General features: G+C 36.9%; 1 pseudogene; it reads right to left on the bottom strand.

The window, feature by feature from the left end:
* Positions 1–27,419: 27,419 nt before the first annotated feature.
* LOC132500617 (ATP synthase F(0) complex subunit B1, mitochondrial-like) lies at positions 27,420–48,408 on the bottom strand (annotated as a pseudogene).
* Positions 48,409–72,089: the final 23,681 nt, after the last annotated feature.

Genomic DNA, 72,089 nt, shown 5'->3' with positions numbered 1-72,089 from the left:
ATCAGCTTCTGTAATAAGGAGGATTTCATTTAACACTAATATAAACTTTTGCAATGAGTTAAATACTATGGGAAAGTGAGGAGTAAGAAAGGGAGCTAAACAGGGAATTCTTTTGAAATGTGATTAAAATGTAAGTAAATTAAGATTTCTGAAGGCAGAGGTGTCTCCTTCAGGATAATGCAGGTCAGGGTTTCCTTTCCTCTGAGTGTTATACTATCATTTCATATCCAATTCATTCAGAAATCAATCACTAGAGTGATCAATCAATCATTGTCAGCACCACTAACTTGGTACTTAATATATACTGTCTAATGTGTTTCCTTGTTTGTAGTGTCCAAGTTTGCTAAAAATAAACATATATTTTATTGTTCAGAAAAAATTTTGAAAATAAAACAGGTTACTCTGAGCCTTTACAATGGTTCTCTGTCAAAGTACTACAATTAACACAAGTGTTTTGAACAGTTTATGTTTGAATAAGATCCATTTTTTTATCCGGGAAAGGTGTCAAAGGCTCAGACGGGTGGCGTAGAACACAAGGACTGAGAAGAGGGAGAAACAGAAAATGAAAACACAGGCTAATAGAGTCAGCAACGTCTTCCTGCAGCCTTCATTAACACAGCAAATGAGAAACAGTGGGTTTACCTACTTTGAGTTTTAATCTACATTCTTTAATTTACTTTCATCTAAGTGCAGAAGAAAATGAGTTTTTGGTACGTTGTTCTAATGGACTAATACTAAGGTTTCTTTTTAATGTCAAAGCTATAAATATTTAAAAGACACAGAGTTCTATTTTAGCAATGATATTGAGAAGATATCAATAGAAAGAATTCATGGTCAAGCCAAATTATAATTTTTAGTTATATGAAGAACTATTTGTGCAAGAGTTCCAAGAACTCTTAGAAGTAATGATTGGTAAGATGATAGAGACACTAAACTGTGAGAATCCAGAGCTGGACAAAAGACAAACACAGATAAAATTGTGTAGGAATTTAGGCAGTTGTGTCTGAGGGGTTGGGAAGAACGTGGCAAATCATTTATTCTTTCACTCATTCATTCATTCATTCATTCACCACATACTTAATGAATGTTTACTATGTGTCAAGTTTTTGCTCATGTAGCTAATAGTCAGGGTAGGTCAGAAGGAGAGGGGGGAATAGGAGGCACATAACCATGTAAGAAAATACATGAGTGAGTTAATTTCTGAAAGTAATAACTCATAGAAAACAGAACACAGTGATATGATAGGGTCTTGAAGAATAAATAAAATGTAGACATTTGTAGTTGAAAAAAGTTAAGAATTGAGAATATATATAGTAGAAGCAAAAGCAGAGAGCCTAGAAGCGGGGTCAGGAAGGAAGTAGTAAGGTTTGAGTTAATGTGGGCCTTGGAAGGAATGGGGGGAAATTAAACAGGGAAATGTCAACAGGATTGACTGAGGACTAGATATAAGACCTGAATGACAGGAAAGACCCAATGATGGCAGGACTAAGCATCAAGGAAAAGTTAAGGCTGGAGACCTGGATGTGGGTGGAACCCAAAAGCAAGTGATAATTCAATAAAGCTCAATATTAATAATTCCTCATATATATGCAATTATATTTTTAATTTATATGTTTATTTCCCTCACTAGACTTTGAGTCTTTCATGAAAATAGTATTTATCTATCTCTATATTCCCAGTACCAATAGAGCATCTGGAGCCTAGTACATGTATAATAAATATGTAATAAATAGATGAGTAAATGAGCAAACAAAATTATATGTCTCCCCAGAACTTTGTAAACAAGGCAGGACTGATAGTCAGTGACTGGTCTGGTCATATTTGTTGTTTATAGCTAGTGTCCATTCTGATTGGTCAGTGCACCCATTTTGTTTGATCAGGATCCATACTATACTAATTGTGAAATATTTTTAATACCACTCTGGGAAATAGTTGTTGTTATTCCTAGTTTACCAAATAGGAAACTGCTGTTTGAAAAGTTTGGGAATGTTTGCACTACATAAGCCAGTAAGAGCTAGGGATGGGCTTCACAGCCTTTTCTCAGGTTGTTTGATCCTAAACTGCCTGTCTTTAATCAGTCTTCTCTCATAGTTTCAACAAGATGGCTAAAAGGCAAGGAAGTTTGGCTGAGACTGTTCTGATATTGTGATCTATAATAAGAAATATATATTTGGTCTTTGTCCCCATTTCTGGCACAGAGCTCCTAAAACTCTTGGAATTTCCTAAGTGATAAGAGCAATAAAGTGTCTTTTGTCGTGATAATGGTGACTTTTGGAAAGCACTATAGGATGGGAGCTGGTTGCCAGGACAGCCAACCCTGTGACCTCTGACTTCTGGGGAGGGGAGAAGACCTGGAGATTAAGTTCAATCACTGTTGGCCAATGGTTTAGTCAATTATGCCTATGTAAGAAGCTTCCATTAAAAACCCCCAAAAGAAGGAGGCTCAGAGAGTTTGTTGGTTGGTGAACACCTAGAGATGCTGAGAGACTGGCACCTAAAGAGGGCACAGAAACTCCACACACTTTCGCCACACCTGTCTCTGTGCCTCTTTTTCATCTAGCTGTTCCTGAGTTATATCCGATTATAATAAACTGGTGATTTAGTAAGTAAGATATTTCTTTCAGTTCTGTGAGTCACTCTAGGAAACTAATAAAACCTAAGGAAGAGGTCATGGGAACCTCCAGCTTGTAGCCAGTCTTTCAGAAGCACAGGTAACAACTTGGACTTCTGACTGGCATTTGAAATGGGCTTGGTGGGGATGAAGGGGGGAGGGGAGTCTTGTAGGACTGAGCCCTTAACCTAGGAATCTTATGCTCTCGGGTAGATAGTGTCAGAATTGAGTTGAACTCTCAGACACCCTGCTGCTGTCTGAGAATTGCTTGTTGGTATGGGGAAGCCCCGCTCCTCCCCACACAAAACACACACACACATAAGTGCGCTTTGGAATTAGTTCCAGGAGCCCCAAAGAGCTATACATTGTTGAGAATCTTAATTTTCAACAGACTGGATCTGTCATGTTTCACACACACACACACACACACACACACACACACACACACACCAACCCACCATGATTTTATTGAATCTTGTTAATTTTAAATTCCTAGTAGGGTGGGAAATTCCAGGTCTACCTTAAATTTCACAAAGCATTAGAATATTCTCTAACATATTCTAAAATGAAGTATTTTTTAAATTTTTTTAAATGACTGAACAAGGTAAAATATACTCCTCTAACCAAATTGATTACAGTACACATTATATGAAGATTTCAGAACAAGGAAGATGAACTCCCACAGCAAGAAGGCTCTGTGCTGAGTTTAAACTCCTATTTGGTTAGTGTTCCACCCTTACCTTTATTGGTAGACCAGTTAGCTGCTCTCTTTCTTTCTTTTTATCTCCCAAGCATTGGGCACTTGAAACACTGATGCTGTATCTTGCATTAAAGAGTATTTCCTAGTCCCTTTCTTCTTCTTTTATGTACTTCTCAGATTGGTCCATCTAATAGTACTTCCTGATACTGGACTTCTCCAGGACTTTGTCAAGTGTCTCCATTCTTGTGACAGTCAGTATAATTTTCTGGATGTCCAGTCATTCACATCATCTTTGGTCTTTATTTCTGAACAAATTTTAGAATTTTTTTCATCTGCTTTCTGTTCTAGGACCTTCACTGATCTTTAATCTAAACATTTCCTTTTTACTCCTTTATTTTTTCCTCCCAGGATTTATTTTCTCTTCAGGTCTATTTTGCCTTATATTCTGGCTCTGTTTGTTTGTTTTCTGATTTTCTCCTACTTTTATTTCCATTGTTTTACAGTCTTTATCACAGTTTCCAATCAAACTGAAAACCCATCTGTAAAGAATTTTATTTCAAAAGTTGTTTACCTCTATTTCATTTCTTTTTAAACTCATTTATAAACCAGGATTTCTCAACAGTCACACTCTTATATTTTGAACCAAATAATACTGAGCTGTGGAGACTGTCCTGTGCATTGTAGGATGTTGCTAAATGCCAAATGCACCCTCCAACAAACACACAGAAATTGTGACAACCAAAAATGACTTCAGATATTGTGGAATATTCTCTGGAGGTCAATATTGTTCCCAGTTGACAACCACTGCTGTAGAGGCTGATAAGGCTAGCTTATTTGAGTTAATTTGGCAGGAACTTAGGAAGGGCCACAGAATCTTGGGTTGAGCCCTGGTTCCTTAATTTATTAGCCCAAAATCTTGAACACATGATTTCATTTGGGCTTTCAGTTTCTTTATCTGTAAAACAAGGTGTGAAAAATTATCCTAACTGGCTCAAAGAATAATCTTGAGGGTCCAGTGAAATAATATGTGTAAAAGCTCACTGCACACTCTGCAGCATCAAAATAACAGTTATTCACCTAACTTTCTTTTTCCTTTTTGGACTGTGAACGAGAACAGGGGAAAAAGGCTTTAAAATTATATTGGATGGGACAATGAAGCCTTCTATTTAAGGGGGAAAATCACCCCAGTTGACAGTTTAACTAGATTGTCCACCCACTCCTTCCTTTTCTAATTTCCCAGACTATGAAGAAAATACTCAAAGAGCTTTGTTTCCATTGGAAAATTATAAGCACACAAAGTTCTCTTGGGCTTTCTAATCCTACTTGTCCAATGCAATTGGTATGTCAAAAACCAGAAAGAGTTATGTTTATGATGGCTCAAAGTAGAACTGACATCCTTTAGGCACTGATATTATTTTTATATGGAGCAAATAGGTTGACAATAAATATAATGTGCTACCCACAGCACTTTAGGTCTAAAACATTTTGCATATAAACATTTTGACACACAATTTTCATCACATTAAAAGAAAAAAGTGCATAATATGAAGAAGATATACTTAACTTCTCTCAGAATGAGATTCAAAAACAACATCCTCTGGAAATTTGGTTTTCTCACGGGGTACTCTTGATTACAAAGAAAAAGGCAGGTGCCACTTAGTAAGAAAAGAAATTCATTTCCTTGCATTTCATTTTTCCCTTGTTCACATTATATTGCACTTCAGTTGCCACTTTAGCTAAGTGACCCCCTTAAATAATCTCATTTACACCTACACACAGTTTTTTAACTTGGTCTGGATTTCTTATACCAACATGTGTTGTTCATAGATGGAAGTAGCTGAGCTTTTCATTCAATTGGGATAATTTCAAGACCATAATGATACCCCTGAAATAAATTATTTAATATATCTTTTGAAAATAGTAAAGCAACTCTTCTGGGTAATTGATGTGAAGTAAGCTTCAGTATTGGTTGTATATTCATTTTTCTTCAATGTATGCAATTATCCACTCAGCCTGTACCCATTAATATTATTTTTCTTCCTAAGCTGGAAGTATTTAAAGCCATTAGAAAATAATCCAAAGAATTCTATTTGCTGAATAAATTTTAATTTGCAAGGCATCAGGAATTTTTTATTAATGGGAAATAAATTATTGCAATCTTTGGGAAGGAGACAAGTTAATAGCTTTGTGAAAAGCAATGGAGAGAAAATGATCTTGAAAAGGTCAGGTCTCCTGTCACAGTGTCTTCATGCACAATTAAAACAAGTCAAAAAAGTGGCTATATAATCAGGACCATGAATATGCATTATATCCTAATGAGAGTGTGAAGATGTAGCAGGCTCAGTGCTAAAGTCATGGTGGGTTGGTGACATAAAAATGGTAATTTGTGATGTAGTACTTAACTGTGTTTCTCTTCTTACAGAAAACTTAACTCTTTAGTAGCTAGTCCATCCTACCTTGGTGTAATTAAGCTCTTTCTACTGTTCATGGAACAACAACAACAAAAATAAAATTAAAAGTACAACCTTATTAATTCTGTGAGAGAAAGAAATAGCCAAACATTATCTACTGCCATGTTTGTGTTAATTTAAGGACTAAATTTTTCATTTTGCCATCAATTGTTTTGATCTTTCAAATAGTTGTATATGTCTGTGTGTGTCTGAGCACGTGTATAAGTACATTTTAATTCAAAATAAATTTTACTAGTCCTATCCTTTACTGGTCATACCTGAGCTATCCATGTCACCTCTATTTTTCTATCACCCTTCTTCACTCAGTCACCCTAGGATATTGCATGAATCCCTAACAAATGACAAGGAAAAAAAATAGAATTATGCTTTGACAGAATTTTTAAAATCATGAGCAGTTTTTATCTTGAACACCTTATTACAGGATATATTGTTTATGAGTGCTCTTTTCTGTAGGAAAAGCCTTTAGAAATGACATTAGCAGAAATAACTGGCTACATCAAGAAGTTAACTTAAGTTCTTAAGTGGTCAATTACTTCTGGGTAATGGCAGTTTCACTGGGTCATTCTGCTGCTGCTCTGTGTGCTATTGAGTCAGTTCTAGCTATTCTACATTTTAATTAAAAAGCAGTATGAACATTCTAATTCACTGGTCATTTAATAAAAATAGTCACTGAACAATGATTCTGATTAGCTAATGGCAATTTAAAGTTTTATAGAACCTTTCACAATTCTGCCTGCTTATTCTGGAATATTAATAGAAGAGCTTGAACTAAGATTTCTGTTTTTATCTTGATAAGAAGGAAACAATTTTGAAGAAAAGCAGGAGTTTCTTTTCATGCATTTTGGATGGCAACTGTAAATAGATTACTCTGAATGTTTTTGACAATCAGAACCAACATGGGAGGGGTCTTTGTCTCTACCTCTGCTGGAAGTGAACACCAGTCATCCTGTTAGCCTGGTTTCATTTTTCAAAGAATTGTTTCAATGTTTCTACCTAGGATCTCAGTTTATATTCTCTAGTCATTTATATTGTGAGACCTTACCTCTAGGACTCTGTAAAGCTGAGGGGTGACCCTTTCTTACAAATAGTACAGAATGCTGTGATTTCAGAACAAATCAACAAGCCCCACAAATATTCTTCTATTTGATGCATTTCAACAATTAGAGACTCGTTTATTTGTCTGTTTAAATGTGTGGTCATTGAGAATAATAATACGTGTTACAGAATGCTACAAAGAATTCAGAAAGTAGGAGCTAAGGATGTTGAAAACAAGTTTCATCCCTTTATAATTTTCCCAAGGGTCATCCCTAAACGTATTCTAAATTGCATAACACTACGTATTGCATAGTTTTCTTTGTGTAGGGCTTAAATACATGTAAGGTTTAATATTTTCTTTCTTTGCATCTATGCTATTCTTGCCTTATATTAATCATTAAGTACATATTGCTAACTATATAGTACTGATAAGCACAGGAATCAGGAGACTGGAAACAAAAGAAGTGTCTACATGGGAGCAGGTTTTGAAATTGAATTCATCCTTAACAATACAGTGATGGAGTATAATTTTTTAGGGGGGTAGTTAGGTAAACATACTCTGCAATATCCACTAGGTGCAGTCAAAAACAAGCTTGATAATACTTAACTAAGTATAAAACAAAAGCATTATCTGGACTTAGTATCATGACTACCCTGAAATAGAAAACATTATATAACCCAAAGACCACTCACCTTGAAAGCTCTGGCTTGGGTTTGGGTTGGTTTGATTTTATGTGTGAGCTTTATTCAAAGGATAATCCCCTTGGACCTTGGTCAGTACCTCTTCACATGTAATATGCACAATTCTAAAAGTTGGTTTCCTTGGGCCATTTTGAGGAGTGTGTGTAGCAATGTGGATTTAAAGTCATTAACATGGAGTTTGAGTCCAGTTCTCACATTTAGTTTAATTATAGTTCCATTTCTTAGTAGCTGTTTGACTTAAGCAAGCTGATTAAATTTTGAGCTTAATTATCTTTTTACCAATGAAGAAGTAACAATAGCCACTTCTCAGAGCTGTAGCAAAAATATGTCAGTGTCTTAGCAGAGTATCTATTTAATAGCAGAACACTGAGACAGGTTAGTTTCCTTTTTTTATTCTCTCAGTCCGAAGCAGATTAGAAGTAGGACAGCTTCTCCATTGCCCATGGCACTTCCTTATTGATCAAGTCACCCTCATTGATGGGGTTGGGGGGGGGATCCAAAGCCCTGAGGTGTACCAATTCCAATGGTTCCCCAGGAAGAGGCAAGAATGGACATTGCCTGACAACTTCCTCCCTTCCTCATCCTGCAAGATGAGGCTAGAAAGCAGCATGCTTCAATCAACAAGGGAACCGGGCAGAGTAGAAACTACATGGAAGCTATATCTGTGCTTCCCCCTCTTTCCAACTACTCCTTTTACTCCCTTCCCTTTTCCATCCAGACACCTTGGGAATGTGAAGGGGTTGGAAAAATGTCTAGACTCCACAAACAGATCAAACTGTGGTCTTCATCAAACAGAAGGCATAACATCAGTTCTTCCTCAGCCTTGGCCTAGAAAATTATGGGGAACAGAAGGAAGAAAGGATAAAAAAAATACCGAAAAAAATAAAATATAAGATAAAAATGGAAATTTTAAGAACTATAGGATGGTATCTATATACACTTATTAGTAGACTCACCACAAGATTATAAGTTTAATACTAAATCCAATGAAGGTAGATGATATTTTTTAAATGTTACCACTGTCATGATAAATTATCGACATACTGATAAAATTATTTTTTTCTAAAACTATACAGTAATTGAATAATAATATGATTTAATTCTCAAATTATTGGTTTAAAAGGCTTGGGTGCCATGAGAACAGCTGAATATTTTGCAGGAAATGGGTCCAACATCACATCATTCACTCATTGAGTAGATAATTATTAAGAAGCCTAAATAGGGAGAAAAGGTTTTAAACAAGCAACCATTTAACTAAATACTATTGAGTAAAAAATTTAAAAATACTTTGGTACAGATTTTATTATAAAATGTATTTGAAGAAAAGCTGTGATTTTCCAAACTGTTTTTCCATATCATAACATATTTACTATTTATAGTACACATGAAATAGGAATTTCCATAGGTATGCTTCCCATTTGAAAGATGAAAACCTTGAGGCAAAGAAATGCTATAAAATTGACCAGACCACCCAGGCAATTAATCTTAGGGCTAGAAATTGATGGACTTCCTCTGTTCCTTAGACATGATGGAATTTCTCTGTTCTTAGACAACATTAATTGATTATAGGATTTGCCAGAATAAAGTCTAATGTCTAAATAACAAGTGCCTTATCTGAGTTTTTCATTTTATAAAGTTACTGATTCAAAATGCAAGTTAATTTAATGGCTATTTTCTGAGCTCCTATAATGTTGTTGAGCTTAGATGAGGCTATTCCTACAAGAAACTTACAATCTAATAAAATTCACTAACCTGCAGGTTTATAAAGCACCTTCATGATTATCATTATTTTCCAAATTCTGCTTAACCAGAAGACATGTTAAATGAAGTATGACACTTTAAAAATGTATCACGGGGCTTCCCTGGTGGCGCAGTGGTTGAGAGTCTGCCTGCTGATGCAGGGGACACTGGTTCATACCCCGGTCTGGGAAGATCCCACATGCCTTGGAGCAGCTGGGCCCATGAGCCATGGCCGCTGAGCCTGTGCATCTGGAGCCTGTGCTCCACAACGGGAGAGGCCACAACAGTGAGAGGCCCACGTACAGCAAAAAAATAAAATAAAATAAAAAAATAAAAATGTATCACGATGCACACATTATCAAATTTCTGTCTGCTTAAGAATTTCATGGGCTGGTCAGATTCTGATTTAATAAGATCCAAGGATCTGAATGTACAACAAGCACCTCACGTGATTCTTACACCTGCAATGAAGACCCCACTTTCAGAAGATCTGCCTCAACCTCCTTCCTTGTCTTGTGCTCACTTGGCCACTGTGTTATTTCTGATTTAATGTAGGTAGCCAGAGTCTCAGCTGCAGGTTATAGCACTCACACAAATGCTAAAGAAGCACCAATTATAGTCTACAGGGAGGTCTGTATGTTAGGGAAGATTTTTATTTGAAGATGAGATACTATAGTGGAAAGATGAAGACCACAATAGGAAGGAGGCAGGAACACATCTAAAATGGAAGAAACATGTTGTTGGAAATGAGGATATAGGACTGGTCAGAGTAAAAGCTACGCCAGCGTGGAGACAGATCAAAGTCCTTTAAATGTAAGAGAGAAATCACCAAGAGGGAAGTCTGTCCACACCCTAGATAACCAGGTCAGTTGAATATAGAACTCACTCCCCTTTCTTCCTTCCCCAACCTTAGAAAAAAAGAAAATAGTAATGTCAAGGAATGGTGAAATATTTTTCATTTACATGGACTCCAAAGACTGTTATGTGTTAAACCAATACTAACATAATGAAGGGACATGCCTGATTAGGGCTTCAGCACTAATGTGGCTTCTTCTAGAACAAATTATGGAAGACTGTGACTTAGAAGGACTGTATATATGCCAAATCTCATACCTAGAAGGACTGTATATATGCCAAATCTCATACCCAAATGACAGAGTTCATTATTTTAATATGCAGGAAACAGAATATCCTTTTGTTGCACAGAAATGTCTTTGTTATGAGTGGTTCATCTGTGTGCATTTTTTCACATTCAAACCCATTAACTCACTCATTCATTCATTCAAGAAGTATATATTGTGTGTTACTGTGCATGGAATAATAGCAGAGAAAGAGGAATTTAAAAATTAAAAGTATGTTTTTTCCTAAAGGAGCTTAAATCTAGATTATAGAAAGGGGACAGATTTTAAAGTAAACAAGTGTAGATAAAAAGATAATCTCTTTATTGGAGAACTAGACAAAATGTAGAAGAAAAATCACACCTGGTATAAGCCAAAGGACTCGGGGAAGATGGAATTATAATGAAGTAGTTAGCCAGGTGGACCAGAAAGATGAAGGTGCGCCAGGCAGCATACATAGTGGCTGCAGGTCAAGGCAGCCTGAGAGAATATGATGTGTTTGTAGGCTTGGAGAGAGATGAGGCTGAACGAATTAGTAGGGACCAGCTTATGGAGGTTCTTGTACACTGTGCAAAGAAGTTTTAAATATTTCTTCTATGGAGAGAGACACTGAGAAAATTTTAAACACAGTTTGACATTGTGTTTTGTGGCCAGAAAGGTCATTCTAGAAAATTCATGAAGAAACGTTTGAATGAGAATAAGTCACAAAGATTGATCATGAAAGACTTAGTACATCATTATAAAAGTTTTTGAGGGATCATGGAGAGCTACTGAGAGGTTTTAAGCAGGTGAGTAATCTTATTAGATTTACATTTTAGAAAGTAATTTTTCCTTTTTTGGAAACAACGTGAAGGTGAGGTTGAAGGTGACAAGACTAGCTCGTGAAATGGGCAGGTGTGAAGTGGGGACAGTGAGGGGGAGAAGACAGATACCTGAGCTCTTCATGAGATAAAAGCCACCAAATTTGGCCTTGGTTGGATTTGGTGTGTTAGAGAGAGCCAAGCAGAGGATGACTCTTAGTACTTCTAGATTTCAAAAATCTGGGTGCTGCCATATGCCAAATATAGGCAGATTTTGAGGGGAAAGAGTATGAGTTAGTTTTTTAGATCTGTACAGTTTAATGAAACTTGGAAAATTTGATTGCTATTTGAGGCAAATTTGCCACAAAGCTGATGAAACTTAAGTTTCAGGGCCCCTCATACAGATCCTTTCCAAGGTCCCAAAAGCTAACCTAGCAAATTTGTATTTATAGTTTTATTTTCTGTAAAGAGAGCCTCAAACGTATAATTTTCAGGTTGCACAAACCTGGATCTTCCCCTCCTAAGAGGCAAATGACACTGTGAATCTAAACCCATGCAGAGAGAGGGGTGTAAGAGAGCAGCATGTACAGAGGGAAATGAAAATATTATTGTGTTGGTGGTTGCTTGAAATAAATGAGCTATCAGCTGTGCTTTAACTATTTGTTTGATGTAAAGATATTTGTTTTAATAGATATTTGATATACATAAGGTTTAAAGCATGTAGTGCTACTGATCCCTACATGTCATTTTCACAAATTCTTCCTGGAATGTTTTAAAAGTATCACTGAATTGATGAGTAATTGGGTAGAGAAACTTTAAAATTCCCTTGAGCTTAAAAATTTCATGACTGGCATAACGTGGTGGTTATGCCCTGTGGCCCAGTCATTCCAAACCCCTTGTAGTTCCTGGGATATGTTAGTTTGTCTGTTCTTTTCCTAGTACACTTGACAGAAACCTATTCATTTCTTATACCAAGTTTCTTCTAACCACTTCTACCTCAGAGAACTGGTACTTTCTTTTTCATTCCGCTGTACCTATTACTAGCATATTACTTATAACACTTTACTGCTTTTAAATTTTATGTGCTTCACTTATATAGAACAGGGGTCATCAGGCTGTAGCTCAGAGGCAAAATCCAGTTCACCATCTGTTTCTGTAAATATAGTTTTACTGGAAGACAGTCATATCAACACATTTAAGTATTTTCTCGGGATGCTTTTGTGCTATATATAGAAAAAGTTGAGTAGTTGTGACCGTGGCTTTATGGCCAACAAAGTTTAAAATATTTACTACCTGGCCCTTTACAGAAAAGAAGTTCACCAACTCCTGATATGAAGAATTCTTTGAGAGAAATTAACATGATGTATTCTTTTTCTGCATCCTCAATATTTAGCACGTTCCTGGAATAAAGGAGGTACTCAATAAATATTAAGACAAAAAAAATTTCATCACCATCATCCTTCTCATCACATTGGACAGTTACATATCAGTGTACAATTTTCCAAAATGTTTAAAAATAATCAGAGGTGTTTCCAAAAAGGACAATGAAAGCCACTGAACTAGGGGGATTTGGGAGATTTTGGAGACTCAAAATTGAATAATTGAGTTAAGCATGATAGTCTCCAGAAAGCAAGAAGAATGTAAACAAAACAAGGATGAGGTCAAAACATGTGGGATGAGTAAAGCATCTTCAACTTTTCTCATTTTCTCTCTATCTCTGTCTCTGTCTCTCTCCTTTCCCTCAGAAATTCATAGATATATACACAAACACACACACTAAAAATTGATTTCAACCTATTTATCATCAAGAGAATAAAAGAAGAGAGGGAGAACTTAAAAAGAGGGTCTATGACCATTGACAAAAGACTTTCTAAATGATAATCTAGTGGATTTCATGACCAGATTTATGGTGATTTTTTTCCAGAAACCCAGAAGTGTCATCTACACTAATAAGGCCTTCTATTTATCAACAAATTATTCTATTTGGTATCCTGACTTTTGAAGAAATGCAGACACAGGTGAAAGAAACTTGTCAGTCTTTGCAGCCTGTTTGGCCATTTGTAATGCAAACAATAAAATGAATTAAAATATAAACATCAACTGTATTTTGCTTTATTGAATTCACAATTCAAAAGCTCATTATGTCAACAATGTTGACATAATTAAATAACATAATTAAAACAATTTTATAATTAAAATATGCTGGCTTCTTTGATGATTACAAAGATTATATCTTGGAAAGAGGGCAAAATAAGTGGGGACTACTCTTTTTAAGCTTATAAATTACAAAGTTGAAAGTCAATTTATGAATAAAAGGTCAGCACAAACTTTGAAGAAATTTATTTACTTCCCAAATACAGATGTATAGTACAGTTCTAATATTTATACATCAATATAAAAATTACAGTCAACATTTAGGCCAAAAGTCTAAAGTTCCAGGTTTTAAGGGTGAACAGAGACAAAATTATTCCTTAGAAATAATTCTCTCTCTCTTGTTAAGTCTCCTTCTTACTCCTCAGTGATGACTAAGAGGCTGTGGTAGATTATTTGCAAAAATGACCACAAATCTCTCTTCCTTAGACATGGGCCCCCTCGCAGTGTGGCTTTGCCACTCTTCTCATGAGGAGGTGGGATCTAATTCCCCTCCCTTGGAATCTGGACTGTCCTTGTGACTAGCTTTGCTTAATGGAATGTGGTGGAAGGAAAGCTGTGTGACCTCCAAGCGTCTGAAAAGACCTTGCAGCTTCCGCCCTTGCAGAAGCTGAGACCCCCATACTGTGAAGATTCCAGAGATGCAAGAACATGGAGAGAGAGTCCCAGCTATTGCAATCATCCCAGCCACTTAGCCCGATCCTCCAACTGACTGAAGCCTCATGAGTGAGCTAAGCAAGAACAGCAAAAGGACTACCCAGTTAACACAAGTAATAACTTGTTGAAGTTTTCAGCCACTATGGTTTGGGGCTGGTTTGTTATGCTGCAACAGATAACTGATACAGGGGTTAAGAGTATTTTAGAGACTACACAGGACTTACCACCATTTATCCAAAGACTATCGATGTGAGAATGGTAGAAGCAGCTGCAGCCTTCATTTTTACAGTGTTCATGACATTTTTAAATGCCAAAGTATCATTATCTTTATTGGAACAATGTTATATTTTTTGTTTATTAGAAAACCTAAAACCTAAATCATTTATGCCTTGAGACTTACTCAGAAGATCAATGTTACAATAAGATTCTGATTCCAACAAGTTTGCCCTCATTTGGAAAGCATTCTGAACATATCTTTTCATGTGCTTAAAATCTAGTTATTTCCTTATTTTAATTTTCATTTCTTAAGTTGATTGGGAATCTCTTATCTTTTATATTTATAATTCATTTTTATTTCCCCAGAGTCAAGTTTGACCACCATCAATTCCAAGGTCTCTGCTGGAGTGGTCTTAGAATGGAGGTGTGTGATAATACTGAAAGCAGGGGGAAAGTACCATTGGGGATTAGTAAGGGAGAAAAGAAGAGAAGTAGATTCTGGGAACCAATTCTCAACCTTTTGAATTCTGATAGATTCCTTTCCTCAAGGACTGAATTCCTTTGGAATCCTCTTTCACTTGCTAAACCTTCCAGGTCCTGACATTGTTAGGACCTGGCCTACTCCTCTCCAGTAAAATTTGTCTTAATCAAAACGTGCTTCACCAAACATCCTACCTAAAAAGACTCAGCTAAGGAGACTCAGGCCTGAGAGATATGGTCCTGAGTAGACATCTTTTCAAGGACAGTAGTAACTGATAAGTCAGAGTAGAAAATGATGGATATTGTATCTGACTTTTTTTCCTGCTATTTCAACATTGGGTAAATAAATTCTGGCATGCTCACTATGCCCCAACATTAAAATCAGTAAGAAAATCTTGTTCACTGCTGTCAAGAGATGAATTCAATTTGAATTTTAAGGTTTACCACTTCCATAGGGCTTTGGCTCACCTCTAGTTATAGCCTCTAGCTTGTTTCCTCATCAGCCAACTACCTCCACCTCCAACACTACCACCAACCACCATTCCACATTTGGCTCTTTGAGTAATCCATGACCATCACTCAGTCTCACATGTGGGAGGGGATAAGGCATGAACCAATCCTCCAGGCCCTGTGAGAACACTTCACAATTTTTGCCTTCCTGTCATTGAGATTTATACAGCATCCTTGCTTCTGCTGATCAAGAGTGTGTCCATATGTTTTCTATCTCCCATAGCCCATCAAGTCTCCAAATAATATAATAACTATGACTTCTGAGCATTTACTATGGGCAAGGCACTGTTCCAAGAGTTTTATAAGTACTCATTTATTAAATATTTACATCAGCATTGTTATTATCATATTGTCACCATTAAGTTCTGTGACAATGTGTTTAGTAGCTATTTTTTATAACATGAAGCTACTTACAGCAATTTTCCTCTGCAAGGGGGCTTTACCTAAAATCCCAAATACTTATTACAAAAGCGTAAGACATATTTTTTCCCTCCCACAGCCTTTTAGAGAATCACAATACACATTAGTATGGTGAAAGTCTTGAGAAGTCTTATAGCTATTTTTTCAATTTATTTAATCTTATTTAACTCATTGCTTCCTAAACTTATTTACCAAGGAAAATAAGGAAACTTTCTCCTTAGTCACTTAACAGTTTTGCAGACACGTTTTGAAAATGGTAAATTCTATAAATATAATCAGCAAAACATTGGGATTCTGATAATAATTTATATTTACTCTTCATGCGGAGCTGGTGAAAACTCCTCAGCAGTATGGCAAAAAAAAAATAGCTCATGTTCTGGTTCTATCTGGATCATTCTCCATTTTTTATTTTTTAACATCCCACACTTTTCTAGATCTTTTCTGGTCTATGATAGAAAGTCATTCTTTCATATGGAGGTCCTTAATCTTAGTCATCGTGTATAATTTATTGAAGGTTCATTTTAAGAACATGAAGAAGAGGTCTCTTAAGGGTTCACTCCTTTTACTGCCCAGAGGTGGTTGGGCTCTGTTTCTTGGATATTGCATGTCTATTTTCTAATTAGAGTGATCTGTTTGTTATCTGCTCCTGGGTTCTGGGTGATCTTTTTTCTCTTTGTGATGCAGGCACGGTGTAGTCTTTAAATCTCCTTTTGGCAGGAAGCATAACTTTCTGATATAAATCTAAACTGGAAAATGTATCTCTCCTTAAGCAATGACATGCAGATACTAGAACACTTCCTTTTGAACACTTGCTTGTAACAACTAAAAGAGGTGGGGTAAGGGCTGAGGTATCTACTCTCAATATTCCCAGTGATTTTTGTTTGTGTTTGAGGACAGAATACCCAGAAAACATGCTATATGTATGACATTCTCCATTGTCCGACAGTAATCTCTTATAGAAATAGGCCAGGCCAGGGGCTTCCCTGGTGGCTCAGTTGTTGAGAGTCCACCTGCCGATGCAGGGGACACAGGTTCGTGCCCCAGTCTGGGAAGATCCCACTTGCTACGGAGCGGCTAGGCCCGTGATCCATGGCCGCTAGGCCTGCGCGTCCAGAGCCCGTGCTCGGCAACGGGGGAGGCCACAACAGTGAGAGGCCCGCGTACCGCAAAAAAAAAAAAAAAAAAGAAACAAAGAAAGAAAGAAATAGGCCAGGCCAATCTATAAAAACATTGGTGCATTAGTGAAACTGTTAGGAAAAGAACCAAGGGAGCCACTACAAGTCCTTTGACAGATATAGCTCCTGGCATTTTAATCTTACTCTGTGGTTTTGGTGGCAGTCAATTTAAGGTCATTTTGACCCACTTAGTGCCAGGAATGGTTGTGCCTATATTGCATGTCTGAAGTAGCAGAAATTTCCTCAAGCAATATGAAATCAAAAAGGAAGGAATTTTTTGTCATTCTGCAATAGTCTACTTGGCGTGCTCTTCAAAGTGAGCATTCTAAGGCAACATTGTCCAAAAGAAGTTTCTACAATATGGAAAATCTTCTATAATCTGCATTCTTCAATACAGTAGCTAATAGTCACATGTAGGTATTGAGCATAAGAAATGTGGCAAGGGTATTGGAAAAAATGAATTTTAAATTTCATTTACTTTTAATTAAATTTAAATTTGTATAGCCACATGTGGCTAGTGCTACTGTTTTGAACAGTGCAACTCTAAAACGCTTACAGCACAAGTAGTCAGTAGAACCGTCAAATCAAAAACATCCATTACTTTTATTTTCCAATATTAATAAAATTAAAGGAAAAACACACAGATCAAAATCTGTAGTGTGCAATCCATGTTTCTGTTTATAGTAATGTTTATGTGTGAGTTGTCTCTGTGTGAAACATAGCAACTATAGGTCATCAAAAAGATAGAGTACCGGGCTTCCCTGGTGGTGCAGTGGTTGGGAGTCTGCCTGCCGATTCAGGGGACACGGGTTTGTGCCCCGGACTGGGAAGATCCCACATGCGGTGGAGCGGCCGAGCCCGTGAGCCATGGCCACTGAGCCTGGGCGTCTGGAGCCTGTGCTCTGCAATGGGAGAGGCCACAACAGTGAGACGCCCATGTACCACAAAAAAAAAAAAAAAATAGATAGAGTATCAGGAAGAGTAAGAAGATGGTGGAAGAGTAAGACACGGAGATCACCTTCCTCCCCACAGATACATCAGAAATACCTCTACACGTGGAAGTGCTCCTATAGAAAAAACACTGAACACTGGCAGAAGACCTCAAACCTCCCAAAAGTCAAGAAACTCCCACGTACCTGGGTAGAGCAAAAGAAAAAATAAACAACAGAAACAAAAGAATAGGGATGGGACCTGCACCAGTGGGAGGGAGCTGTGAAGGAGGAAAGGTTTCCACACACTAGGAAGCCCCTTCGCAGGTGGAGACTGCGGGTGGTGGAGGGGGGAAGCTGGGAAGCTTCGGAGCCGCAGAGGAGAGCACAGCAACAGGGGTGCAGAGGGCAAAGAGGAGAGATTCCCACACAGAGGATCGGTGCCAACCAGTATTAACCAGCCCGAGAGGCGTATCTGCTCACCCACCAGGGCAGGCGGGGGCTGGGGGCTGGGAGCTGAGGCTCGGGCTGCGGTCGGATGCAGGGAGAGGACTGGGGTTGGTGGCGTGGACATAACCTGAAGGGGTTAATGCACCATAGCTAGCCAGGAGGGAGTCTGAGGGAAAGTCTGGACCTGCCAAAGAGACAAAAGACTTTTTCTTCCCTCTTTGTTTCCTGGTGCGTGAGGACAGGGTATTAAAACTGCTGCTTAAAGGAGCTCCAGAGACGGGCGTGAACCGTGGCTAACAGCACAGACCCCAGAGACGGGCATGAGACACTAAGGCTGCTGCTGCCGCCACCAAGAAGCCTGTGTGCAAGTACAGGTCACTATCCACACCACCCCTCCCAGGAGCCTGTGCAGCCCGCCACTGACAGGGTCCCGTGATCCAGCGACAACTGCCTCGGGAGAATGCACGGCGTGCCTCAAGGTGGTGCAAAGTCACGCCGGCCTCTGCTGCCGCAGGCTCACCCCGCACTCCGTACCCCTCCCTCCCCCTGGCCTAAGCAAGCCAGAGCCCCTGAATCAGTGGGTCCTTTAACCCCATCCTGTATGAGCGAAGAACAGTCCTGTCCAGAGACCTACACATAGAGGCGGGGCCAAATCCAAAGCTGAATGCAGGGAGCTGTGCAAACAAAGAAGAGAAAGGGATATTTCTCCCAGCAGCCTGAGGAGCAGCAGATTAAATCTCCACAATCAACTTGATGTACCCTGCATCTGTGGAATACCTGAATAGACAACGAATCATCCCAAATTGAGGAGGTGGACTTTGGGAGCAAGATAGATTATTTTATTCCCTTTTCTCTTTTTGTGAGTGTGTATGTGTATGCTTCTGTGTGAGATTTTGTCTGTATAGCTGTGCCTTCACCACTTGTCGTAGGGTTCTGTCCATCCTTTTTTTTTTTTTTTTTTACTTAATTTTTTTAAAATAATTCTTTTTTTTATTGTAGTAACTTTAATTTTATCTTAATTTATTTTATTTTATACTCTTTCTTTATTTCTTTCTACTTTTTCTCCTTTATTCTGAGCCCTGAGGATGAAAGGCTCTTGATGCTCCAGCCAGGAGTCAGTGTTGTGCCTCTGAGGTGGGAGAGCCAACTTCAGAACACTGGACCAAAAGACACCTCCCAGCTCCATGTAATACCAAATGGTGAAAATTTCCCAGAGATCTCTATCTCTGGTGAAGACCCAGCTTCACTCAATGACCAGCAAACTACAGTGCTGTACACCTTATGCCAAACAACTATCAACACAGGAACAGAGCCCCATCCATTAGCACAGAGGCTGCATAAAATCATAATAAGGCCTCAGACACCCCAAAACACACCACCAGACATGGACCTACCAACCAGAAAGGCAAGATCCAGCCTCATCCACCAGAACACAGGCACTAGTCCCCTCCACCAGGAAGCCTACACAACCCACTGAACCAAACTTAGGGACTGGAGACAGACACCAAAAAAACGGGAACTACGAACCTGCAGCCTGCAAAAAGAAGACCCCAAACACAGTAAGATAAGCAAAATGAGAAGACAGAAAAACACACAGCAGATTAAGGAGCAAGGTAAAAACTCAACAGACCTAACAAATAAAGAGGAAATAAGCAGTCTACCTGAAAAAGAATTCAGAATAATGATAGTAAAGATGATCCAAAATCTTGGAAATAGAATACAGAAACTGCAAGAAACACTTAAGAAGGACCTAGAAGAACTACAGAGGAAACAAGCAATGATGAACAACACAATAAATGAAACTAAAAATATTCTAAAAGGGATCAATAGCAGAATAACTGAGGCAGAAGAATGGATAAGTGAACTGGAAGATAAACTATTGGAAATAATTACTGCAGAGCAGAATAAAGAAAAAAGAATGAAAATAAATGAGGACAGTCTCAGAGACCTCTGGGACAACATTAAATGCACCAACATTCGAATTATAGGGGTCCAGGAAGAAGAAGAGAAAAAGAAATGGACTGAGAAAATATTTGAAGAGATTATAGTTGAAAACTTCCCTTATATTGGAAAGGAAATAGTTAATCAAGTCCAGCAAGCACAGAGAGTCCCATACAGGATAAATCCAAGGAGAAACACGCAAAGACACATATTAATCAAACTATCAAAAATTAAATAAAAGAAAACACATTAAAAGCAGCAAGGGAGAAACAACAAATAACACACAAGGGAATTCCCATAAGGTTAACAGCTGAGCTTTCAGCAGAAACTCTACAAGCCAGAAGGAAGTGGCAGGACATATTTAAAGTGATGAAGGAGAAAAACCTACAACCAAGATTACTCTACCCAACAAGGATATCATTCAGATTTGATGAAGAAATTAAACCCTTTACAGACAAGCAAAAGCTGAGAGAGTTCATCACCACCAAACCAGCTTTACAACAAATGCTAAAGGAAATTCTCTAGGCAAGAAACACAAGAGAAGGAAAAGACCTACAATAACAAACCCAACACAATTAAGAAAATGGGAATAGGAACATACATGTTGATAATTACCTTAAATGTAAATGGATTAAATTCTTCCACCAAAAGACACAGAGTGGCTCAATGGATACAAAAGCAAAACCCATATATATGCTATCTACAAGAGACCCACTTCAGACCGAGGGACACTGACAGACAGAAAGTGAGGGGATGGAAAAAGATATTCCATTCAAGTGGAAATCAAAAGAAAGCTGGAGTAGCAATTATCATATCAGACAAAAGAGACTTTAAAATAAAGGCTATTACAAGAGACAAAGAAAGACACTACATAACGATCAAGGGATCTATCCAAGAAGAAGATATAACAATTGTAAATATTTATGCACCCAACATAGGAGCACCTCAATACATAAGGCAAATACTAACAGCCATAAAAGGGGAAATCAACAGTAACACATTCATAGTAAGGGATATTAACACCCCACTTTCACCAATGGACAGATCATCCAAAATGAAAATAAATAAGGAAACACAAGCTTTAAATGATACATTAAACAAGATGAACTTAATTGTTATTTATAGGACATTCCATGCAAAAACAACAGAATACATATTTTTCTGAAGTGCTCATGGAACATTCACCAGGATACATCATAACTTGGGTCAAAAATCAAGCCTTGGTAAGCTTAAGAAAACTGAAATTGTATCAAGTATCTTGGCCGACCACAAAGCTATGAGACTAGATATCAATTACAGGAAAAGAGCTGTAAAAAATACAAACACATGGAGGCTAAACAATACACTACTTAATAACAAAGTGATCACTGAAGAAATCGAAGAGGAAATCAAAAAATACCTAGAAACAAGTGACAATGGAGACACGATGAACCAAAACCTATGGGATGCAGGAAAAGCAGTTCTAAGAGGGAAGTTTATAACAATACAATCTTACCTTAAGAAACAGGAAACATCTTGAATAAACAACCTAACCTTGCACCTAAAGCAATTAGAGATAGAAGAACAAAAACAAAAAACAAAAAACAAAAAAACCCAAAGTTAGCAGAAGGAAAGAAATCATATAGATCAGATCAGAAATAAATGAAAAAGAAATGAAGGAAACGATAGCAAAGATCAATAAAACTAAAAGCTGGTTCTTTGAGAAGATAAACAAAATTGATTATCCATTATCCAGACTCACCAAGAAAAAAACGGAGAAGACTCAAATCAATAGAATTAGAAATGAAAAAGGAGAAGTAACAACTGACACTGCAGAAATACAAAAGATCATGAGAGATTACTACAAGCAACTCTATGCCAATAAAATGGACAACCTGGAAGAAATGGACAAATTCTTAGAAATGCACAACCTGCTGAGACTGAATCAGGAAGAAATAGAAAATATGAACATACCAATCACAAGCACTGAAATTGAACTTGTGATTAAAAATCTTTCAACAAAGAAAAGTCCAGGGCCAGATGGCTTCACACGTGAATTCTATCAAACATCTAGAGAAGAGCTAACACCTATCCTTCTCAAAATCTTCCAAAATATAGCAGAGGGAGGAACACTCACAAAGTCATTTTACAAGGTCACCATCACCCTGATACCAAAACCAGACAAAGATGTCACCAAGAAGAAAACTACAGGCCAATATCACCGATGAAGATAGATGCAAAAATCCTCAACAAAATACTAGCAAACAGAATCCAACAGCACATTAAAAGGATCATACACCATGATCAATTGGGGTTTATTCCAGGAATGCAAGGATGCTTCAATATATGCAAATCAATCAACGTGATACACCATATTAACAAATTGAAGGAGAAAAACCAAATGATCATCTCAATAGATACAGAGAAAGCTTTCAACAAAATTCAACTCGGATTTATGATAAAAACCCTGCAGAAAGTAGGCATAGAGGGAATTTTCCTCAACAGAATAAAGGCCATATATGACAAACCCACAGCCAACATCGTTCTCAATGGTGAAATACTGAAACCATTTCTGCTAAGATCAGGAACAAGACAAGGTTACCCACTCTCACCACTCTTATTCAACATAGTTTCAGAAGTTTTAGCTATACCAATCAGAGAAGAAAAAGAAATAAAAGGAATCCAAATCAGAAAAGAAGAAGTAAAGCTGTCACTGTTTGCAGATGACATGACACTATACATAGAGAATCCTAAAGATGCTACCAGAAAACTACTAGAGCCAATCAATGAATTTGGTAAAGTAGCAGGATACAAAATTAATGCACAGAAATCTCTTGCACTCCTATACACTAATGATGAAAAATTTGAAAGTGAAATTAAGAAAACACTCCTATTTACCATTGCAACAAAAAGAATAAAATATCTAGGAATAAACCTACCTAAGGAGACAAAAGACCTGTATGCAGAAAATTATAAGGCATTGATGAAAGAAATTAAAGATGATACAAATAGATGGAGAGATATACCATGGTCTTGGATTGGAAGAATCAACATTGTGAAAATGACTCCACTACCCAAAGCAACCTACAGATTCAGTGCAATCCCTATCAAACAACCACTGGCATTTTTCATAGAAGTAGAACAAAAAATTTCACAATTTGTATGGAAACAGGAAAGACACCGTATAGCCAAAGCAATCTTGAGAAAGAAAAACAGAGCTGGAGGAATCAGGCTCTCTAAGTTCAGACTATACTACAAAGCTACAGTAAACAAGACAGTATGGTTCTGGCACAGAAACAGAAATATAGATCAATGGAACAGGATAGAAATCCCAGACATAAACCTACCCACATATGGTCACCTTATCTTTGATAAAGGTGGCAAGAGTATACAGTGGAGAAAAGACAGCCTCTTCAATAAGTGGTGCTGGGAAAACTGGACAGCTACATGTAAAAGAATGAAATTAGAACACTCCTTAACACCATGCACAAAAATAAACTCAAAATGGATTAAAGACCTAAATGTAAGGCCAGACACTGTAAAACTCTTACAGGAAAACATAGGCAGAATATTCTTTGACATATAGCACAGCAAGATTCTTTTTGACCCACCTCCTAGAGGAATGGAGATAAAAACAAATAGAAATAAATGGGACCTAATGAAACTTCAAAGCTTTTGCACAGCAAAGGAAACCATAAACAAGACCAAAAGACAACCCTCAGAATGGGAGAATATATTTGCAAATGAAGCAACTGACAAAGGATTAATCTCCAAAATTTACATGTGGCTCATGCAGCTCAATAACAGAAAAACAACAACCCAATCCAAAAATGGGCAGAAGACCTAAATAGACATTTCTCCAAAGAAGATATACAGATTGCCAACAAACACATGAAAGAATGCTCAACATCATTAATCATTAGAGAAATGCAAATCAAAAGTACAATGAGATATCATCTCACACCGGTCAGAATGGCCATCATCAAAAACTCTAGGAACAATAAATGCCGGAGAGGGTGTGAGAAAAGGGAACACTCCTGCACTGCTGGTGGGAATGTAAATTGATAGAGCCACTATGGAGAACAGTATGGAGGTTCCTTAAAAAACTACAAATAGAACTACCATATGACCCAGCAATCCCACTACTGGGCATATACCCTGAGAAAACCATAATTCAAAAAGAGTCATGTACCAAAATGTTCATTGCAGCTCTATTCACAATAGCCAGGAGATGGAAGCAACATAAGTGTCCATCATCGGATGAATGGATAAAGAAGATATGGCACATATATACAATGGAATATTACTTAGCCATAAAAAGAAATGAAATTGAGTTATTTGTAGTGAGGTGGATGGACCTAGAGTCTGTCATACAGAGTGAAGTAAGTCAGAAAGAGAAAAACAAATACCATATACTAATACATATATATGGAATCTAAGAAAAAAAAAAGGTCATGAAGAATCTATGGGTAAGACGGGAATGGAGGCACAGACCTACTAGAGAATGGACTTGAGAATGTGGGGAGGGGGAAGGGTAGGCTGTGACAAAGTGAGAGAGTGGCATGGACATATATACACTACCAAACGTAGAATAGGCAGCTAGTGGGAAGCAGCCGCATAGCACAGGGATATCAGCTTGGTGCTTTGTGACCACCTAGATGGGTGGGATAGTGAGGGTGGGAGGGAGGGAGATGCAAAAGGGAAGAGATAGGGGAACATGTGTATATGTATAACTGATTCACTCTGTTATAAAGCAGAAACTAACACACCATTGTAAAGCAATTATACTCCAATAAAGATGTTTAAAAAAAAAGTTAGAGTACCTAGTAGGCATCATGCCTGGCACTAGGTACAGGAGAAAATAGGAGAAATCAAGGTAAACAAAGTTGTGAAGAGCAACTTATAGCATCTGGGATGAATTGGTCATGAAATAAGAAACAAGACAATTAAGCAAAATTGTAATTAACTCACTAAAGTAAAATATTATATACTAAAAAGCAAAATGTTTAAATGATTTTGGGTTTCCTTCACTGACCACAAAACAATAAATGAAAACATAGAGTTAGTGAAAAGAAAGTCTAAATTCTGGACTTGTTTTGTGAGGATCTCCTATCCCTGTTCTTACATCCTACCAAATAAAGTTCAACATCCAGATCTTGATTGAATGTTTCTGGATCCTAGAGGGTCCAGCAGTCAACCCATTCAACAAAAATAAGGTCTTCCCAAACACTCCTGAAACTTAACTTTAGCCTGGATTGACCCAGTTTTAACTTTCAGTCATTTGTTTTCTTGTAGCTTTAGCATGCTGCAAAACAAAATTGAAATGTCAATAAAAAAACATATATTGCCAGATACATTGGAACCTTAAAAAGGTCACAGGGGAGAATTTGACAACTAGTGATAAAGTTAAATTTGAAATACATAAGTACATACAATTGGTTGAAGTAAGTATAATTTACTTGTCAATATAACTGTCCTTAAAAAGATCACAAAATCAGGAGGTTATAAACTATTACACTAAAGTTGAGTTATAATATTCTTTCTAAACATTAGCAGAGTAAATTGAACTGAATGAAGCAAAGAAATGTACAATGTGGAGGAGGGACAAGGATGGACTGGGAATTTGGGGTTGGTAGATGCAAACTATTACATTTGGAATGGATAAACAGCAAGGTCCTACTATATAGGACAGAGAACTATTTCCAATCTCCTAGGATAAACCATAATGGAAAAGAATATTTTTTTAAAAAGTCTATGTGTGTAAAACTGAGTCACTTTGCTGTACAGCAGAGATTGGCACAACATTGTAAATCAGTTATACTTCAATTTAAAAAAGAGAGAAATGTACGGGTGTGAAAAAAATGAAGAAAAAGTAAAATTTAATACAGGAAGAATAAGCTAGTTGAAAATATCAAAGCAAAATATCCAGACTCTAGTGAGAAATGAATTATTTGATGTGATGTATCCATTATCTGATTTTGGATTTAAATACAAAGTAAAAATATGAGAAAACCTTTCACATCATAATGTATTCTCTTTGCAGATATCTGAATTGATTCTTACATGATATGATAAATATCTGTGAATAAAAAACCCACATGGCTTCTAGTTTTATCTCCTCAGCCAGTTATTAACAAATCTTTTCTAAAGTCCAACATTAAATGGATACCAAAAAACCTAGCTTCATTCATTTTGCTCTGAATGACGTTTAATAACTTTAAAGTTTTTTAACATGAAGACTTTTCTTATACTTTTGTTTAAATGCTATTTGATTTTACTTTATCTTATTAAATACCCTTAGTACACCCTTAATGTGTCTATGTATTTTTGCCTGCTTTTTAAGTGAGTTATTGAATTGATTTCTTTCTTTTTTTTTTTTTTTTGTATTGAAGTAGAGTTAACTGCCAATGTTATATTAGTTTTGGGTGTACAAAACTGTGATTCCATACTTTTATAGATTATACAAAATACAAAGTTATTACCCTATTACTGTGTACTTTACACTATATCATTCTGACTTATTTATTTTATAACTGATAGGTTGAAACTCTTAGACACTTCACCTATTTCACACATCCCCTCACACATTACCCTCTGGCAACTACTAGATTGTTCTCTGTGTCTGTGAATCTATTTCTGTTTTATTATATTTGTTTGTTTTGTTTTTCAAGTTCCACATATAAATGAAAACATACAGTATTTGTCTTTCTTTCTGTGACTTATTTCACATAAATAAGGCCCTTTAGGCCCATCCGTGTTGTCAAAAGGGTAAAATTTCATTCTTTTTTATGGCTAATAATAACCCCATCTTCTTTATTTATTCATCTGTCAATGGACACTTAGGTTGCATCCATATTATGGCTATTGTATTGAATAAATATTGCTGAAATGAACATAGGAGTGTATTATCTTTTCAAATTAGTGTTTTCATTTTTCAGATAAATACCCAGGAGTGGAATTCCTGGATTGTATGGCAGTTCTATTTCTTTGTTTGTTTGTTTCAACTGTCACTTTATTTCAAGATGGTTGAATTAATTAAAAATTTAAACTATAACTTGATAATCTTTAGTCTGGTACCACATTTTATTCAAAGCAAACTGCTTATTCAGTAATGATCATGGAGCAATTCAATGCAGAGTAAGAAGGATGAGAGAAACATCTTACTGGCCAATAGACTGTTTTATTTCTTGCATTATATGAAACTCAAAATTTCATTCTTAGGAAAAGTCAACTCTAACTTCAGTAGACAGTGATATACAAAGATTCTGTCACATAGGCTAGTTTCCATTTAGTCAGTCAACTATTTCTATCTCTCTCAGTTGAGATAGATGCATTTACAGAACTGGCTGTGCTTTAGCCTTCTTTGTGAGCAGCTTTAGATGTGTAATGCACTTGTCAATTGTCTCCTCCTCCTGTGCAGAGATGCTCTGCACCACATGCTTCTCCATCCAGTCTATCATGTGCTCTTGTTCCTTTAGACGCATCATATTCTGCACAGAGATATGACAGTCCAGGCAATTCTTTATCTCCTTTTATACTGTATGCAACCGTTCCCGTTAAGTAACCTCCAAGGCCATAGCAATGTTATTCCTCTGGACGTCAAAAAGGTAATGGAGCTTTTGAACCAGTGCCTGCTGTGACTTCTTCAGATGAATCCCATCCTGGATTTGTTTGATGGAAGACTGTTTTGCCTCTTCTAGTTGGGCAATTTTTGCTCATTGAGTTTATCAGCAAATTCCCCAATAGAGGCACCATATTTTTTAACTACATAGACAAGCAATCTTATTGTTGATATGGTGGAGAAAGTCTCTGGAATTATCACGTATATTTCTTTGGAGAGTAAATATAAGATAAGCCCAGTTCTGAGTATATAGGGTATTGTTACACCAGTTTCAGGATAAAGGAACTGGAAGAACTCCTCAGGGATCAGCCCAAAATGAAATTTTCCTCCATATTCAGGAAGAGGTGGTACAGGGGCAAGACTTGGCAGCCGTGTATGAAAGACCCTTGTTGCCTGTAATAACCCTGGAATGAGGAGGGTTGTGCTCTTCAGAGAGGGGGCTGCTGCAGTGGCAGCAGAAAGTACCACCCAGTAGCATCTACACAGCAGCCTTGGTGCCCCAGTAACAGTTCTATTATTAATTTTTGAGGAAACTCCATAACGTTTTCACAATTGAGTATGATGTTAGCTGTAGGGTTGTCATAAATGGACTTTATTATATTGATGTATGTTCCCTCTACACAATTTTTGTTGAGAGTTATTTTTTATCATGAATGGATGTTGAATTTTATCAAATTCTTTTTCTGCATTTATTTAGATGATCATATGATTTTTATCCTTTGTTTTGTTAATATGGTGTATTGCATTGATTGATTTGTGGATATTGCACCATCCTTGCATCTCTGAAATAAATCCCACTTGATGATGTATGAATCTTTTAATGTATTGTTGAATTTGGTTTGCTAATATTTTGTTGAAAATGTTTGTATCTGTGTTCATTGGGGATACTGGCCTGTGATTTCTTTTTTTTTTTTTTTTTGGTAGGGTCTTTGGTTTTATTATCAAGGTAATGCTGGATTTGTAGAATGGATTTGGGACTTCCCTGGTGGTGCAGTGGTTAAGAATCTATCTGCCAGTGCAGGGGACATGGGTTCGAGCCCTGGTCCTGGAAGATCCCACATGCTGTGGAGCAACTAAGCCTGTGTGCCACAACTACTGAGCCTGCACTCTAGAGCCCATGAAGCATAACTACTGAGCCCATGTGCCACAACTACTGAAGACAGCACTCCTAGCACCCTTGCTCCACAATAAGAGAAGCCACATGATGAGAAGCCCTCACACCACAACAAAGAGTAACCCCCACTTGCCACAACTAGAGAAAGCCCCTGTGCAGCAACAAAGACCCAATGCAGCCAATAAATAAATAAATAAAAGAAAATTTTAAAATATACATTATTTTAAAAATTATATGTTTAAAAAAAAAGAATGAGTTGGAAGTGTTCCCTCCTCTTCAATTTTTTTAGAATTAGGTTGAGAAAAATATGTGTTAACTCTTCTCTTTAAATGTTTGGTAGATCTCCTGTGAAGCCATCTGGTTCTGAACTTTGTTTTATTGGGAATTTTTTGATTATGGATTCAATTTCAATACTAGATTTTCTATTTTTTCCTGATTCAGTTATGGAAGATTGTATGTTTCTAGAAATTTATCCATTTCTTCTAGGTTGTCCAATTCAATGGCATATAACTGTTGGTAGAATTTTCTTATGACTGTATTTCTGTGACATCAGTTGTAACTCCTCTTTCATTTCTAATTTTCTTTGCATTCTCTCTTTTTTTTCTTGATATGAGTCTGGCTAAAGTTTATCAATTTTGTTTATCTTTTCAAAGAATCAGCTGTTAGTTTCATTGGTCTTTTCTATTGTTTTTGGTCTCTATTTTATTTATTTCCACTCTGATCTTTATTATTTCCTTTCTTCTACTAACTTTGGGCTTTGTTTTTTGTTTGTTTGTTTGTTTTCTAATTTCTTTAAGTGTAAATTTAAGTTGTTTATTTGAGATTTTTTTCTTGTTTCTTGAGGTAGGCTTGTATAACTACAAACTTCCTTATTAAAACTGCTTTTACTGCATCCCATAGATTTTGGAAAGTTGTGTTTCTATTTTCATTCATCTCAAGGTATTTTTGATTTTCTCTTTAATTTCTTCATTGACCCATTTGTTTTTTAGTAGCATGCTGTTTAGTCTTCAAGTGTTTGAGGTTTTTCCAGTTTTCTTCCTGATATTGATTTCTACTTTCATAACATTGTTGTTGGAAAAGATGCTTGATATGATTTTAATCTCCTTAAATTTATTGAGACTTGTTTTGTGGCCTAACATGTGATCTGTCCTGGAGTATCTTCCATGTGCACTTGAATAGAATGTATGTTCTGCTGTTTTGGATGGAATGTTCTGTAAATGTCTATTATGTCCATCTGGTCTAATGTGTCACTTAAGGCCAATGTTTCCTTACTGAGTTTCTGTCTGGATGATTTCTTCATTTTTGTAAGTGGAGTATTAGAGTCTCCTGCTATTATTACATACTGTTGATTTCACCCTTTGTGTCTGTTAATATTTGCTTTATGTATTTAGATGCTCCTGTATTATGTCCATATATGTTTACAAATGCTATATCCTCTTTATGGATTGACCTTTTTATCATGATGTAATGCCCTTTTGTCTTTTGTTATAGCCTTTGTTTTAAAGTCTACTTTGTCTGATAGGAGTATTGCTACCCCAGCTAGCTTTTTTTTCATTTCCATTTACATAGAATATCTTTTTATATCCCCTCACTTTCAGTCCATGTGTGTGTTTAGCTCTTAAGTGAGTCTCTCATAGGCAGCATATAGATGGGTCTTCTTTTTTATCCATTCAGCTATCCTGTGTCATTTGATTGGAGCATTTAGTCCATTTACATTTAAAGTGATTATTGAAAAGTGTGTATTTATTGACCTTTTGTTACTTGTTTTCTGATTGTTTTTGCAGTTTTTCTCTGTTCTTTTCTTCTTTTTTTAGTCTCTTCCCTTGTGATTTGATGATTTTCTTTAATGTCATGTTTGGGCTCCTTTCTCTTTTTGTGTGTGTATGTATTGTAGGTTTTGGGGTTTTCGTTACCATGAGGTATGTTTATATCTATATGTAGATTTTTAAAAATGTATATATACATATGTAAATATACATATATATTTAAGCCAATAGTTGTTTAAATTCAAATGCATTCTAAATGCTCTACATTTTTTACTCCCCCATCCAACTTTTATGTTTTTATATCATAATTTATGTCTTCTTGTATATCCCTTAACTACTTACTGCAGTTATAGTGATTTTATGACTTTTGTCTTTTAATCTTCCTACTAACTTTTTAAGTGGTTGATCTACTACCTTTGCTATATATTTGCTTTTACCGGCAAGATATTTTTCCTTTGCATATAAACGTATTTCTTATTATGGCCTATTATTTTCCACTTAAAGAAAATCCTTTAACATTTCTTGTAAGGCCGGTTTAGTAGTGATGAACTCTTAGTTTTTCTTGTCTGGGAAACTCTTATCTCTCTTCAATTCTGAACGATAACCTTGCCTGAATGATATCCTGTGTTGTAGGTATTTTTCTTTTCAGTATTTTAACTATATCATGCCATTCCCTTTTGGCCAGCAAAGTTTCTGCTGAAAAATCAGCTGATTGCCTTAAGGAGTTCCTTTGTATGTGACTCTTTGTTTTTCTCTTGCTGTCTTTAAAATTCTCTCTTTAACTTTAAATTTTGCCATTTAAATTATGATATGTCTTGGTGTGGTTGTCTTTGGGTTCATCTTGTTTGGGACTCTCTGTGCTTCCTGGACCTGGATGTCTGTTTCCTAGTGCAGGTTAGGGAAATTGTTCACCATTAAGTCATCTCATATATTTTCTGCCCCTTTCTCTCTCTCTTCTCTTTCTGGAACTACTGTAATGTGAATGTTAATATTCTTGATGTTGTCCCTAAAGTCCCTTAAACTATCCTCATTTTTTCAAATTTTCTTTGTACTGTTCTGATTGGGTGATTTCTACTATACTCTCTTCCAGATTGCTTATGCATTTTTCTCTATCATTTAATCTGCTTTTGGTTACCTCTAACCTATTCTTCATTTTACTTATGGTATTTTTCAACTTTGATAAGTACTTTTTTAAACATTTTCTAATTTTCTGTTGAAATTCTCACTGTTCCCCAATTCTTCTTCCAAGTCAGTGAACATTTGTGTGGCAGTTCCTTTGAACTCTTTATCAGGTAAATTACTTATCTCCATATCATTAGTCCCCCCTGCCGCCCCTCCCAGGGGATTTATCTTGCTCTTTCACTTGTAACATATTCTTGTTTTCTCATTTTGTTTGACTTTTTGTGTTTCTTTCTATAAATTAGACAAAACAGTTACCTGTCCCAGTCTTGAAGATGTGTCCTTGTGTAGGAGCAATGCTATGTAGACTGAGTGTGTCTGGTGGCTTTAGAAAGAGTGCTGGAGCTAAAGCAAGCCCCAGCTGGGGCCTTTTCTGGTGCATGCCAAGGCCACCATCTTGGAGTGTCTGGGAAGGGATCTGGAGCTAGAGGGCTTAAAGCCAAAGCCTGGCACAGGCTGGGGCTTCTCCTGGGGTGCACCTAGGGCTGCTGCCTTGGTGGAAGGTGACTAGAGCCAGAGCCCAGCACCAGCTGGGGCTTTTCCCAGAGTGTGCTGGGAGCCACTACTTTGGCTGTGGTGTTGGAGCCAGAGCCTAGTGTGGGCTGGGGTGCATGCTGGAATAGTCATGGAAGGCTGGTTAGAGTGTCAAGCACTTTTCAATCTGATGCCTGTGTGCTGGGACTCAGAGCAAGTAAATTTGTGTGTGTGCCATTTAAGAGTAGATTCTTAGTTTTCTACAGCCCTCTGGCTCTCCTGGTCCTAAGCCCTGCTGGTTTTCAAAACCAGTTAGGGGGGAGTTGTCTTTCATGTACTGATCTCAGGACTAGGGTGCCCATAGTGAACTCTAACCTCTCACTCCTTAGGGAGGATCTCCAAGTTTGAGATATCTCCTTTCACTTTATGTTGCCTACTGGGGGTATGGGTCTTGACTAAATTCCTTCTCTTCCCCTCGTACCTGTCTCAGTGTGTGTTTTTCTTTTCTTTATATCCTTAATTGTAGAACAGCTGTTCTGCTAGTCTTTAGATCATTCTCAGAGAGACTTTTTATATACTTACTTGTAGTTTTGATGTGTCAAAACTAGGAGGAGCTGAGCTCACAGTCTTCCTTCTCTACCATCTTGATCCTTCCTCGGTGTGTCTATGTTGAAATGCTAGGAGGACTACTTAATTACTTTATTAAACTACTTTTCTCAGAAAAAAAAAAAGTCCTATTACATTGTATTTAGTTTCCCACCATAAATTTGTCCCCAAATTCTCTCTTTCCTAGTATTTACATTCTGGTATGTAAGACACAGGATACAAAGTTATTTTTCAACATTTTGAGTTTGTCCTGTTCTAAACATGTAAAATAATGAGGGAACTTCACATCCCAACTACTTACCCAAGGAATACCCAAGATTTTGTTTCATCTGTTTGTTTGTTCAGCTATTGTTTTCATTGAGCCCTATCAGTTGTTTGGTTACCTGAAATCCTCTTACCAGCAGCCCTATGGCTTGATTGCTTGGTCAATCCCCTGAGTAAATTTAGGTGTATTGCCCAAGGAGAAAATGATGTCTCCCTCATTCTCACCTAACAAAAGAAGGAGTTATGCCAGTCCAAGTTATTGTAAATTGAGATAGGGTATAAAAATCCTGAAGTGATTCTAGCACCTAGAGATGAGCTATCTGTCTTATCTTGAAGCCCTGAAACTTCTGAGTATTTTGCTTAGCTAGAGGTTGTGGCCAGCACCATGGACTGTAGGCTGCTAATAACCCATATAATTTTGTTGCATATACAAATTACAGTCATTTGTAGAGTACTATAAAAATATTTTATTCTTTATGTTTAAAAACCTATAAATGTATTGTTTGCTAGTATAAATATTTTATTATGAATTTGTTTTTTATGTTCATCCTTTATATCCTGGAATCACTACAGCATAAACTATTATATAAACTCAGCTATATGGATCAACTATACTTACCCAACTACTTGAAAATATCTAATGTACTGATGGATTTTATTTTAGGCTTTTCTCAAAGCAGATTCAAATGTTATTTTCTACCTTTGCCAATCTTTGGACATTTTAGCATTACTGCTTTACAAGAATCGCCTTCATCTTAAATAGCTATAAATTATTAGCCCATTAATTGGATGTGATAAAGAACTTCCATCAGTTAAAAATATAAATCTTATTGACACGGGGACACAAGAATTATTCATTTGAATATTGCCAGCTATTACCCTTCACACATACATCAGAAAGCTGTGTTCTCACTCTCTAATTTAAATGCAATTGATAATTAAAATGTAATCTTAAAGTGTGACCAGAATTTATATTTCTGTAAATTATTTAAGTCACAAACATCAGAGGACTATATAACTAAAATGGCATCTATTTCATGCATTATGAATAAAAATTTATATTTCCAGGTATCAGCAGAAAGAAAGCAAATATGTACTTTATACAGATGTAAATTAAAATCTAGCAATCCTTTAACCAAAGGACATGTCCGCAGGATATTTCAAATCATGAAGTGTGTGGGTACACTCATTATCTCATGGGAATTAACCATCTGGCACATGATATCCTCACTGGTTTGAAAGAAAAATAGGTCTTTTTAAACAAAACGCTCTTCATTCAGTATGCAGAACAGTCATTAATAGAATACTCACTGTTGGGTTGAAACACAAGGAAATAAGATCTGGGGCATAGAACAAGTCATCCTTAAAAAGTTATTAGAATCCCAGTGACATTGATAAAAGACCACACAACAACATTTTGCCTAACCAAAGATTTGACGACAAGACAGCTGTATATGAAATAGAGGTTCTACTCATTACCACCTACAGGAGTTTATATTAACTATAATATAGTTATATTATAGTTAATATAAACTAACTGCTAACTATATAACTATCTGTGTACTTATACTTATAATAATACCTATATAGCTACTTATATGCCTGTAGTAGGATTCTATAGATTAACATCTGCTCCTTCCACCCATGGACCTAGCTTTGGAAAACTGTGCTCTGCTGATTGAACCTAAAATGTACCTGTGCTAATAAGCAGTCCAATTTTATTTGAATCTCTCTGGTACTCCACTACCAACCAAAGCAGCAACCTAACTCTTTCTCACCCCAAATAAATGGAATAGGTAGAAATGTTTATAAATGTAAAATAATTTACCCTAAAATTCCCATATTAAGACACAGTACACTGTAACTCTGAGTAATATAAATTATGGAATTTTATATACACTATTAATTAAAAACCACAAAAAATAAACATTTGCTCCATTACAAAACCAATTCTTATTACTCTATAATAGGGAGTCACAGTAGGGGGATGTCATCATCTGTTTTTTAAGCTTTACTTGAGTGTCTCCTATGTATTCAAGCTTCCATTTTGAGGCTCAAAGAGAATATAAAAGAAGTAAAGTATGTTGCCCAGGAAGTTACCATGTAATTAGGGCAGAAACCTACAAATATATGAGTCAACTTGGAAATAATTCTAAGGTTACATGCAAGTTTAAGAGAGTATATATTTTTTTTGTTTGTTTGTTTTAATTTTTTATTTTTTTATTTTTTTTTATTTTACAAATTTAATCAGTTATACATATACATATGTTCCCATATCCCCTCCCTTTTGCGTCTCCCTCCCACGCTCCCTATCCCACCCCTTCAGGCAGTCACAAAGAACCGAGCTGATCTCCCTGTGCTATGCGGCTGCTTCCCACTAGCTATCTACCTTACGTTTGGTAGTGTATATATGTCCATGCCGCTCTTTCACTTTGTCACAGCTTACCCTTCCCCCTCCCCATATCCTCAAGTCCATGCTCTAGTAGGTCTGTGTCTTTATTCCTGTCTTACTCCTAGGTTCTTGATGACATTTTTTTTCTTAAATTCCATATATATGTGTCAGCATACAGTATTTGTCTTTCTCTTTCTGACTTACTTCACTCTGTATGACAGACTCTAGGTCTATCCACCTCATTACAAATAGCTCAATTTCATTTCTTTTTATGGCTGAGCAATATTCCATTGTATATATGTGCCACATCTTCTTTATCCATTCATCCGATGATGGACACTTAGGTTGTTTCCAGCTCCGGGCTATTGTAAATAGGGCTGCTATGAACATTTTGGTACATGTCTCTTTTTGAATTATGGTTTTCTCAGGGTATATGCCCAGTAGTGGGATTGCTGGGTCATATGGTAGTTCTATTTGTAGGTTTTTAAGGAACCTCCATACTGTTCTCCATAGTGGCTGTACCAATTCACATTCCCACCAGCAGTGCAAGAGTGTTCCCTTTTTTCCACACCCTCTCCAGCATTTATTGTTTCTAGATTTTTTGATGATGGCCATTCTGACTGGTGTGAGATGATATCTCATTGTAGTTTTGATTTTCATTTCTCTAATGAGTAAAGATGTTGAGCATCCTTTCATGTGTTTGTTGGCTGTCTGTATGTCTTCTGTGGAGAAATGTCTATTTAGGTCTTCTGCCCATTTTTGGATTGGGTTGTTTGTTTTTTTGCTATTGAGCTGCATGAGCTGCTTATAAATTTTGGAGATTAATCCTTTGTCAGTTGCTTCATTTGCAAATATTTTTTCCCATTCTGAGGGTTGTCTTTTGGTCTTGTTTATGGTTTCCTTTGCTGTGCAAAAGCTTTTAAGTTTCATTAGGTCCCATGTGTTTATTTTTGTCTTTATTTCCATTTCTCTAGGAGGTGGGTCAAAAAGGATCTTGCTGTGATTTATGTCATAGAGTGTTCTGCCTATGTTTTCCTCTAGGAGTTTGATAGTGTCTGGCCTTACATTTAGGTCTTTAATCCATTTTGAGCTTATTTTTGTGTATGGTGTTAGGGAGTGATCTAATCTCATACTTTTACATGTCCCTGTCCAGTTTTCCCAGCACCACTTATTGAAGAGACTGTCCTTTCTCCACTGTACATTCCTGCCTCCTTTATCAAAGATAAGGTGACCATATGTCCGTGGGTTTATCTCTGGGCTTTCTATCCTGTTCCATTGATCTATCTTTCTGTTTTTGTGCCAGTACCATACTGTCTTGATTACTGTAGCTTTGTAGTATAGTCTGAAGTCAGGGAGCCTGATTCCTCCAGCTCCATTTTTCGTTCTCAAGATTGCTTTGGCTATTCGGGGTCTTTTGTGTTTCCATACAAATTGTGAATTTTTTTGTTCTAGTTCTGTGAAAAATGCCATTGGTAGTTTGATAGGGATTGCATTGAATCTGTAGATTGCTTTGGGTAGTAGAGTCATTTTCACAATGTTGATTCTTCCAATCCAAGAACATGGTACATCTCTCCATCTATTTGTATCATCTTTAATTTCTTTCATCAGTGTCTTATAATTTTCTGCATACAGGTCTTTTGTCTCCTTAGGTAGGTTTATTCCTAGATATTTTATTCTTTTTGTTGCAATGGTAAATGGGAGTGTTTCCTTGATTTCACTTTCAGATTTTTCATCATTAGTATATAGGAATGCCAGAGATTTCTGTGCATTAATTTTGTATCCTGCAACTTTACCAAATTCATTGATTAGCTCTAGTAGTTTTCTGGTAGCATCTTTAGGATTCTCTATGTATAGTATCATGTCATCTGCAAACAGTGACAGCTTTACTTCTTCTTTTCCCATTTGGATTCCTTTTATTTCCTTTTCTTCTCTGATTGCTGTGGCTAAAACTTCCAAAACTATGTTGAATAAGAGTGGTGAGAGTGGGCAACCTTGTCTTTTTCCTGATCTTAGTGGGAATGGTTTCACTTTTTCACCATTGAGGACGATGCTGGCTGTGGGTTTGTCATATATGGCCTTTATTATGTTGAGGAAAGTTCCCTCTATGCCTACTTTCTGCAGGGTTTTTATCATAAATGGGTGTTGAATTTTGTCAAAAGCTTTCTCTGCATCTATTGAGATGATCATATGGTTTTTCTCCTTCAGTTTTTTAATATGGTGTATCACGTTGATTGATTTGCGTATATTGAAGAATCCTTGCATTCCTGGAATAAACCCCACTTGATCATGGTGTATGATCCTTTTAATGTGCTGTTGGATTCTGTTTGCTAGTATTTTGTTGAGGATTTTTGCATCTATGTTCATCAGTGATATTGGCCTGTAGTTTTCTTTCTTTGTGACATCCTTGTCTGGTTTTGGTATCAAGGTGATGGTGGCCTTGCAGAATGAGTTTGGGAGTGTTCCTCCCTCTGCTATATTTTGGAAGAGTTTGAGAAGGATAGGTGTTAGCTCTTCTCTAAATGCTTGATAGAATTCGCCTGTGAAGCCATCTGGTCTTGGGCTTTTGTTTGTCGGAAGATTTTTTATCACAGTTTCAATTTCAGTGCTTGTGATTGGTCTGTTCATATTTTCTATTTCTTCCTGATTCAGTCTTGGCAGGTTGTGCATTTCTAAGAATTTGTCCATTTCTTCCAGGTTGTCCATTTTATTGGCATAGAGTTGCTTATAGTAATCTCTCATCAACTTTTGTATTTCTGCAGTGTCAGTTGTTACTTCTCCTTTTTCATTTCTAATTCTATTGATTTGAGTCTTCTCCCTTCTTTTCTTGATGAGTCTGGCTAATGGTTTATCAATTTTGTTTATCTTCTCAAAGAACCAGCTTTTAGTTTGATTGATCTTTGCTATCGTTTCCTTCATTTCTTTTTCATTTATTTCTGATCTGATTTTTATGATTTCTTTCCTTCTGCTAACTTTGGGATGTTTTTGTTCTTCTTTCTCTAATTGCTTTAGGTGCAAGGTTAGGTTGTTTATTCGAGATGTTTCCTGTTTCTTAAGGTGGGATTGTATTGCCATAAACTTCCCTCTTAGAACTGCTTTTGCTGCATCCCATAGGTTTTGGGTCGTCGTGTCTCCATTGTCATTTGTTTCTAGGTATTTTTTAATTTCCTCTTTGATTTCTTCAGTGATCACTTCGTTATTAAGTAGTGTGTTGTTTAGCCTCCATGTGTTTGTATGTTTTACAGCTCTTTTCCTGTAATTGATATCTAGTCTCATAGCATTGTGGTCGGAAAAGATACTTGATACAATTTCAATTTTCTTAAATTTACCAAGGCTTGATTTGTGACCCAAGATATGATCTATCCTGGAGAATGTTCCATGAGCACTTGAGAAAAATGTGTATTCTGTTGTTTTTGGATGGAATGTCCTATAAATATCAATTAAGTCCATCTTTTTTAATGTATCGTTTAAAGCTTGTGTTTCCTTATTTATTTTCATTTTGGATGACCTGTCCATTGGTGAAAGTGGTGTATTAAAGTCCCCTACTATGATTGTGTTACTGTCGATTTCTCCTTTTATGGCTGTTAATATTTCCCTTATGTATTGAGGTGCTCCTATGTTGGGTGCATAAATATTTACAATTGTTATATCTTCTTCTTGGATTGATCCCTTGATCATTATGTAGTGTGCTTCTTTGTCTCTTCTAGTAGTCTTTATTTTAAAGTCTATTTTGTCTGATATGAGAATTGCTACTCCAGCTTTCTTTTGGTTTCCATTTGCATGGAATATCTTTTTCCATCCCCTTACTTTCAGTCTGTATGTGTCTCTAGGTCTGAAGTGGGTCTCTTGTAGACAGCATATATATGGATCTTGTTTTTGTATCCATTCAGCCAGTCTGTGTCTTTTGGTGGGAGCATTTAGTCCATTTACATTTAAGGTAATTATTGATATGTATGTTCCTATTCCCATTTTCTTAATTGTTTTGGGTTCGTTATTGTAGTTCTTTTCCTTCTGTTGTGTTTCTTGCCTAGAGAAGTTCCTTTAGCATTTGTTGTAAAGCTGGTTTGGTGGTGCTGAACTCTCTCAGCTTTTGCTTGTCTGTAAACGTTTTAATTTCTCCATCAAATCTGAATGAGATCCTTGCTGGGTAGAGTAATCTTGGTTGCAGGTTTTTCTCCTTCATCACTTTAATTATGTCCTGCCACTCCCTTCTGGCTTGGAGAGTTTCTGCTGAGAGATCAGCTGTTATCCTGATGGGGATTCCCTTGTGTGTTATTGGTTGTTTTTGCCTTGCTGATTTTAATATGATTTCTTTGTGTTTAATTTTTGACAGTTTGATTAATATGTGTCTTGGTGTATTTCTCCTTGGATTTATTCTGTATGGGACTCTCTGTGCCTCCTGGACTTGATTAACTATTTCCTTTCCCATATTAGGGAAGTTTTCAACTATAATCTCTTCAAATATTTTCTCAGTCCCTTTCTTTTTCTCTTCTTCTTCTGGAACCCCTATAATTCGAATGTTGGTGCGTTTAATGTTGTCCCAGAGGTCTCTGAGACTGTCCTCTGTTCTTTTCATTCTTTTTTCTTTATTTTGCTGTGCAGCAGTTATTTCCGCTATTTTATCTTCCACCTCACTTATCCGTTCTTCTGCCTCAGTTATTCTGCTATTGATCCCATCTAGAGTATTTTTTATTTCATTTATTGTGTTTTTAATTGATGCTTGATTCATCTTTAGTTCTTCTAGGTCCTTGTTAACTGTTTCTTGCATTTTGTCTATTTCCAAGATTTTGGATCATCTTTACCATCATTATTCTGAGTTCTTTTTCAGGTAGACTGCCTATTACCTCTTCATTTGTTAGGTCTGGTGGGTTTTTATCTTTCTCCTTCTCCTGCTGTGTGTTTTTCTGTCTTCTCATTTTGCTTATATTACTGTGTTTGGGGTCTCCTTTTTGCAGGCTGCATGTTCGTAGTTCCCGTTGTTTTTGGTGTCTGTCCCCAGTGGCTAAGGTTGGTTTAGTGGGTTGTGTAGGCTTCTTGGTGGAGGGGACTACTGCCTGTGTTCTGGTGGATGAGGCTGGATCTTGTCTTTCTGGTGGGCAGGTCCACGTCTGGTGGTGTGTTTTGGGGTGTCTGCAGACTTTTTATGATTTTAAGCCACCTCTCTGCTAATGGGTGGCGTTTTGTTCCTGTCTTGCTAGTTGTTTGGCATAGGGTGTCCAGCACTATAGCTTGCTGGTCGTTGAGTGAAGCTGGGTGCTGGTGTTGAGATGGAGATCTCTGGAAGATTTTCGCCGTTTGATATTGTGTGGAGCTGGGAGGTCTCTTGTGGACCAGTGTCCTGAAGTTGGCTCTCCCACCTCAGAGGCACAGCACTGACTCCTGGCTCCTCAATTTGGGATGATTTGTTGTCTATTCATGTATTCCACAGATGCAGGATACATCAAGTTGATTGTGGAGCTTTAATCCGCTGCTTCTGAGGCTGCTGGGAGAGGCTTCCCTTTCTCTTCTTTGTTCTCACAGCTCCTGGGTCTCAGCTTTGGATTTGGCCCCGCCTCTGCGTGTAGGTCGCCGGAGGGCGTCTGTCCTTCACTCAGACAGGACAGGGTTAAAGGAGCAGCCTCTTCGGGGACTCTGGCTCACTCAGGCTGGGCGGGAGGGAGGGGGACGGAGTGCGGGGCGAGCCTGCAGTGGCAGAGGTCGGCGTGACGTTGCACCAGCCCGAGGCGTGCCGTGCGTTCTCCCAGGGAAGCCGCCCCTGTATCCCGGTACCCCGGCAGTGGCAGGCTGCACAGGCTCCCGGAAGGGCGGTGTGGACAGTGACCTGCGCTCGCACACAGGCTTCTTGGCGGCGGCAGCAGCAGCCCCAGCATCCCACGCCCGTCTCTGGGCTCCGCGCTTTCAGCCGCGACTCGCGCCCGTCTCTAGAGCTCCTTTACGCGGCGCTCTTAATCCCCTCTCCTCGCGCACCAGGAAACCAAGAGGGAAGAAAAAGTCTCCTGCCTCTTCGGCAGCTCCAGAGTTTTCCCGGATTCCCTCCCGGCTAGCTGTGGCACATTAGTCCCCTTCAGGCTGAGTTCTCGCCGCCAGCCCCAGTCCTCTCCCTGCGCTCTGACCGAAGCCCGAGCCTCAGCTCCAGCGCCGCCCGCCCCGGCGGGGGTGCAGACAATCCTTTCGGGCTGGTGAGTGCCGCTCGGCACTGCTCCTCTGTGCGGGAATCTCTCCGCTTTGCCCTACCCAGGTATGTGGGGAGTTTCTTGCCTTTTGGGAGGTCTGGGGTCTTCTGCCAGCGTTCAGTAGGTGTTCTGCAGGAGTTGTTCCACGTGTAGCTGTATTTCTGGTGTATCCGTGGGGAGGAAGGTGATCTCCGCGTCTTACTCTTCCGCCATCTTACCCGGAAGTCGAGAGTATATATTATGATAAAATAAAATACCAAAGTTTAAGTAAGGTAAACTTAATAAGCAAATGCTTCTTATACCCAGGGAACCTTAATATGAGCTTTGAAAGAAGTGGAGACTTTGGTTGAAGGATAGAAAATAGAAAGAATTATAAGAGAATAGGTAAGGACTGGAGGAGAGAAAATTACTTCCCTTGTTAGAATAGAAGACCCTGTAGGAAGAGTGAGATGTGAGTTGGGAAAGATACATTGGGGTTAATGGAGATCCTGATATCTGCATAATGGATTTGAAGAAATAGGAAGTCACTGTAAATTCATGAGCCAAGCGGCACTGTGACAGAGAGCTCCTGGAAGCAATATACAAACTGGAGTCCAATAGAAAGAGACTGAATATAAAAGGCATGAGGACAAGGCAGTTCATATTTGATTTTATATAAATGGTCAAGATCCCATGGCTCCCAAACATTCACAGGGTAATCTGTGGAATAAACTACATACCACATGATCAGAAGGGAAAACAGGGAACATATAAGAGGAATAAAAAGACAGGCCTCTTCCCAACCTTGACTATCCTCATAGTACTTGCTTATTATTATATGAAAAGTCTACTTTTCACCCTGCTTTGAATGCTTAAATGAGCCCAGCATTTCAGTTAAGTCCTGAACCCCCAAAATTCATTTGGGTTCATATCACATTCCATCCTAGTTATACTACTCCTCTTTTCTTGGTTCCCTCAAACCCTCTCTCCATTTACTGTGAATTTTCCAAACCCCACTTTCATTTTGAGTGTTTATATTGGCTCTCACTCCCTTACTGGCTCTCTGGATTAATACTCTGATTTTAATCTTACCATCCCAACTCTCACCTTAGAGCCTTTCCTCTAGTTGGAAGCCTCAACTTCTGAGCACCATACACACTTGAGATTGGGGTCCTTGTCTATTTTGTGCCCAATTATATCTTATATCTAGCTGGCTTTACACAAATAATTATAATCTGAAGATTATAGCAAAAAGGGAATTTGGACAGTCTGTGATACCAAATCCACTTTTAAAAATATATTTATTTTATTAATCATTTTAGCCTCCTATGTCCTCAAACTAGAGAAGTTTTATACTGTTTCTGGAACCAAATTTATTAATCCACAGAGCTTCAGACAAAGCCCTCCACTTTTGGAATTCAGAGCAGTGTCCTATGATAATTCCTTCACAAGCTAAGACGTTGAAAGTTTGGTAACCACACAGAAGATTGAGATTATCTTCACACTTACCTACTTGACACCTCATTTGGTGTAAATCTAAAGGACAGTTTCGTAAAGAGCATCACATGCCTCACTGTCCAAATTCCTAATGAAAACTTCTTTAAGTGAGACTTCCTCCCCTTGCATTTTGTGCTTTACCTTGGAGAATCACCCCCCCACCAAACACTTACAAGATGAGATACATTTTAGGTACTGAAATATGTCAAGTCTTAACCCCAGGTGGTATAGCAGTCATAGGCATTTCACAATTGAGAAAAATCGTTAATTTTTAATAATTTTGCTGGTGGCAACTGTCTTTTCTTATTGTTGTTAGATTATTCTTTTCCCTCCCACTCACATTTCTATACCATTCTTTAACTCCAGTTTTAAAACAAAACACCACAACTTTTGAAAACACAGTTGAGAACATTTGACCACTTGGTACACAGAACAACCTAGCAGTAGCCCTTCCCCACCCCCTTGCTAAAAGTCCTAGATTGGGCACGAACTTTAAAACCTCAGGGGACTTCCCTGGTGGTCCGGTGGGTAAGACACAGCACTCCCAATGCAGGGGGCCCAGGTTCGATCCCTGGCTGGGGAACTAGATCCCACATGCATGCCACAACTAAGAGCCCACATGCTGCAACAAAGAGTCTGCATGCCACAACTAAAAAGTCTGCATGCCACAACTAAGACCTGGCACAACCTAAATAAATAAAATAAAATCTCAGATATAGAGACAATTCTACCAGGTATTGGCTGTTCTGAAGTGGATATAAAAAGCAGTGCTCTGAATACCACATTAGAGGCAGGAATTTTGAAGGCTGAAAACCTACCCTCCTTTATTAAATAATTTATTTGTTCGACCACCACTTACCTATACTTTTAAGAACCAAAAATAATTTTTTCTTGCAAGGTATTTTTTAATATACTTTAATTTTTAGAACAGTTTAAGGTTCACAGCAGTATTGAGCAGAAAGTATAGAGATTTCCCCTATACCCTCTGCCCCAATCCATGCATGGCTTCCCCCATTATCAATATCCCCCACCAGATGTAGGTTTACAACTGATAAACCTACATCAACACATCTTTATTACCCAGAGTCCATAGTTTATATTAGGGTTTACTCTTGATGTAGTACATTTTATGGGTTTAGACATATATATATATAGTGACATGAATCCACCATCATAGTATCATACCGTACAGTTTCACTGTTCTAAAAACCCTCTGTGCTCTGACTATTCATCTGCCCCTCACCCCCACCCCTGGCAACCATTGATATTTTTACTATCTCCAAAGTTTTGCCTTTTCCAGAATGTCATATAGCTGGAATCATACTGAAAGATGTTTTTTTAATTTATCCCTTCCACACTTCCATGTGTGAGTGTGTGTGTGTAGCAACAGACTAATATTATAATGTAACACCAGCCTCCCCACTTCAGCTCTGAGGACATTGAGAAATAGCAAAACGGAGATTATCCTACTCATTCAGAGCACGAGCAAAAGACATATTATTAAATAATGGAAGACCTTGGATTGCTGAGCTTATAGTACATCCCTGATACTCACTGCTCTGCCCAAAATTAAAAACTGTCCATTAGTAGAAAAATGATAAATGGGGTTGCTAGTGCCCTGTCATTCTGACAGAAACTGTTATCCAGGTAAAAAAAAATAATCACTTTATGCAAAGAATGACCCATCCCCAAGCGACTGCCTAATTACTGTGCCCCAGATTTCAAATAATGATGAGAACTATCAGGATCCTTTCCAAGAGTTGATATCCACTTTAATCAGGGGTTTCAACCTAGATGTGGTACAGTTTTCTGTATCTTTATCCTTTTTTAGCAATTAAGATAATCTGGATGTAAGGGCTGGCAGGGGTGAATCCACCTGAGTCCCCCAAGTGATTGAGCTTGTCAAGCAAATGTACAGAGAGGGTTAAGCCAAAGGTTTTATAGAAATCTCCTGTAGCTCCACCAGGGCCAAGAACTTTCTCTTGGGGAAGATTTTTAATTACTTCATCTATTTCTGAAAGTAAAGGGGAATCAAGTAATTCCCCAGTCTTCTGCAAATCACCTAGACAACTTGGAAGGAATGAGAACTGTTTATCTGTTCATGATATTGAGTTCTAATTTCTATATCACTCTTCATCTTATTTTTGAAATAACTTACTGAGGAGCCCTGGGCTTGTGTTTGTCTTTTTCTCCTTTGGGCACCTAACTTCTATCATAGTTAGGAGTTTATTTTCAAAGCTCTCATCCTCCCACTGGTGTAGGTATTGCCTAGCTGAGTGATGGATATCTTCACTTTATGGATTATGAGTGAGTTCAGAGCTGGTGGGTTGAAGGAAAAGTCTGCTTATGACTTTTGGCAGAGGTTATTCTCCAAGTCTGGATTCTGCCTTTATTTCCTAGAAAGGTTGTTTTCTCAATCAACCTTTCCCATGTATATTTTTTATTGAACAGAGAACAGAAGTCACAAAACTGAAGCAAGAGAGCAGACAATGTTCAAGAAAACAAACAGCTATCATAAATTCTTTTGGGAAATAGCTGTACACAAGTAAATCTGATAAATGAAATATAGATTATTAATTTTCACACCAGTAGAAACATTTTAACTGTTGTTAATTTGTGTTATCCAGTGTGTTTTATGACAATTTTGGGAGCTAGACCAGGTAATCCATTTTACAAAATCTACTTTCATTCATCTAAAGACCCTGAAAGCTTCATGTAATAAACATTTCAATTTGCTAAGAAGACACTCACGTTGATAAATTAGGAGTTTCTCAAATGACAATGTTTTGAGATTTAAAAAAAATCTTTAAAGTAGATCATAACTAGATCTAAATCCAACCAAGCTATAACTATACAAGACACTAAGATTCTTTTTTATAGGTTTTCCCTCTAAATAAATTAGTGGCAAGCCTTGTATCCCTTGATTTAAAAAAACTTATTTTTCAGGGCTTCCCTGGTGGTGCAGTGGTTGAGAGTCCGCCTGCCGATGCAGGGGACACGGGTTCGTGCCCCGGTCTGGGAGGATCCCACATGCCATGGAGTGACTGGGCCCGTGAGCCATGGCCGCTGAGCCTGCGCGTCCGGAGCCTGTGCTCCGCGGCGGGAGAGGCCACAACAGTGAGAGGCCCGCGTACCGAAAAAAAAAAAAAATTATTTTTCAAAATACAGTATTATCTATTTCAAAGTTTAGGTCCCCATTCAAGTATTTCATAGCATATCATACATTTTTATTTATTGTCAAACATTGTTATTTTCATTTTTTTTAATCTTCAACTTTCACATTCAATCCTAACTTCTTAAAGTCATGTCATATTTTACGTTTTAAGTTTTGTATTATTATATAGACTCTCAAGCTTAAACTCCTTCTAGCTATTTATCTGTTATGTATTTTTATGATCATTATTAATAAAATTAATTGAATTCTGTAACATTTTAAAGTAAATTATAATGAGCTTCTTCAGATACTTGGCATTGGGCCTCCAAAATTTGTTCTGTGTTTTCCAAGTTGTTTAGACAGCAACTTGATCAATATGGTAATTTTCTGGAAACTCTCTTCTTATTATAGTTGATTATTTTTAATTAACTCAAATTTAGTTGCTAATCTGTTATAATCCTTAGCGATGCATGGCATAAGTATGTCTTTTCCTAGTAAGCTAGCATTGATAGAATTTCTGGGCTCTGTTCTCCTATTTAGACCTAGGAAATCACTAATTATGTGTCCCCCTGGGTGCAGAAGGGAAAATTAAAAGACTTGCAGTGTACTTCTTCATAAACTTGGAAATTTGCCCTTCATCAAAGACCTTGAAGAAGAAGAGGTTGGAGCGTCTTTGCTAGAAATGCCAGTTTATAGTTCTGGTGATGAATGATCTTAGATTTTTCCAGATATATACTATTTGAAATACTCTGTCCTGTTGTCTGATCATATGTCTTTAATTTCGATTTAGAAAATATGATCACTTCTGACTTATCATCAGAACCTACTCTTAAAGTACAAATCCCCAAAATTCCTGACTCTCCAAACCTCATCTAGGACAGAACCATGTAACACCTACTAAGTTATAGAAGGCCACTAAGTTCCAAGAAAGAGAAAAATCTAAATGTGCCTTTTAGTAAGGTGGTCCTTGCTCATCATAGAATTTCTTGGGAGCTAACAAATCTAGGTGTTGTATAATAATCACAACTTACATTCATAAAGTTTTTTTTTAACTCATTTATTTATTTTTGTCTGCATTGGATCTTCATTGCTGAGCATGGGCTTTCTCTAGTCGTGGCGAGCGGGATCTACTCTTCACTGCAGTGTGATGGCTTCTCTTGTTGTGGATCACGGGCTCTAGGTGCATGGGCTTCAGTAGTTGTGGCTCGCAGACTCTAGAGCCCAGGCTCAGTAGTTGTGGCCAACGGGCTTAGTTGCTCTGTGGCATGTCGGATCTTCCCAGACCAGGGATCGAACCCATGTTCCTTGCATTGACAGGTGGATTCTTAACCACTGCACCACCAGGGAAGTCCTTCATGAAGCTTTTATAGTTTATAACACACTATCAGCTCACCTAAGCCTCACATCTCTTTGAGACAGATATTATGACCTCCAGTATACAAAGGAGTATATTACTTAACTCTAGCAATTAAGTCCAAGACTTGGACTCTCCTCTTCTCCTCGCTGCTCTTCCATGACCCCACAGTTCTTTCTGGATTCTACTTCTTTGGGTATTGCAGACAATGGTTATGAACATGCAGTGACCCTTTCCTGAAGCAGGAAGTTTGCATAAATAGCCTGGCCCAGTGTCTGCACAACATCTCACTAAAAAAAAAAAAAAAAAAAACCAAAAAACAGCAACTCAAATCCATTCTCTCTGACAATAAGGCAGATTCTCTCTGACAATAAGGCAGATCTTTGTTTTAAGTTTCCTTAAAGAGTACTGTAGTAGTTTCACACAGTACTTCACATAGAAAACCTTATTAGATTTTTCTCCTTAGACACTATTTTCTTCCCCTAGAATTTCAAACTCAAAGCTCCTGCTAAAACCTTTTTCTATCCCTGACCATCCCCCTCAACCCCCATAATTTTTATGACATCTTTCTATTGCCTTTCTCTTCACCCCCCACTTCCTCCATGTCTCCTGCCATCTCTTCCCATCACTAAAGCTTTTTTTATCCACTAACCTGCCTAGTGGGCCACTGAGAGTATTGAAAGATTCCTGAAAGTCTCGTTTTTTTCTTACCCTCACAGGTTTTCTTCGCAGAAAATCTTGTTGAGAGTCCATCTCAATAACAATAGTACTTTGTAGGAGGGAACAAAGAGAGGAAATTTAACGGTTGGGGAGTGTTTATTTTATGCCATGTCCTGATGGGCAGTGTGAAGTGGTAGAAAACTAGATTTAGATTAAGATTGCTCCACCTATCAGCTGTGTGATCTTGGTCAAGTTGTTTATTTTCTATTTTGCCTCAGTTTCACTTGTAATACTGTTTTGAGAATGAAAAGATATAATGTATGTCATTTGCCTGGTGTATAGACACTAAATAAAGTGTATTTTTGTAATGGCATAAAGTAAAGTTTGCAAAAGAGGAAAATGAGTTTTTCAGAAATTTAATACTGAACCTAGGTCACAAAACTCATAAATAACAAGGCCAAAAAGAGAGCTCAATGGATACCAAGTGACGAGGAACAGTGTGTTGACACTACATTCATTTAGTGCAAGAGGTGTTCAGTAGTAAACTTCCCATATGGAGAGTTAATTTTTGCCAAAGATCTACCTTTCTGCAACTTCACCCAAGAAGTTTTCATTTGGATTTAGATCAGCAGTTCACATGTTTGATCATCAATATTACTTCTGTTCTCCTTTCTGCCCCATGACAACAAAAGTGCACGCAGTTACATATGATAGGACAACTGAATTCAGTACTATTTTTGTCACAGTTCTGCTTTCTCTGATAGTTTGAAAGTTATGATTGTCTGGACAACTTTCAAAATATTTAAAACAAGCTTTCATTTCAACTGAAAAGAAATCAATCAATTCATCTGAACTGATGGGAATAGCAGGGCTCCTGGAGTTTCCTTTATGCCTAGAACAAGGTCAAAATACAGAATATTCTTGTTTGACTTAACTGCCTTCAAACATACTTAATGGTATCTATTTTATAAAGATTATTTGTTGCTAAACCCATTGATATTTACATTTTTTAAACATCTTCATTGGAGTATAATTTCTTTACAATGGTGTGTTAGTTTCTGCTTTATAACAAAGTGAATCAGCTATACATATACATATATCTCCATATCTCCTCCCTCTTGCATCTCTCTCCCACCCTCACTATCCCACCCCTCTACGTGGTCACTGAGCTGATCTCCCTGTGCTATGCAGCTGCTATATTTACTTTTTTTTAACTATAAGGCAAGACAAATTTGATCAAGAACAATTTTCTTGAAAGCAATTTAAAATCCATTGATAATAATAAACCCTTTTATTGAACATTATCTCCTCAACACCTCAAGTTTCTGATCAAGGAAATGGATGTCAGTCTTAGGCAAACTTTAAAACACTTAAAATTTGACTCAACCATTTCTCTCCTCAACTTTTGAACTCAATGTGTTATGGCACATTTATTTTTTCTTCTCGGACAGTAAGACATTATTATTATGTAGGTGCATTTATCATAAGATCTTATTCCTCTCAGAGCTATCTGACTTTCAAAAGAGGACAACGAAAAAGTCTATGTTTAATTCAAATAATAGATGGTACCAAAAGAGACTAAGCATTTTGAAAGCATTATCATTTAAAAAGGACTTTTACATATGGTATCACTTTTGTTCCTCTGGGTAGCCATATGTAGATGGTATTATTATTCTTTTATCCCTTTTTTTCCGAATAAGCATGCTGACACCTCAGAGATAAAATGAGTTGGCCATGTGGTCAAATAGTTCAAATACAGACATTCTTACCCCAGAGACCATACTCTTCTCACTATATAATGACCAGCCTCCCCTCACATGAAATGTCATTTCCAGAAACTAGTGGGTGAAGCACAGGGGAACTTGAGAACAAAACAATGCAATCAATAACAAAACAATCAATAAATTGATTTATAAATAGTGGAAAATTCTATGTTGATACTACCCATGGTGCATCCATCCAAGTGTTTTGTTACACTTAAATCAGAAAATAACAGAACTGTGGTTCTGCCAGAGAGAGGTAGAAGATGACATGAATGTTTGGGACTTCTTTTGCTCTGCAAGGAAAATATTTGTTGATCAGTTTCTTCTAGGGCTACCTAGAAGAAATGAGAAGCTGACATAATAAAACAATACCTACATTTAGCTAGCTTTATTTGACAGATTAGGGAGCTAGGATGTGATCAGTATACAGGTTGACCTCTGAGATTATTGTGACAAATAAACTCAATTCCTCTCTTTTCTTCTTTATTCCCTCATCTCCATTCTCTATGATAAAACAAAGATTTTGTCTAGAATTCTGAGATAGCATTTTATTATAAAATTACTACAAACTCAATGCAGAAAATTTTTCAAATACAGAAAAATAAAGTATTCAAACCACCTTACATCCTACTACCCAGAGATAATCACAGTTAACATATCGATACACTATACAGTTGACCCTTGAACAACACAGGCTTGAACTGCACAGATCCACTTACATGCAGATTTCTTTCACTAAATAAGTTCTAAAGTACTATAGGATCCATGATGGATGAATCTGAGGATTCAAAAACATGGATACGAAGGGCTTATAAAGTTTTACATGGATTTTCAACTTCAAAGAAAGTTGGAGCCCTGTGTTGTTCAATGATCAACTGTATATCTTTCAAATAGCTTTTTTCTTTAAAATATTACATTACACATATAGCTTTATATATAATTGTTATCACTTAGTATAGTATAACTTTTCACTTACAGAAATTTGTGTTAAATTGATTGAATATATGGTCCAAATTTTTTATGCCATCCTGTGTTCGTTCTTGTTCTTGTACCTTCACACACTGACCCTCGGCTTGGCCATGTGACTTGCTTAGGCCAGTGGACTGCAGCATATTTGTAGCAAACAGATCCAAGTCAACAGAATTTCCCTTCAGACCTCTCTATAGACTTTGAGAGGTGGTTGTTTTAAGCAAATAGATTTGGGGGTAGCTTATTAGGCAGCAATTGTTAACTGATACAACATTCTATAATAGATACACACACATGCTAAATTTATTCTTCGCCCTTCTATTATTCTATACAGATCAACCAGAGTGATTGTCTTAAAATGGAAATAAAATCATGTTATTTCCTTTTTAAACATTTCAATCACTTCCTCACTGCTTTGGAATACAATCCAATCAACTCAGCATGGCCTATAAGCCCTGGCTAATCCACTCCTGCCACTCATCCAGCCTTATTGCTTGGTTCCTCCTCCTCATGCACCACATTCCAGCCACACAGATCTTTTTAAAATGTCTCTTCCCCACAGAGCCATTGTACAGGGTGTTATCTCAACCTGGAATGCTGACTGTGTGCCACTGCTCATCTAACAGCTCTGATTTTAAATATCATCAACTCAAAAAAAAAGCTTTCTTGATGATACTATCTAAAGAAGTGTCCTTCAACCTCCAGTTATTTTCATCCTCACATTTCTCTCTTAGCACTTGTCACAATAATAAACACTTCATTTATTAGCTTAGTTGCTTCTTGTCTCTCTACCTTTCTTGGTCATAAAATCAATGAGGACAGGACCATGTCTGTTTTATTCACTGTGCTATCCCCAACATCTATCTGAATATCCAGAAACCTGTGGGTTCAACATATTTTGGGTAAATGTATGAAAATTTATACCAAAATTAAATTTAAAAGTACCCTATTATTGGACACACAGGCAGTTTTTATATGTATATATTTGACACATATGCTACATATTTATCAAAGCTTTTAAAAATCAGCAAGAAAAAATGTTCAACATGATAAATGTAATTAACACTGCTGTGTGTTATACATGAAAGTTGTTGAGGGTAAATCATAAGCATTCTCATCACAAGGCAAATTTTTTTTCTATTTCTTTAATATTGTATCTGTATAAGATGATAGATGCTCACTAAACTTACTGTGGTAATCATTTCATGATGTATGTAAGTCAAAACATTATGCTGTACACCATAAACTTATACAGTACTGTGCATCAATTATATCTCAATAAAACTGGAAGGAAAAAAATCAATGAGAAAAAAAGATAGAAACACAAAAGAAAATCAGAGAAGAATGTGACAGGCAATTTCATTAATAAGAAAAAGAAATACAGATGAATAAAAGCATATATATAAATATCATACCTCAATAGAACTTAAAAGTAAAATGTTATACAAAACATTATCTAATATTATTTATAATTTGAAAAAATGTAAACAATTACATTGCAACAATTCAAGAATAAGCATTCTTATACCCAGCTGACTCAAGCATAGATGGATGTAATTTTTCTGGAGGCTTCATAGATATGAGATATCATGTGTATTAAAAATATGCGATTCTTTGACCTTACAATTCCACTTCTGTGAAGTTATCTTAAGGAAATAGTAATGAAAGGTTACCACCATTGTAAAACCTACCCATATACTGATGAAGTGACAGCCAAGACTCTGCCCTGCACTGGTCACTTTCTTGTGCATATTTCTTTATTTACTAGGTGTTTTTATTCCTAGGACACAGGATTTGCAATGCATTCTTACCTCTGTTAAGCCTCCTTTTTAATATTTTTTTGGAAAAAAAAGCTTCATTGTCCTACTAATGATTACCTACTTTCCATAGTCTCCTAAAGAGTCAGTCACTTGGATAATATTGGAAGGCATAATATGTTCAACTCCATAGAACACAACTTAATTACTCAACTTCCTGGAGTTTCAAAATACTTAATGGGGATTTTAAAATGATATTCTATGTGAAATTGCTTTGTCAATTCTAGTTGATGGTTTTACTAAAGTTTTTGTAGTGGATTCTTCAACCAGATCTCTGATGTCTCCTTTTATAGTCACCTTTATTATGAATCCTTGTACTTAAATGTTGGTGTACCCCAGGATTCTGTTCTTAGCTTTCTTTTATTTTCAAAATATATATAATCCCTGAGCTGATTTTATCTACTATAATATCTTCAAACAACATTTATTATTGATGGTTCCCAATTTATGTTACTGTCCATCAATGTTCTGGTTCTTCTCTTTTCTTCTAGGCATATATATGAATAAGATTGTGCTTTCCTACTCCTTTGAAGTTACACATGCCTGTGTGACTTTCTTTGGCCAGTATAACTTTAACCAGAAGAGACACGTGTGACTTCCAGGCAGAAGTCTCTAAAAGAGAGTGTGCACTTTTATTGATACAAAGTTCTCTCCTGTTCAAGGACCAGTCACTTTCCAATTGATAAAGTCTCCTTTATCTGATGTCTTTAAGTAAGAGTTAGAGAGATATGTAACATCAGCAGAAAATAAAACTGTTGTTCTTAAGTCACTAAGTTTTATGGATGTTTGTTACTGCAGCAGAACTGACTGACACTGCCTCAATTCCATTTTATTTTTCAGCCTGGATGTCTATACTCTGATGCTCCACAGACAAAGTATAACATAATCTTCCCTTCAAATTGATTATCCTCTGGTGTCCTCCATATCTGTTAATGGAACTTCTCTACAATTAGTTGTCCTGGGATTCATCTTAGTCCTTCTCTGTTACACCCACATCTAATCAGTTATGGAACCCATTCATTCTATCTCCTAAGTACCTTCATATGAAGCTCCACAGTCTGTTTTAACTGGTGCTACCTTGATTCATGCCATAGTTATTACAAATCATTCCCAGTTAGCTTCCAGCTCATCTGCTTAGCACCCTTCCAATCTGTCGTTCATACAACAGCAGCACGTTCAAGCTTCCTAAAACTTAAAAATGATCAAATCACTTCTCAACCTAAAATGATTCAAGCTATTACCTCTAGCTACCTTTCAAGTCTTATTTATCTCTCACACACAGACTTTATGCTCCAATCATACTAAACTCCTTGTATGAATATGTCTTACTACTTCCTACATTTATGCCTTTGTCTTTGCTTTTCTCAAACATCTCTATGTCAAATCCCTAGCATTCGAGTACTCTGAATATAAACATACAGTTTTAGCTACTTCTTGGATGGTGTAACTGAGCAAGTGGGCTCATTTCACACTGTGCAATGGAAAGTCCAAATACCAAGGCAACGGTCTTTTGAAGAGAGAAAAGGCCTTAATGTAGAGTGAGCAAGCAAAGAGGCAGAAGGCAAGGCTCAGTTCTGTCTCCCCAATCAGGTTTTGTGTGGGATATTTATTGTGGGAGGAGGGAATAAGAGGGTGTTGGGACTAAGAAATGATTGGTAGGAGGGTAAAGAGAAGTTTTAAGAGTCTTCTGAGCAGGTGCAACTGTCTTTCATGTCTCTTCATGGGTTGTATGTGTAAATTCAGGGGGGTTCATGTGTTTAATGCAGTAAATTTTCAGCCCATGACATCTAAAATTCACTGATCATTCTAGTCCCTAAATACATCTGAGTGATGTTCAGTCAAAGGAGGATGTCAGCAAGCTGTTTTCTCATCTAGTTTTCCTATTGTTCTGCAAGCTAAGCTAAAGGGTCTTAATTAATCATCTTTTGCCTTATTTTAACCTGGTGGGTATGAGCATACAGTTTCAAAGGTAGAGTGATTTGTCTTGAAAAATTAGCTAAGAATGGGAAAAAAAATCCACCAACTCATGTTTTATTAAGAAAATATTTTCTGTGTCTCTGTAGACTTTAAATATTTTTTAAATCACTGTTCATCTTAGAATTTTCAATGTGAAACTGAAAACTAAAACAGTAAGTCATTTTAAAACTTCAAATAGTAGAATTTTTAATGCTAGAATAGAATCCATTCGGAATGGTTAAGCTGCCATATATCATGATATACCAGTGTAATGTCTTCTGGGTGGAAATAATGTGTATTATTTAGAACCCAAGCAAAAATGAATATCAAAACCATAAATTGCTGAGACTCTCTCCATGTCAATACTGACTTCAACATGACTCCCTCCAATAAAATATGTGACAAAGAATTTTCAGATGCTGTCAGCAAGCTCCAGATAGAATAGCTTCTATTCTTAGTGAGTGGCCAAAATGGTGGTAAAGGAAGACTCTGAGCCCGCCTCCTCCCACAGGCAAACCAAGATTGTAAGTATTTACAGAGAAACTATCCATGAGAACAACCTGAATGCTATCAGAAAAGATCTTCTACAGCTAAAGATATAAGGAAGGAACCACAATAAAACAGGTAGGAGGGGCAGAGACACATATAGTTAAGACCCATACTTCTGGGTATGCAACCCACAAAGGGGAGGATAATTACCATTGAAGTGGTTCTCCTCAAGGAGCAAGGGATGTAAGCTCCACATAAGGCTCCCCAAACAGGGAGTCTGGCACCAGGAAGAGGAACCCCCAGAATATTTGGCATTGAAGGCCAGTGTGACTTACATTTGGGAGAGCCACAGGTCTATGGGTAATAGAAACTCCTTTCTTAAAAGGAATGCATAAAATCTCACACACTGTGAGACCCAGGGCAGCAGTAAACTGAAAGGAACCTGGGACATACCCACTTGGTGATCCTGCAGAGTCTCCCAGTGAGGCAGGAGGCAATTAAAACTCACCCTGGGGACATACATGCTGGCAGCAGCCATGTTAAGAAGCTCATCCCACCACAAGAACACTAATGTTGTTAAGTGCCATTTTGAAATCCTTCCTCAAGCTTATTAGTGCCAGGACCCAGTCCCACACACCAGCAGCAGGCAGTCTCCACACAAGGCAAGGCCTGACAACCAATTGGACCAGCGTCCAGCCACACCTATCAGCATGCTTACAGGAGTTGGCCTGGCCACAAGGACACATGCAGCCCACATAAAAAGCACCCCCAAAATATATAGCTCTCATAATCAGAGGTGAGGGTGCTGCTGGGCCCCATAGTACATTTCTTACATAAGACCACTCCTCCATGATCAAGAAATGTAACCAACTTACATAAAAATACATAGAAATAAAAACAGCAAATAAGACAAAATGAGGCAACAGAGAAATGTATTCCAAATGAAGGAACAAGATAAAACCCCAGAAGGAAAACTAAGTGAAGTAGAGAAGCAATCTATCCAATAAAGTGTTTAAGGTAATGATCATAAAGATGTCCAAAGGACTTGGGAGAAGATTAGATGAACAAGTAAGAATTTAGAAGTTTTTAACAAAGAGTTAGAAAATGTAATGAAGAACCAAGCAAAGATGAAGAATACATAACTGAAATAAAAAATACACTAGAAAGAAGCAGTAGATTAGATGATACAGAGGAACAGATCAGCAAACAGGAAGGCAGAATAGTGGAAATCTCTTAAGCTGAACAGAAGAAAAAAAAGAGTTTAAAAAATGAGGGCAGTTTGAGATGTTCTAGGACAACATCAAGTGAACTAACATTGGCATTATAGGGGTCCCAAAAGAAGAAGAGAGAGAGAAAGGGCAGAAAACATATTTAAAGGCATAATAGCTGAAAATTTTCCTAACCTGGGAAAGAAAACAGACATCCACGTCCAGGAAACACAGAGAGTCCCAAACATATTTCCAAAGAAAATGACACCAAGATACATCATAATTAAAATGGCAAAAATTAAAGATAAAGAGAAAATATTAAAAAACAACAAGGAAAATACAGCATTGTGTACAAGGGAACTCATAAAGGGCTATTAGCTGACTTTTCATTAGAAACCCTGCAGGACAGAAGTGAGTGGCATAGTATATTTAAAGTGATGAAAGAAAGAAAAAAAAACCTTCAACCAAGAGTATTCTACTTGGCAAGGCTTTATTCAGATTTGAAGGAGAGATCAAAAGTTTTACAGACAAGCAAAAGCTAAAAGCACCATCAAAGCAGTTTTACAAGAAGCTAAAGGGACTTCTCCAAACTAAAAAGAAAAGGCTGAAACTAGAAATATTAAGTTATGAAAGGAAAAATCTCACTATTAATGGGAAATATACAGTAAATGTAGTAGATCGATCAAATTATAAAGCTAGTAGGATGGTTAAAAGACAAAAGTAGTAAAATCTTTTATATCCACAATAAGTAGTTAAGGGATACACAAAATAAAAGGATGTAAAATGTAATGTCACAAACAGTAAATTGGTAGGGTGGGGAGTAAAAATACAGAGTTTTTAAAATGTGTTTGAACTTAAGAGATCAGCAACTTAAAATAACCATATAGATGTAGAAATATATAGAGATATTGATTGTTCTATATAAACTCCTAGTGTCCACAAACAAAAATCTATACTAGATACACACACACAAACACACACAAGAAAGAAATCCAAACATATCACTAAAGGTTGTCATCAAATCACAGGGAAGAGAGCAAAAGAAGAAGAAAGGAAAATAAAAGACACAGACTGAAAGTGAAGGGTTGGAAAAAGATATTTTATGCAAATGGAAATGAAAAGAAAGATGGGATAGCAATACTTACATCAGACAAAATAGACTTTAAAACAAAGACTGTAACAAGAGACAAAGAAGAACATTACATAATGATCAAGGGATAAATCCAAGAAGAAAATATAATTATTGTAAATATATATGCACCTAACATAGGGCCATCTAAATACATAAATCAAATATTAACAGACATAAAGGGAAAAATTAAAAGTAAACCAAAAATAGTAGGAAACTTTAACACCCCACTACAGCAATGAACAAGCCATCCAAACATAAAATCAGCACAGAAACACTGACCCTAAAACACATATTAGACAAGATAGACTTAACAGACACATATAGAACTTTCCATCCAAAAGCAGCAGAATATACATTCTTTTCAATTATACATGGAACATTCTCCAGGATGGATCACATAGTAGGCCAAAAAACAAGTCCCAGTAAATTTAAGAATACTGAAATTATATCAAGCATCTTTCCTAACCAAAATGCAATGAGACTAGAAATCAACCACAAGAACAAAACTGTAAAAAACACAAACACTTGAAGCCTAAACCATATGATACTAAACAACAAATGCATTACTAAGAAAACAAAGAAGAAATACAAAAATATCTGGAGACAAATAAAAACCAAACAAAATGATCCAAAATCTATGGGAAGCGTTAAAAGCAGTTCTAAGAGGGAATTTATAGCAACACAAGCTTACCTCGGGAAACATGAAAATTCTCAGATGAACAACCTAACCTTACACCTAAATGGAATAGAAAAAGAACAAACAAGATCCAAAGTTAATAGAAGGAAAGAAATCATAAAGATCAGAGCAGAAATAAATGAAATAGAGACAAAAAAAGACTGATGAAACTAAGAGTTGGTTCTTTGAAAACACAAACAAAATTAATAAAACTTTAGCCAGACTCATCAAGAAAAAAAGGGTCCATATCAACAAGGTCAAAAATGAAAGAGAAGTTACAACCAACACCAAAGAAATACAAAAGATCATAAGAGACTACTACAACCAATAATACACAAATAAAATGAATAAAGTAGAAGAAATGGGCCAATCCTAGAAATGTACAATCTCCCAAGATTAAATAAGGAAGACATAGAAAATATGAAGAGAATAATTATCAGTAATTAAATCAAATCAGTAATTTAAAATTCCCAAAAAACAAAAGTCCAGGACCAGAAGACTTCACAGGTGAATTCTACCAAACATTTAGAGAAGAGTTAACACCCATCCTTCTCAAACTATTCCAAAAAAAATGCAGAGAAAGGAAGATTTCCCAGCTCATTCTATGAGGCCAGCATCACCTTGATACAAAACCCCAATGAAGACAGCACTAACAGAAAATTACAGGCCAATCTCACTGGTGAACATAGATGCAAAAATCCTCAACAAAATATTAGCAAATTGGACCCAAAAATACACTAAAAGGATTACATACCATGATCAAGTGGAATTTAACCCAGGAATGCAAGGATTTTTCATTATCTGCAGATCTATCAATGTGATACACCACATTAACAAATTGAAGAATAAAAGTCATATGATCATCTCAATAGATGCAGAACAAGCTTTTGACAAAATTCAACATCCATTTTTGATTAAAAAAAACCTCCCAACAAAAAGGGTATAGAGGGAACATACTTCAGCATAATAAAGGCCATGTATGGCAAGCCTACAGCTAACATCATACACAGTGGTAAAAAGCTGAAAGTATTTCCTCAAAGATCAGGAACAAGACAAGGATGCCCACATTCACCACTTTTATTTAAAAGAGTATTGGAAGTCCTAGCCACAGCACTCAGACAAGAAAAATAAATAAAAGGAATCCAAATTGGAAAGGAAAAAGTAAAACTATCACTGTTTGCAGATGATGCATTATTATACATAAAAAATCCTAAAGACACAACCATAAAACTACTGGAACTCATCAATGATTCAGTAGACTTTCAGGATACAAAATTAATGTACAGAAATCTATTGCATTTCCATACACTAACAATGAACTATTAGAAACAGAAGTTAAGAAAACAATACCATTCACAAACTTATCAAAAAGAATAGAATACCTGGTAATAAATCTAACTAAGGAGGTAAAAGACCTGTACTCAGAAAACTAAAAGACATTGAGGAAAGAAATTGAAGATGACACAAACAAATGAAAAGATATACTGTGTTCATGGATTGCAAGAATCAATATTATTAAAATGACCATACTACCCATGGCAATCTACAGATTGAATGCAATCCCTATCAAAATACCAATGGCATTTTTCACAGAACTAGAACAAATAATTCTAAAATTTGTATGGAAACACAAAAGACTCCAACTAGCCAAAAAAAAAAAACCTTGAAAAGAAAAACAAAGCTGGAGGTATCATTCTCTCTGATTTCAAACTATACCACAAAGCTACAGGAAGCAAAACAGTGTGGTACTGGCACAAAAAACAGACACATAGACCAATGGAACAGAATAGAGAGCAGAACAGAATAGTTCAGAAATGAACACACATTTACATAGGTAATTAATCTATGACAAAGGAGGCAAGAATATACAATGGGAAGAATATAACATCTTCAATAAATTGTGTTGGGAAAACTGGACAGTTACACGCAAAATAACCAAAATGGAAAACTCTCTCACACCACAAAAATAAACTCAAAATGGATTAAAGACTTTACATTAATACCTGAAACCATAAAACTCCTAGAAAAAAACATATGCAGTACACTCTTTGACATTGGTCTTAGTAATATTTTTTTGGATCTGTTTCCTCAGGCAAGGGAAACAAAAGCAAAATAGTGAGACTACCTCAAACTAAAAACATTTTTCACAGCAAAAGAAACTTATCAACAGAAAGAAAATCTTGCCTACCTAATGGTAAATGATATTTGCAAGTAATATACCTGACAAGGGTTAATATACAAAATATACAAAGAACTCATACAACTCAACATCCAAAAACAAAAAAAAACAAAAAAAAAAAACAATCTGATTAAAAAATGACATTTTTCCAAAGAAGATATATAGATGGCCAACAGGCACATGAAAAGATGTTCAACATAATTAATCATCAGGGAAATGCAAATCAAAATCACCATGAGATATCACCTCACACTTGTTAGAATGGCCATTATCAAAAAAGACAAGAAAAAAGAAGTGCTGATGAGGATGTGGAGAAAAGGGAACCCTTCTTCACTGTTGGTGTGACTGTAAGTTGGAGCATCCATTATGGAAAACAGTATGGGTTCCTCAAAAAATTAAAAATAGAAGTATCATACGATCCAACAATTCCACTTCTAGATATTTATTGGAAGAAAAATTGAAAAGATATATGCATCCTTATGTTCACTGCTGCATTATTTACAATAGCCAAGATATTGAAGCAACCTAAGTGCCCATCAATAAATAAATGAATAAAGAAGGAGATTAGATAAATAGACAGATAGATAGATAGATAGATAGATAGATAGATAGATAGATGGATGGATGTAGTGGAATATTACTCAGCCATAAAAAAAATGAAATCTTGCCATTTGTAATAATATGGGTGGACCTAAATGGTATTACATTAAGTGAAATAAGTTAGACAGATAAAGGAAAACACTGTATGTTTTCACTTATATGCAGAATCTAAAAAGCAAAATAAATGAACAAATGGAAACAGTCATATATACAGAGAACAAATAGGTGATAATTAACGGGGAGGAGGTTTGGAGGAAGAGAGAAATAGGTGAGGGAGATTAAGAGGTACAAACTTCCAGTTACTACAATATAAGTGACTGTTATGAAATGTACAGTGTGGGGAAAATAGACAATAACTATGTAATATTCTTCTGTGGTGACAGATAAATTATCATGGTGATCATTTTCAAATGTATAGAAATATCGAATCACTATATTGTGTTCAAGGAACTATCAGAGTGTTGGAAGTCACTGATACTTCAAAAACAAACAAATAAACTCATGGAAAAAGATCAGATTTGTGATTTCCAGAGGAGGGGACGGGGGAGTGGGTAGTTCAAATGGTACAAAGTTCCAGTTATAAGATAAATAAGTACTAGGGATGTAATGTACAATATGATAGATATAATTAACACTACTATATATTATAAATGAAAGCTAAGAGAGTAAATTCTGAGAGTTCTCATCACAAGGAAAAATAATTTCTATTTCTTTAATTTTGTATCTATATGAAATGATGAATGTTCACTAAACTTATTGTGGTAATCATTCCATGATGTATGTAAATCAAATCATTATGCTGTACACCTTAAACTTATACAGTCCTATGTGTCAGTTATATCTCAATAAATCTGGAAGGAAACAAAAAGAATAGTGTCTACCTTTTGGAAAGTGAAATACATGAAGCTATACTCATCCAACTTCCGCTATCTGTCAGGAGCAGGATTTCTGGGAGTTGGAGGAGGTTAGTGTATTTAACTGGAAAATACTACCTCAAAGTCGCATTACCACAAAATACAAGATGTTATGTATAAATGACATTCCTCAACTTCAAGATTAAAAAGCTACCTAGGGGTTTCCCTGGTGGCGCAGTGGTTGAGAACCTGCCTGCTGATGCAGGGGACACGGGTTCGAGCCCTGGTCTGGGAGGATCCCACATGCCGCAGAGTGGCTGGGCCCGTGAGCCACAACTACTGAGCCTGCGCGTCTAGAGCCTGTGCTCCGCGACAAGAAAGGCCGCGATAGAGGCCTGTGCACCGCGATGAAGAGTGGCCCCTGCTTGCCACAACTAGAGAAAGCCCTCACACAGAAACAAAGATCCAACACAGCAAAAAAAATATTAATAAACTCCTACCCCCAACATCAAAAAAAAAATAAAATAAAATAAAAAGCTACCTAAATATGGTGTCCCAGACGTCTCACTTTCACTTCTCACCTGTCAGTGTTCCAAAGAACTGATCAGAAGCTATTTCTACCACTAAATTTTGGGGGACTGATGATGTAAAATACCTTTCAGAGCACTGTCACCAAGGTGGTCCAAAAATTTAATTCAGTATATCTTAAAGGCTTTGTGATTTAAAGCATCTCAGAACTTGCCTTCAATCAGTAACAGTGATGAGAAAAAAAAAGTATTTGCCTCACCAATTACCTGACTTCAGGCAGTTTCAGTTTGTAACATTTCTTTTTTTTGTTTCACTTTCAGTAAAAATAAAGTAAAACAGCCATTTTAAAAGGACATTTTGATAGTGTGTTATTTGTGATTGAGACTAATTTGTTTTAAAAATTGTTTTATTTACTTCTAGTAATAAATAATTGGAAAAGAAAATGCTGGCAAAAAAGAAAAAAATATATGTATAAATAAAACAGTTTGGGGTTATACCCTACTGATGTCTATTCAAGAAAAACAAATCCCAAAGCAGTCAGTCTTTTAGAGTCTTTGGACAGCCCATTGGAAAGGAACATAAAATGTATTGTCCAACTGGCTCATTCAGAAATGACTGATCCTTAGACAACAAGAAGATAACATGTTTAGCAAAGCTACATTCTATTATTTTAAATTATTAAATTATTTTTCAACATATTTAGAAGATAATACGTTACTTTCTTTAAATGGACTTGGATTCCCAGAGCTGTTTTGTCAAACCCTTAATATCATTTACCTCTCTGGATTCAAGATTATTTACCTTCTAAGACAGAAACTGGTGGAAGGAAGCCAGTGTTTGTGAAGGAGTGCATTGTACTTTCAAAACATGTTTCTTCTCTAATTTTATGACTCTGATGCAGCCTCCTTGCCAGCCTGACTTCCCTGATCATGGATTCTAGTCTAGGTCTATAGTTTAGTGCCCTTGCAGACTGCTGGTAAACAGTGAGCTAACAATGAATTTCTACTTTGGAGATAAGGGAATGAAACGTTTCCATGAGAATTCTAATAGCCACAGGGAAACAAAATAGCATGAGTAATCTTTAAAACCACAATTTCGGAAGATTGCTAAATTCTATCAAATAATAAAATTCCATTCTGAAAATCAAACCACAGAGAAGGTAAACAATTCCACTATAAAGTAAACAGTACAGCTTACTACATATTTGAAAGAATGAGAGAGTTGATTTTGAGCTATACAGGCCTGAATGTGTATTCCCAAATTGATTTTAAAAATCCATTTCCCATTTTGTGTTACCTATCTAAATGACTTTTAACAATTATAGATAAAAATTAAAATTATTGGGGCTTCCCTGGTGGCGCGGTGGTTGGGAGTCAGCCTGCCAATGCAGGGGACGTGGGTTTGTGCCCCGGTCCAGGAGGGTCCCGAATGCCGCGGGGAGGCTGGGCCTGTGGGCCATGGCCGCTGGGCCTGCGCATCCAGAGCCTGTGCTCTGTGGAGGGAGAGTCCACAGCGGTGAGAGGCCCACATACCAAAAAAAAAAAAATTAAAATTATTTGCATTGTTGAAATTTTTCAAGTACAATTCTGAGTTTTCAGTTATTTTCCTAAACAGTTTTGCAATATTTATTTGGTTTCATAATTAAAGGTAACAAAAATAATCAGTGTTGGAAATGATTCAGAATAACTCTCTTGTATTTCTCCATGTCTTGCAACTGAGGCACTGACTTACCATTGTTCCTTTGTTTTCAATGATGATTGTAGTGTAAATGGCCTTGGAGGATACAGATAGCATCCTTTTCTGGAGCAAAATGCAGACATGCCTACTATCAAGTATGAAAGATTCCAGATCTTTAAGCTCAGAGTTCTTTTCCTGCAATTCAACCCACTCACTCTGTATGCAGTAATCATCTGACACTTTGGGGCTTGGAAAACCAGCTCAGAAATGCTGATACTCTGGCTACTGCTACTGCTGAGTAGTAAACTATCTTTTGTCCCTGACCCAGGAGTTTCATGTCCTCTACTTGCATTCATGAAATGTGTCAGGCAAACTTTCAAACTTATGAGTAAAATATCAAACCCTTCTCAGTTCTTGACAACCAGGTGTGTTGCATTGAAGATGGGTCTCAAACAACTAGTTGGACTTAGTACAAGTTAGCAATGAGTCTATCATTTTATTGGGTTAGAATAGAGATAGTCAGCTTTTTCTTAATGGTCTTGTTAATAAATATTTTAGGCTTCTGGGGCCTTACATTCCCTGTTGCTGCTACACAACTCTGCTATTATAGCACAAAATCACCATAGATAAATATGTACATGAATAAGCATGGCTGTATTCCTATAAAACTTTATTTGTAGATACTTAACTTTGAATTTTCTATAATTTCACATGTAATTAAGTATTATTTTTCTTAAATTTTTTTCTAACCATTTAAAAATTTTAAAACCGCAATTAGCTCACAGCTTGTATAAAAGCAAGTATCAGGCTGAACTAACCACTGGAATAGAAAAAGACTGCCCCCCAAAATTAAGCATATTAGTTTATTTTTTGTTCTTTCTGTTTTAATTGATCTGGAAGAACCATAAGCACATGGAGCATTTGGGATAGGAAATATTTTTATAAGTAGAATATAAAAATTTACTGTCACTTAACCCTTCATTTTCCAGTCTCAGATTCTAATGTTGTTCAGTGTGTCTGTTTCATAATCTAGAGTGCTATATGAATGAGAAGGAAATGTACCACTAAAAGAACAGTTATTGGCATTTAACATTTCAATTTCCTTTGAACTGTAATGATTTTAATAATTTTAGCACTATTTTTGCATATCTTCTTTTAGTCTTCCATGAAACCTTCTCACTGGTAGGCATCATGTCTATGATTAGTTGGTAATGCTTCACAAAGCCTCGTGCCCATAAAGAACGGAAAAAACAGATTTCTTTGCCATGTTATATTATATTAAATTTTATGATTCACTCAAAGCCAAAATTTATTTAATCCACTTTAATAACTTAAAGAAAGCACCTAGTACAGTGCCTGGCAGTTACTACAGGCCCAATATGTATTATCTTGTTGGCTATTAATAAATGTCAGCTTTATTATTTATATTACCTTGAAGTTAGACTCAAGCTTATCTGAACTCGGTCATGTAGGATTTTCCACATCTTTCTTTTCTTTTTTTTTTTTTTTTTGCGGTATGTGGGCCTCTCACTCTTGTGGCCTCTCCCGTTGTGGAGCACAGGCTCCAGATGCACAGGCTCAGCGACCATGGCTCACGGGCCCAGCTGCTCTGTGGCATGTGGGATCTTCCCGGACCGGGGCACAAACCCATGTCCCCTGCATCAGCAGGAGGACTCTCAACTGCTGCGCCACCAGGGAAGCCCCACATCTTTAATTTAGACAAACAAGAAAGCAGAGCATACACTCATTTGCATAATGCTTGAGACTGAATTTGGATTCATACCTATATGAGGTTTGCTTTGGTGAAAATGGATATCTCTGTTTCTTCTCAAGGAAGGAATTTATAAATAATTAGCAAACATTGAATGAGTGAGTGAGTGAAACTGTCACAATCAACTTGACCTTAAGTTCACTGACTAACCCAGAACGTAGGCTTCAAGGGGCAGATTTCATAAAGACCATTAAATTAGGTAGCTGTGTTTTACATCTCTGTTTAAATTATGAAGGTTTTTTTTTTCCATCATGAATACATATTAGAGAATGACCCAGTAGAGCAATACCCCACAGTTTGACCCTAATCAGCACTAGATAATATCCCTGAATGAATATATTACCTAATTTGCTGCATAATAGCCACGGAGCAATACACAAGTCTCAAGTCAACACTCGGCTTTGCACTTCTCACACACACATTCTTTCAATCTAGACAGTATTTTTAGTCAGGACTCAAGATTTTCTGCAGGTTTGGAAGGAACCTATTCTTTATAAATCAATGTTAGACTAATAACATTAGCTATTTGCCAAGAGAAGAGTTATAACCCTATTGTAGCTTGGTTGACAACAAACACTTTGGTAATTTCTTAGGAAAAATATTTCCTGTTGACCATTAAAAGCCAAATTTTGAGTTGCTTCCCCCTCTGGATTAAATAAATACTATTAGTTTTTCAACTGTGTACAATAAATATGGATTTCAAGACTCATTTGTCTGCATTTCTTAAAACGTTTATGAACATTGAACAGATTAATTTGTTTTAAGCATATTTTTTTTTCATTTGAACACTTTTCCCAATGGTTTTTAACATGGACACTGTGCATCACATATTGAATAAAGCACCTTTTACTTTATTTAATGTCTTGACTCAAATCACATTGTCTCCATAAACATTTTACAGTCTGTGGGCAACGAAAGTGTGATTACCACAGTCATGTCTGCACTTGCAGGTAATACACTATAAAACATGGGTTGTTTTCTTTCCTCCAGTTTTTGAGAGAGGGAATTGGTGCCTACATTTGCCCAAGTGGGCTTTTTTCTTTTTCTTTTTCTCTTTTTTTACACTAAGTAGCTCCTTAAGGGTAAAATGTTGGAAACATGGGTCTGTGCCAAGTTACTGTCTCTATAAAATTCACAAAAGAACAAGAAAACATTGCTCATTTTACTTCTTTCCAGCTACTTTTCCTTGAAAGAAGAAATGTTGAGACTTTCATTATCCTGATAAACAGAATGAAACTACTCCACAACTGATTGGGAAGAAGTTACACTGCCATGAATAGAGCAAAATAAAATAAAATAAAATTGAAATATGTCTTTCTTTTGAGAGCTGGCAATCATCCCTCCTTTTAGCAGCTGATTTGTCACACACTTTGAAATTAGAGTATTTCATATAAACATCAATACTTTGGAAATGTACTTAAAGAGATTCAAGAAAGATAATATGGTTTATAAATTCCGTAGGTCACCTTTTGCTCTTACAGTGCAGAAAAGCATTGATACCCTTGATGTCTCAGTGAAGGGCAACTATCCTGGATAAATAAACAGAGTGGGTTCTTGCATTAGTGCTTTTTCCCCCACAACCCCAGAGTGGTATAATCATTTTATTCCTGTTTAATTCTTATCTACTGAGGTAAATGAAATAAAATGTGTGTAATTAATAAAGGACTTCCCTAGATGTGTAGGAACCAAGCAGCCCTTTCACAAAGGAACCCCTTTAGCCTTTGTCTCCATTAATTAATGGGCAGTCTATCCAGAAACTACCCTGTCTAAATACTTTTTAAAAAATTTTTTTTATTAGTTTCTGCTTTATAACAAAGCGAATCAGTCATACATGTACATCTGTTCCCACATCCCTTCCCTCATTCATCTCCCTCCCTCCCACCCACCCCACCCCACCCATCCAGGTGGTCACAAAGCACCGAGCTGATCTCCCTGTGCTCTGCGGCTGCTTCCCACTATATATCTACCTTACGTTTGGTAGTGTATATATGTCCATGCCTCTCTTTCGCTTTGGCACAGCTTACCCTTCCCCCTCCCAATATCCTCAAATCCATTCTCAAGTAGGTCTGTGTCTTTATTCCCGTTTTCCCCTAGGTTCTTCATGACTTTTTTTTTCCTTAAATTCCATATATATGTGTTAGCATAGGGTATTTGTCTTTCTCTTTCTGACTTACTTCACTCTCTATGACAGACTCTAGGTCTATCCCCCTCATTACAAATAGCTCAGTTTCGTTTCTTTTTATGGCTGAGTAATATTACATTGTATATATGTGCCACATCTTCTTTATCTATTCATCCGATGATGGACACTTAGGTTGTTTCCATCTCCGGGCTATTGTGAATAGAGCTGCAATGAACATTTTGGTACATGTCTCTTTTTTTTTTTTTCTTTTTTTTGCGGTATGTGGGCCTCTCACTGTTGTGGCCTCTCCCGTTGCGGAGCACAGGCTCCGGACGCGCAGGCCCAGCGGCCATGGCTCACGGGCCCAGCCGCTCCGCGGCATATGGGATCCTCCCAGACCAGGGCACGAACCCGCATCCCCTGCATCGGCAGGCGGACTCTCAACCACTGCGCCACCAGGGAGGCCCCATGTCTCTTTTTGAATTATGGTTTTCTCAGGGTATATGCCTAGTAGTGGGATTGCTGGGTCATAGGGTAGTTCTATTTTTAGTTTTTTAAGGAACCTCCATACTGTTCTCCATAGTGGCTGTACCAATTCACATTCCCACCAGCAGTGCAAGAGTGTTCCCTTTTCTCCACACCCTCTCCAGCATTTACTGTTTCTAGATTTCTTGATGATGGCCATTCTGACTGGTGTGAGATGATATCTCATTGTAGTTTTGATTTGCATTTCTCTAATGATTAACGATGTTGAGCATTCTTTCATGTGTTTGTTGGCAGTCTGTATATCTTCTTTGGAGAAATGCCTATTTAAGTCTTCTGCCCATTTTTGGATTGGGTTGTTTGTTTTTTTGTTATTGAGCTGCATGAGCTGCTTATAAATTTTGGAGAATAATCCTTTGTCCGTTGCTTCATTTGCAAATATTTTCTCCCATTCTGAGGGTTGTCTTTTGGTCTTGTTTATGGTTTCCTTTGCTGTGCAAAAGATTTGAAGTTTCATTAGGTCCCATTTGTTTATCTTTGTTTTTATTTCCATTTCTCTAGGAGGTGGGTCCAAAAGGATCTTGCTGTGATTTATGTCATAGAGTGTTCTGCCTATGTTTTTCTCCAAGAGTTTGATAGTTTCTGGCCTTACATTTAGGTCTTTAATCCATTTTGAGCTTACTTTTGTGTGTGGTGTTAGGGAATGATCTAATCTCATACATTTACATGTCCCTGTCCAGTTTTCCCAGCACCACTTATTGAAGAGGCTGTCCTTTCTCCACTGTACATTCCTGCCTCCTTTATCAAAGATAAGTTGACCATATGTGCGTGGGTTTATCTCTGGGCTTTCTATCCTGTTCCATTGATCTATCTTTCTGTTTTTATGCCAGTACCACACTGTCTTGATTACTGCAGCTTTGCAGTATAGTCTGAAGTCAGGGAGCCTGATTCCTCCAGCTCCGTTTTTTGTTCTCAAGATTGCTTTGGCTATTCGGTGTCTTTTGTTTTTCCAAACAAATTTTGAAATTTTTTGTTCTAGTTCTGTGAAAAGTGCCAGTGGTAGTTTGATAGGGATTGCATTGAATCTGTAGATTGCTTTGGGTAGTAGAGTCATTTTCACAATATGGATTCTTCCAATTAAGGAGCATGGTATATCTCTCCATTTATTTGTATCATCTTTAATTTCTTTCATCAGTGTCTTATAATTTTCTGCATACAGGTCTTTTGTCTCCTTAGGTAGGTTTATTCCTCGATATTTTATTCTTTTTGTTGCAAGGGTAAATGGGAGTGTTTTCTTGATTTCATTTTCAGATTTTTCATCATTAGTGCACAGGAATGCCAGAGATTTTTGTGCATTAATTTTGTATCCTGCAACTTTACCAAATTCATTGATTAGCTCTAGTAGTTTTCTGGTAGCATCTTTAGGATTCTCTATGTATAGTATCATGTCATCTGCAAACAGTGACAGCTTTAATTCTTCTTTTCCCATTTGGATTCCTTTTATTTCCTTTTCTTCTCTGATTGCTGTGGCTAGAACTTCCAAAACTATGTTGAATAAGAGTGGGCAGCCTTGTCTTGTTCCTGATCTTAGTGGAAATGGTTTCAGTTTTTCACCATTGAGGACAATGTTGGCTGTGGGTTTGTCATATATGGCCTTTATTATGTTGAGGAAAGTTCCCTCTATGCCTACTTTCTGCAGGGTTTTTATCATAAATGGGTGTTGAATTTTGTCAAAAGCTTTCTCTGCATCTATTGAGATGATCATATGGTTTTTCTCCTTCAACTTGTTAATATGGTGTATCACATTGATTGATTTGCGTATATTGAAGAATCCTTGCATTCTTGGAATAAACCCCACTTGATCATGGTGTATGATTCTTTTAATGTGCTGTTGGATTCTGTTTGCTAGTATTTTGTTGAGGATTTTTGCATCTATGTTCATCAGTGATATTGGCCTGCAGTTTTCTTTCTTTGTGACATCCTTGTCTGGTTTTGGTATCAAGGTGATGGTGGCCTCGTAGAATGAGTTTGGGAGTGTTCCTTCCTCTGAAAATGTTTGGAAGAGTTTGAGAAGGATGGGGGTTAGCTCTTCTCTATATGTTTGATAGAATTCGCCTGTGAAGCCATCTGGTCCTGGCTTTTGTTTGATGGAAGATTTTTAATCACAGTTTCAATTTCAGTGCTTGTGATTGGTCTATTCATATTTTCTATTTCTTCCTGATTCAGTCTTGGCAGGTTGTACATTTCTAAGAATTTGTCCATTTCTTCCAGGTTGTCCATTTTATTGGCATAGAGTTGCTTGTAGTAATCTCTCATGATCTTTTGTATTTCTGCAGTGTCAGTTGTTACTTCTCCTTTTTCATTTCTAATTCTATTGATTTGAGTCTTCTCCCTTCTTTACTTGATGAGTCTGGCTAATGGTTTGTCAATTTTGTTTATCTTCTCAAAGAACCAGCTTTTAGTTTGATTGATCTTTGCTATCGTTTCCTTCATTTCTTTTTCATTTATTTCTGATCTGATTTTTATGATTTCTTTCCTTCTGCTAAATTTGGGGGTTTTTTGTTCTTCTTTCTCTAATTGCTTTAGGTGCAGGATCAGGTTATTTACTCGAGATGTTTCCTGTTTCTTAAGGTGGGATTTTATTGCTATAAACTTCCCTCTTAGAACTGCTTTTGCTGCGTCCCATAGGTTTTGGATCGTCGTGTCTCCACTGTCATTTGTTTCTATGTATTTTTTAATTTCCCCCTTGATTTCTTCAGTGATCACTTCGTATTGAGTAGTGTACTCTTTAGCCTCCATGCGTTTGCATTTTTTACAGATATTTTCCTGTAATTGATGTCTAGTCTCATAGCATTGTGGTCTGAAAAGATACTTAATACAATTTCAATTTTCTTATATTTACCAAGGCTTGATTTGTGACCCAAGATATGATCTATCCTGGAGAATGTTCCATGAGCACTTGAGAAATATGTGTAATCTTTTGTTTTTGGATGGAATGTCCTATAAATATCAACTAAGTCCATCTTGTTTAATGTATCATTTAAAGCTTGTGTTTCCTTTTTTATTTTCATTTTGGATGATCTGTCCATTGGTGAAAGTGGGGTGTTAAAGCCTCCTACTATGAGTGTGTTACTGTCGTTTTCCCCTTTTATGGCTGTTAGTATTTGCCTTATGTATTGAGGTGCTACTATGTTGGGTGCATAAATATTTTCAATTGTTATATCTTCTTCTTGGATCGATCCCTTTATTCTTATGTAGTGTCCTTCTTTGTCTCTTCTAATAGTCTTTATTTTAAAGTCTCTTTTGTCTGATATGATAATTGCTACTCCAGCTTCTTTTGATTTCCATTTGCAAGAAATATCTTTTTTGTCCCCTTACTTTCAATCTGTATCTGTCTCTAGTTCTGAAGTGGGTCTCTTGTAGCCAGCATATATATGGGTCTTGTTTTTGTATCCATTCAGACAATCTGTGTCTTTTGGTGGGAGCATTTAGTCCATTTAGATTTAAGGTAATTATTGATATGTATGTTCCTATTCCCATTTCGTTAATT

The sequence above is a fragment of the Mesoplodon densirostris genome, chromosome 13 (genome assembly GCF_025265405.1).
Source record: "Mesoplodon densirostris isolate mMesDen1 chromosome 13, mMesDen1 primary haplotype, whole genome shotgun sequence".
Taxonomy (NCBI): domain Eukaryota; kingdom Metazoa; phylum Chordata; class Mammalia; order Artiodactyla; family Ziphiidae; genus Mesoplodon; species Mesoplodon densirostris.
This window is presented reverse-complemented; position numbering and strand designations above follow the sequence as displayed.